The 72,089-nt window shown below is 39.2% G+C and overlaps 5 protein-coding genes across 5 annotated transcripts; 4 read left to right on the forward strand and 1 right to left on the reverse strand.

Annotated features, from left to right (window-relative positions):
- Positions 1 to 1,367: 1,367 nt before the first annotated feature.
- On the forward strand, positions 1,368 to 2,765 carry LOC135700954 (uncharacterized). The gene is made up of 2 exons (XM_065221622.1): positions 1,368 to 2,213; positions 2,580 to 2,765. Exons 1-2 carry the CDS (start codon positions 1,368 to 1,370, stop codon positions 2,763 to 2,765), a joined length of 1,032 nt encoding a protein of 343 aa, XP_065077694.1.
- Positions 2,766 to 7,121: 4,356 nt separating this feature from the next.
- Positions 7,122 to 8,630, forward strand: LOC135700955 (odorant receptor 2a-like). The gene is made up of 4 exons (XM_065221623.1): positions 7,122 to 7,213; positions 8,096 to 8,300; positions 8,358 to 8,513; positions 8,577 to 8,630. Exons 1-4 carry the CDS (start codon positions 7,122 to 7,124, stop codon positions 8,628 to 8,630), a joined length of 507 nt encoding a protein of 168 aa, XP_065077695.1.
- A 4,277-nt stretch (positions 8,631 to 12,907) lies between these two features.
- Positions 12,908 to 35,071, forward strand: nompA (no mechanoreceptor potential A). Its single transcript, XM_065221635.1, has 17 exons — positions 12,908 to 12,925; positions 27,174 to 27,785; positions 27,847 to 28,261; positions 28,321 to 28,463; positions 28,984 to 29,283; positions 29,346 to 29,420; positions 29,487 to 29,621; positions 29,793 to 30,542; positions 30,651 to 31,241; positions 31,301 to 31,479; positions 31,539 to 31,678; positions 31,929 to 32,165; positions 32,225 to 32,375; positions 32,435 to 32,707; positions 32,785 to 33,161; positions 34,069 to 34,194; positions 34,314 to 35,071. Exons 2-17 carry the CDS (start codon positions 27,356 to 27,358, stop codon positions 34,360 to 34,362), a joined length of 4,371 nt encoding a protein of 1,456 aa, XP_065077707.1. The 5' UTR covers positions 12,908 to 12,925; positions 27,174 to 27,355; the 3' UTR covers positions 34,363 to 35,071.
- Positions 35,072 to 45,844: 10,773 nt separating this feature from the next.
- Positions 45,845 to 48,633, forward strand: LOC135700957 (uncharacterized). Its single transcript, XM_065221624.1, has 5 exons — positions 45,845 to 45,871; positions 46,157 to 46,274; positions 46,329 to 46,474; positions 46,532 to 46,680; positions 46,746 to 48,633. Exons 1-5 carry the CDS (start codon positions 45,845 to 45,847, stop codon positions 48,631 to 48,633), a joined length of 2,328 nt encoding a protein of 775 aa, XP_065077696.1.
- Positions 48,634 to 51,449: 2,816 nt separating this feature from the next.
- LOC135700940 (CWF19-like protein 1 homolog) lies at positions 51,450 to 53,431 on the reverse strand. The gene is made up of 4 exons (XM_065221609.1): positions 53,323 to 53,431; positions 53,095 to 53,261; positions 52,603 to 53,032; positions 51,450 to 52,528 (listed from the first exon to the last, which is right to left on the reverse strand). The coding sequence occupies exons 1-4, from the start codon at positions 53,340 to 53,342 to the stop codon at positions 51,559 to 51,561; spliced, it is 1,587 nt and encodes a 528-aa protein (XP_065077681.1). The 5' UTR covers positions 53,343 to 53,431; the 3' UTR covers positions 51,450 to 51,558.
- Between the last annotated feature and the right edge of the window lie 18,658 nt (positions 53,432 to 72,089).

Genomic DNA, 72,089 nt, shown 5'->3' on the forward strand with positions numbered 1-72,089 from the left:
TAAAAATATCGTTGAGGAATATTTTGCGTCTGGTCGAGATAAAAACCTTTCCTTGACTTTGTGTCTAGGGCACTGTCGAAAGCACCTGCGGATGTTGCGCAAGGTGTTAAAAACTGGATTGGTCAATTTAATCGGCGATGGTCAAAAACCCACAGTAAGGATCGATTCTTTAAGAAGAATGCAGAATGGCTTGAAAGCATATTCGAGGTAAGAATCCCTGGGCGTGCTTAATTTTAGAAAGCAGCATAAATTATCGAAGAAACGTTTTTAATACAATACCGTCGAACATTAAAAAAAATAAACAGCTCGGAAAAATTGTACCTGTTGAGCAAAGTGCTAAATTAAAAAAAAAAACAACGGATTCCAAACCAATTTAAATTGAACTTGAATGAAAATTAGTTAAAGCGTGGAAATGCGATAATGTAAAGCAAGACAAACTACTGATAAAATCTGTTTTTGTTCTTGTTACTAAATAATCAATAGCATCAACCGCGATAAGAAGAAGATTTGTCTTTGATATTTGTATGAATATTTTAGAAAAATCCTAAACAAAAACTACAGACTCTAAATTTTACGAAAATCAATCACATCATCATACATCATTAATTATTTTATCAGGTTGAAGACCAACCCTCAGGATCCAGGCCTTCGAAAAAAACGCGGGTCCATTCAAGGAAACCCAAAGATCCCTCGTCACAATCATCTCCTATTTCACCTCCTTTTGCCACTCCGAATTTGGATACCAGTTCCAACAGTCAGCGAACACCGTCAACCCTAAAGCCTCGAGGTCGAAAGCGCAAGGAGTTTAGCCAGTTGACAAGATTTTCGAAATACAGACGCAGTATCGGACTTTTCAAAGAACAAGGTCTTGATAACTTGCTGTATTCAGCCAAAATTGCTGCCATAAAGGCTGCTAATCCAGCAACTGCTCAAATCTTACAGCACTTGTTGAGCGGCGGTGAGGTTTGGGCAAAAGAGACCATCGAATCCGTTGACTCTGTTCGTGGAACATCTTTGTGTTCGGAGGAATCATCTTTGGCGATAAAATCAAAACTTGGGTTAAGTAAAACCAAATATGGAGAGCTGGCTCGATTCACTAAGAAGCATCTAGGTATGACAGTTTAATTAACGTATATATAAAAGAAATACTTAGTAGAACATTTTTTTGTTTAAAATAGGTCAAGTTTCTAAATCTTTGATCAATTTTAGAGATGTGCATTGTTATTAGTCCCTTCATATTGTCCCATTTAGGTATTGTAATTTTGCAGCCCTGGAAAAAAGTAGCTGAATTTAGAAAAACCATAATTCCACCGTTCTCAACTCCAAACCGAGAAAAAGGATACTCATCAAGCGTTTTAATCCGTGATATGGTTATATGTGATTTGACACGGATTCTACAACTGGATGATGTAGCAGACAGGATTTCAAAGTTAAACCAGAAAGTGTTGACTTGTAAATTGCATGTCACGGCTGGTCCGGACTCTGCTACAGGTTTTACGCACTACAACCAGACTGGCTTTTTAAAAGAGGATGATTCTCTTCTCTCCGAGCATTTTATGAGCCTGTTGTTAGTATCCGAAAGAGGAGAGGATATTTGGCGGAACCCGAATCCCCAGTCAGATTCGTTCTGCAGAATACGCTCTATGAATTGGACTAAAGAGACCAACTCGCTTACCAAGTCCATGTTTGAGCAGTTTTTTGCAGAGGTTGATTCCTTGAATCTGGATCCGGTGGAAGTAATTTCCGGTGATGTACGTGTGTGCGTTTATATTTCGGCAATGTATACAATGATAGATGGGAAAGCGGCCAATGCAATTGTAGGGAATCAGGATACACATGTATGTCCGCTTTGTGTTCCGAATGCTGATCCCCATATTGGTCCATCGTTTTTTCATTCACGTCTCAACGCCGTTGAATGGTTGATCAAAAATGCAGCGAAAAAATCCGTTCCTGACCACCCGGCATACACGAATCCCCTAGTTAAAAAGAAAGCCCGTGAAATAGCTGATGAACTAGAACGTGAGTATGGCATGAACATCAACCGTCCTAAGATTGGTGGGTCCGGAAGCTGCAATAACGGCAATATGGCCCACCGTTTATTGGCAGAACCCGGAAAATTTGCAAAAATCATCGGCGTACACAAGGACCTGGTGGAAAATCTGCGGCTCATCAGTTGCCTGGCGCTTTCTTCTAGAGTATTGGATCCTACCAAAGTTATGGAGTTGTATAACACTCTTGAAAAGCAGATTTTCAATTAATTCCCATACCTAATGAAATTGCCGCCATCCATACATAAGTACATGCATCTAGCAAATTTCATTGAAAAATTGGTAAGTTTAGATTTAATAGTATATCGAATCACAATCATAAATGTTTTGTTTTCTTTTCCTGCAATTGAAACATCCAGCCTTATACCATGAACTTTGTTGACGAGCAGTCCGGTGAACGTTGCCATAAGGTTTATAAATTCATTCGGCCACATCTAGCTCGGAAAACGTCTCCGGAAGAAAATTTGACCGACATGATGACCGAAGCTTTGACTAGGTCTGACCCAAAGCTTGCCTGTGTTTTTTAACCAGAGCAGACAATCGAGAAGTACTGATGCCAGGTTCGAAGAGAGGCTGGACGAATACACCTTGAAACAAGATGACAGCGATGAAAACCATGGAAAAGCGGATGACTCCGGTGAACTCATCGAAGAGAGTGACGAAGAAGATGATGACCCCGGTGAACTTAACGAGGAGAGCGATGAAGAAGACATTTGAATGTTCCGTTGGATAAGTACCACAGATGTGTCCCTGTGGCTCACACACACACGCACACACACACACACACACACACACACACACACACACACACACACACACACACACACACACACACACACACACACACACACACACAAACACACACACACAATGAAGAATACATGAACATATAGTAGCACAAACATATTCATTTCAAATGGTCACTAGCGCCATCTAGCGAGAGAATTCCGGATTGTACCTTGACTTCCTTATCAACTTTGCCGTAGAAATCATCCGTATAAAAAGTCAGGAACTTGAGATACAGCAGCACAAACATATTCACTTCAAATGCTCACTAGCGTCACCTAGCGGAGGAATTCCGAATTGTTCTGTCCATCATCCAACAATCCTTGACCCCCTGATCAACTTTGCCGAAGAAATCATCCGTCTAAATAGTCAGGATCTTGAGATACAGCAGTACAAACATATTCACTTCAAATGCTCACTAGCGTCACCTAGTGGAGGAATTTCGAATTGTTCTGTCCATCATCCAACAGTCCTCGACCTCGTGATCAACTTTGCCGAATAAATCACCCGTCTAAATAGTTAGGATCTTGAGATACAGCAGCACAAATATATTCACTTTCAATAATCACTAGCGCCACCTAGTGGAGGAATTCCGAATTGTTCTGTCCATCATCCAATAATCCTTGACCTCCTGATCAACTTTGCCGAAGAAATCATCCGTCTAAATAGTCAGGATATACAGCAGCGCAAACATATTCACTTCGAATGCTCACTAGCGCCACCTATTGGAGGAATTCCGAATTGTTCTGTCCATCATCCAACAATCCTTGACCTCCTGATCTTCTTTGCCGAAGAAATCATCCGTCTAAATAGTCAGGATCTTGAGATACAGCAGCGCAAACATATTCACTTCGAATGCTCACTAGTGCCACCTGGCGGAGGAATTCCGAATTGTTCTGTCCATCATCCAACATTCCTTGACCTCCTGATCAACTTTGCCGAAGAAATTATCCGTATATATCATCGGTATCTTGAGATACAGCATTCAAATCATGCAAAATAGGAGATTTTAGGGCAAAACTGTGAAAAACCCCAACTTACCCTATCGTGCCCAAGATGAAACCTACTCCAATCGATTCCTGAGACTTTTTTCTATAAGAATGACTATTTTTTAGTCTCTTGTTCCAGCGAGCACCGAAGTTATTGAATTTTAACACATTGTTTCGATTTTGTCCCCAGTGTGCATTGGTGCTAGGGAAATACGGTGATGTAAAGCGTTTAGTTCGTGTGAAATTTCCAACTGCCTTGGGTCTCGATATGCACACAGGTGTAAAGGATCTAAGAAAAAAGGAGATTCCCAACGCGCTGCATTTCATGCTCATGGGGCTCAGTTGGTAAAAGCGCAGCTACAAAGCAAAACCATGCTGGAGGTGGCTGGGTTCGATTCCCGGTCCGGTCTAGTAATTATTCGGGTTGAAAAATTTCTCGGCTTCCCTGGGCATAGAGTATGATTGTACTTGCCACACAATTATACTAATGCACAAAGCTCTCAATTAATTACTGTAGAAGTGCATCTAGAACACTAAGTTGAGAGCACGCAATAAGTCAATATGCGATAAGCAATAAGCTTGAAATGTGAAGATGTTGTTGTCTCTTTTTAAAGTTGCATTATAATGATCAATGAATGTAAGTTTAGAGTCCAACAATTCGCTCATTCCTTTCCCATTCCTACCCATTCCTTTATCACTGGTATTACCTATTATAAAGTTTGAGATAACTAATGTGTATACATTGAGGAGGTTTATTAGTCCCAACCATCATCTGTTAGTTCTCTCTATAGTTACATCTGATCTGGCAATAACGGAGTAGCAGCCGTAGGTGGTCAATCGTGCTGGCCTAATAGCTGCCAAAAAAATCGATTGGATAATATTGAAGGCATTTGTGAGGATTAATGTCCTTTTCGATTAAATGCACGCGTTGCCATGTTACTACTCAAGTATCTCCCAGCTGCAAACAATAACGCTGGTGGATTACCTTTTCGTGGTGCGTTACTGGTATAAGATCTACCACCGAACCCTAGTCCTGGCTACTTCAAACTAGGAGAACAGGATTTTTCAGTAATCAAAGGAATACATCTTAGTCCTTGCTACTTTTATGTCTTGTTAATAGTGACAAGACTCGGGTTGCTCCACCGCGGATGATCTTGAAACAAGGAAAATTAGTTAGTAAGTTTTCATCTATGTGATTCTTTGTTCTCTAGTTTAAAGAGGTTGATGCTAAGTTCTGATGCATGGTCATAATCGATGTTATTCTTGATTTTGTTGCTAAGCAAACCGATTTTGACTGAAAAAGGGGTTCGCCTTTGGAGGCTGCTCTAACTCTTCGAAGGGTATAAATAGGGGGACCTTTCAGTTAGAATCGGTTCGTTGCGATGAAAACGCGAATGACAACTGTATCAAAACCGAATACTGTATCATTTCTCAATAGTGATGGAGTAACACGACATGGCATGTACTACTATACCTAGTTCAAATTACTGGTCGCAGAGAAAAGATAAATCTCCCAGCATGTAGTGATAGCTTGCTATATCTGTCCATAACTTTACAGGTTCAATGTTTGCATTATGAACCAACTTTGTGCCGAAAATCTGGGATGAGCTGCATGTAAATAAGGTGCTCTGAGATTGAAATATACGAAATATACGATTGTTTCATAACAGACGTGAAATTCAGCTGAATTAAACGTACTTTTCGTCGAGCAACGAACTTTTTAGTCTCGGAAAATTTAATTTTACATGACATGTTTGTTTATGTCTCATCCTTTATGCCACAGATGGATTCCAGCACGTGTAAAACTAGTTATTTCTAAGTGTGTAATTTTAATTTTCCGGGAACATCTCCTCGTGCGGTGCCCTTTTTTCTTTCAACGTTTTTTTTGCGATTTTTAAAGCGGAACATATCGAATTTTTGAGCAATCTGTCCAAACTATTTTGTTTCTTTCGTCTTTCATTAGACACATTTTTTGAAAACCTCACGAATCGTAATAAAATTTGAAAGAAGGAGCACTTTCCAAACAATCCGGTAACATTCCAGAATTGACCACTAGGAGCACTGCTATAAAATAAGCTGTACTGCCGGATTCCAAGTGAAGATCACTTTACTAGCATAAATCTATTTATTTTTAAACAATATATTGGATTTTGTCAAGTTATATTTAATTTGTTTTTCGTCCCATGTTATTTAGTTTTTTCCCTACCACCCCCTCCCACACCTGCTTGAGTGCTGTCGGCACAAAAATAAAATAATATTTGCATCGGCCTCATGTGTTGTGTAATAAACGTACACCATTAAAACAAATTAAAGCCTCAACCTTCTACCAATTATTAACCACGCCATACAATGAATTAGTAACCACACACCTAAAAATAACTAATTTTAAACGTAGCGAAATCCAGCTTTGGCATAAGGGATGAGACGTAAACAAACATGTCATGCAAAATTAAGTGCTCCGAGACAAAAAGTTCGTTACTCGACGAAACGTACGTTTTATTGAGCTGAATTTTGCGTCGGTTATGACTCAATTTGATGTCTCAATTGACGCTCGTATACCGTGCCGATTCAAATTTCGGACACTTAAACTCGAATTTCGGACACTTTTAAAAGTTGATTATCTCGGTCGAATATGATCCACATGTCTTGTAAATTTTAAATTTTTTTGACTAGTGCCCTCCACGATCATCTAACATTATTACTTTGTTTCTAACTGGATGTAATATTTAATTAAAAATGAAAGTGTCCGAAATTTGAATCGTCCGAAATTTGAATCGGAACGGTATGTCATTCTCAGAGCACCTAAACTTACATGATTTTTTTTCTAAGAGTGCCAGTTGAAATCAAATGGCGCTATATAAAAAATAACCGTCTAATGACAAAAATGAGTCGTAAGCAATTTGCTTCAAATTAAAAAGCATTTGAGCTCTTATAAAATAATCATAACGAAAATAAAAACCTTTCCGGAGTGGTTGGATCTTCCACCACTAGACATTCAAGGTCAATTTTAAACATGCATATACATTGTCTAAACGGTTCGCTACCAGGTCATTTGTATTGTCGATTTGTCATTTTAAGTGCTTCCACAAAACATGCAAAGCATATAATTTACTTACTGAAGCAATTTAGAGCACTTTCTAATTAAAATAAAATTACTACGTTATCCGCCATTGGCAACAAGTCTGCTAATAATTCAGTGCTAATTTCCAATCAAACCCGTATAAATTCTTCGACAAGCAGCTACAATTCCATTAGTTGACATCGCCCGAAGTGAAAACAATCGCTGTGTGAAAACAAAATGGATCAACATTTCCAGCACATCAAACGAATCTTCAAAGGGCAGGATTACCCGAAAACAATTTGCATTTCTTACTCGCTAAAGATGTTAACGTAGGTATAGTAGGTAGAAAAGGTTCCAATGCACTAACTTGCATATTGCTCAACAGCTATCTAGGCCAGTGGAACCAGAAGCAGGCATCACGGGTGTACAAAACTTACTTTAATTTGATAAACGTTTTGCTTGTGATTCATTTTTGTAGCATGATATGGGATCTTTGTGAAATTTATAATGATTTCATTTTATTTGGAGACAGTATGTGCGTGATAGCGGGAGTTGGCTTGGTGATGTACAAAAAGATGTATCATAACTACTACAGTGTTAACTTTGAGGAAGTATTTGAGCAACTCAGGAGCTTCAACCGACAAAATGACAAAAAAGATTCGACCATTAGGAACCTTTCGAGAAAATATTTCATAGAGGAATACATGTTAACTATCATTACAATTTTTCTGGGCATTTCATTGATCATTGCCTTTTGTGGACATGTAAGTACCACTTACTATTCTCAATATCGTCATGAATCTCGAGGCTATTATAAAAATATTCATAACTATATTTCAGTCGCTTTTCGATTTATCCCTTCCTTTGCGCGCCAAATATCCAATGGGAAATAACTCAATAGAACTATTTATAATATTTACGCTATTTCAAGTGATAATAAGCTTTTATGTTATCGAAGGGATAGTTTTCATTGATGGAATTGGAGGACAGGTCATGAGTCAGATGTCGTTACAGTTTCATATACTTTCACTCGAGTTCCAAATGATAGGACATGGTCTGGTCAGTACAAAAAATGATGTCTTGGAGAAAATCAAACACAACGCACTGATAAAACAAAATCTACACGACTTAATCCAAAGGCATCAGCAATTAATTGAGTATAGCTTGTGTTAGTAAATTTGGGTAAAACAAATTAACGGCTTTCATTCCAGATTCGGTAAGCAAGTAAGTGCCCTCTACCAACCCATGCTGTTAGCGCAATTAGCTTGCAGTCTTTCTATGCTTTGTTTGACGGCTTTTGAGGCTACCTTAACAACGCATGATATATTTTTATTTATGAAATTCGCCGTCTACGCTGTCTCGGTTATGATCCAAATTTTATATTGGTGTTATTATGGAAACAGAGTATCTCATATGGTAAGTTTACTGTCAACGTATCAGATGGAAAGGATTAATGTAATATAATATTTTCAGTCAACAACAATAAACGAGGCCATCATCAAATGTAACTGGATTGCTGCTGATAACAGTTTCAAGAAAGATCTCATGTTCACGATGATGAGAGCCCAGAAACCTTTTCAGTTCATGGTTTATGGGTATTTTCCAATATCATACGACACATTTATTTCGGTATGTTAATTTATGGTTTTGAACATTTATACTTCTTGTTTTTATTTTTATTTATTTTTTCAGGTTTTGAGTCGATCATACTCATTGTTCACGTTGTTCAAAACAGTGAGTGATTGAATTTGTGTGTTGTTTTATCTACCATTGAAGACATAAACTTGGAACCGATTCATTGTACATTTAAACATGGCACTGAGCATAGCCAATAGCCCAAGCAACATTTCGAGTTTTAACAAAGTTCTAAAGCATTCTTGAAGAGTTGATCTTGGTCTACGTGACTTTAATAAAACTATAATTGATACTTTAACTATATGATTTTGTATTATTTCTGCGTGAAGTCAACGATTTCCATAGTTGAAGAAGCTAATATCAAATAACAGACTAAAGTGGTAATTTGTATACGATAGATGAGGAGTATAGAAGTATAGAGTTGATAGTTCCGTTAGAGTATGGCAGTGTGAAAATTGTATATAGAGATTAGAAAGCGAGCAAGGACAACTTTTTAAGAAGGTACAAATCGGTTTGATCATCTCTCTTTACCAAACTCCCCCGTTGGAAAAGGATGGTGAGGGGTATCCCTGAGATTTGATTTTTGATATTTTCCCAACACTGATCAAAATAATTACTTAAACTAATTAACCCTAAACAAGACAATGACGAACTCCCCTCTCCCATTATTGTAAACAACTGTAAGAAATATTGAAACCGCTCATCTCCCTCTATTCCCTAACAAAGTTTGTTGATGAACCCCATGGATTGATTTGGTGAGTGTGTTTCAGTTGAAAAACATTCTGATAAATGTATTATCATTGTTCTTGGATCCAGTTTGTTACCCAGCGGGATAGCCTCGATGGTTGTTGCGGTTAGGTACGTGTGATGCGTTTGTCTGTTGCCCTTTTCAAAACAGAATTCGGAATTACAGAAATCGGGTTTTTTTTATCAAAATTAAGGTAAAGCTGATGTGTAAATAAGTTCAAATAATATATTTTTTAGCGGACAAGTGGAATATGGACAAGGTTACCAGGACGCAGATCACATTATTTGGTCATGTGCTGAACACCGTGGAGTCAGATCCGAGTTGTACGATTCCCTTAAAGCTCGAGGTGCGTGTGTGCGTGCTTTTTTTTTTTTTTTGAAAGCCTTCAAAAAGGCCATTGTGCTACCGCTTGACGACTGGGCGCACAGTCGCGTTGACACGGTGTGCTAATTGCCGCTTCCAGTTCACTGATCGTCTCTCCAGTTTGTGAGCCGTTTAGCTCCCAGCGTCACGTTCTACTCGGTTATCCCCGGTGGTGGATTCAGCCTACTCTGACGGAGAGTTCTCCCGGCTTCGGCTTTCAGTTCATACTTGTGTGAGCACATTACTAGTTTCTTATTGGTCTTCTCGCCATTTTCGCTGCAGCGCTGACATGACCTACCTAGGACATTTGAAGACCACATTCCCACACTCCGGACAGAAGGGTAACGTTGTGTGTCCGAACCGATGCAGGTACTTCCTGAAGCAGCCATGACCAGACAGGAACTGCGTCAAGTGGAAGTTGACTTCTCCATGCTTCCTGTTCACCCAGGTCGAAAGAGTCGGTATTAGACTGTGTGTCCATCTACCGTCCTCTGCTGCATCCCACCCCTGCTGCCACTTAGCCATCGACTCCGTTCTCACCATGTTTCGTGCTCCTCTGGTTTCTCTCGTCATATAGCACTCGTAGTCCTTCGCCAGGGTGATGCCGATTGGGTGTGTGTGTGTGTGTGTGTGTGTGTGTGTGTGTGTGTGCGTGTGTGTGTGTGTGTGTGTGTGTGTGTGTGTGTGTGCGTGTGTGTGTGTGTGTGTGTGTGTGTGTGTGTGTGTGTGTGTGTGTGTGTGTGTGTGTGTGTGTGTGTGTGTGTGTGTGTGTGTGTGTGTGTGTGTGTGTGTGTGTGTGTGTGCGTGTCTGTGTGTGTCTGTTTGTGTGTGTGCGTGAGTTTGTATATTTTTTGTGTTAATCTTAAATCATATTCCAAATCTCCATACAATTTTCATCCACTAACCTCGAGAAGACCGCGAGTAAGTGGTTCAAATCCTTTAATTTTAGATTTAAGACATTAATATTGCAATACAGTATAATGCAAATGATAACTTGGCCCTGTAAAGTTTATTCGATTGAGCCTTACAAATAAATTTATTAACCAAAACAAAGATATCAATAGTTTTCCCCGATTAACATTTAAGCGCAACTTTATAGAAATCAGTTTTGGAATTTCTGCTGAAAATTCACTTAAACTAAAGCGTCTAAATCGCCAAGACTTCAAATGTGCTGGACCTAAAATGTGTAAACCAGCTGTGGTTCATTTTCGTGACAAATGTGGCTGGTAATTAAAGGTAAAGAGAGAGAGAGAGATTTGAATTAAAGTATGCTAACTTGAAGTTTATATATGTAGTATATCTGGAATATACTGATATCAAAAAATCATGCAAGCGTTCAATCGTTGACCATTTTTAAAAGTGACAATTATTCCGAATCACCCTGTAGCTACCTACGCACAGGTTCGAACGACCTAATGGCATCTGGCCTAATACTCCAGCATCCAAAACATGTTGACCCTACCCTCCCCTATTTATAAACCTGGCTTCGCCAATGTATATACCTATTACAGCATTTCCTCCATATATGCGATGGGAGATACGGTCCACCCACCGCTATTTCGCGGTTGTCCTTCAACCAATTACGTTGATTTTTTGTATGTGATTAGTTTCAACCATAAACTAGTTATCTACCGAAAATCAGCTCAATTAGTTGAAGGACAGCCTAGACGGTACCACCCACCGCATATATGGAGAGAATGCTGTACTTATATCCGGTACTGGAAATCCATTTTCAATCTTCTCATTATTAAAAAAAAAACTTTATCCCCATAATACCTATGTATGTATGTTGCAAAATAGTCTTGAACGTTTCCTCTCAAAGGTACTGATGTCCAATCATGATGTTACGAAGCTGAAAGCCAAATTAATTGACGATCCAACCTCGTTCCAAATATTTTATACATTCTACCCAAATGCAAACCACAAATCGGAACTAAACGAGAACAATTGTGGTTATCCGGCAGCAGTCGAAAAATTACACACCAACCCAATGATGATCACCAATGGCGTCAAATTTTTACGTGTGCTTCAATACTTGACTTCAACACTCGATAATTGATTCAATGGAGACGAGGGAAAAAAATCTGTCCAATTTGCTGACCACGGGAGTGTAACCGTGAGGGCATTCGCATTGTCGATTCTAACAATTTAGAAAACTCATCGACCCATAGTTATTCAAATGATTACCTAGGGGATCGCTGTGTGTGCGTTCTTTCACCTGGAATGTGTCTGTCGCATGACGCTTTTTTCGTTCACTTAATCCACATAACTACCAGTAAGTTTTTCCACAAATCCACTACCTCTCAGTGTTGGTATGGATATGAAAAATTCTCCGGATGTGAACAACAAAAGAACATCCGTTTTTCAGAATAGCACTGACTTGGTAAAATGCAAACGATGATTAGCCAGCGTACTGATGAAAGCAAATATGTTCAAACTCGATCGTGACACTTGCCCATCCCGTACGTAGTTTATCACAATACTAAAGTCAACCCTTTTCTCAAAAGAGACAAATATACTATATTCGCTTTTCCCTCCCACTCACGCTTGTCACATGAGCTAGGGGGAAATCGCTACCAGAATGATCTCACGGGTAAATATTGACCAATACACCCAGGGAGAGACATCAGATTGTTATACATGCAACCGGGTGAAAATCACGCACATAGAAGCGCAAAAGAACATTCAAAGCTAACAAAAAAAAAACATGTTCAATTCTATGCCATGGAAAATCTGCTCTTTCACTTCGTTAAATAATTAATATGGAAAAACGCGTTATAGGCAGAATATTGTCAATATAGGAATTCAGTATTTCACGAGAACTCAGACTGGACAGACGAGCATGTTCGGTTCGAAATGCTAAGGCTCTCGACAGTTTAGGAAAAATATGGTGAAACTATTCAAACGGATTGCACAATTTCAGTGAGTGTACATAAGTTTGGCAATAACTAGGAAGCCAGACCGATCAACACAGGGCTCTTGCATCATCAACAGTTGTACAAGCGGCGGAGTTTCTAGTACCCAGTGGATTACGATTGTTGTTGTTCCTGGTTGTGCTTTTCAAGAATGATAATGCATTATGAAAGCAAGTAGTGAAGATCTGGAAACTAATCGAAGAAAACTACAGTTTTGTGATTTATGGCGCTGCTCCAGTGAAACTTACGAAGCTCGTGGAATATTCCCAATGTTTTGATAAACGAGTGATTTGAAAAGATATAGTGATTATTGGAAAATCCCTGTTGGAATACATAAAATAAAGAAAAAAAAAACTACAAACAACTGGAGCGATCACACAGTAAGTATGTTTCATGAAAAAAGAGCAGGCTATGAATAACATTGGAAAATGTATTGTTGAAGATTTAGAACAGAGATTTCTTAGGTCTGCTTCCTGATCAAATCCCCTTAACATTCTAGCTTCAAAGATCAGTCCTGACTCTAGAAGAAGGGGAAAATTATATACAAATCGTATGGACAGCAATTGTTGCATAAAGCACTTATCATTTGAGGGAAATTATTGACACACTACAATAATAAGCTATGTTTAAAAGTTAATGTTCATAAGGATGGAGGTGTTATCTCATTTTTCAATATCCTCATAGATTAATGAGAACTGTCAGTAATAGAACCTCTTCTTAAATTTACCCTTTCATTACTTTCACTTCAGCGTGATTTTCAAACTTTTTCCAGACAATTTTCGATCCATTATTTCCGAAGCTCACTTACACTTCTAGCCATGCAATTTCACGTATCATCAGTCTAAAACATCTTAGATATGGATAATTCTGTAATATTGGACATCCCTAACAGTCTCTTCGGAATGTTAATGTATTTATATTAAAAAATATCATAGACTAAAAACGCAACCACGAAAAATGGTCAACACAATCATATTTGTTTACGATCGTTCATAATCGAATAAAAAAATTCCACATTTATTTAAAGATTAATTAATATTCGACTACATAATTTAAAAATTTGCATCATTCGTGAGTTACGATTTTCAATTGTTTCTATTGATGAGAAACAATTAATGAAGAAAAATTACAAGAATAATTTTTAACAGTGAGAGATACCCAATTTTACATTTTGTCCAATATCCATATACATATTTTCCAATATCTTAGAAGATTTAGTTTAAAATCGTTAACAATTTTTAAAAATGATGGCAAATCAGCATATTAAATTTAAAAAAAATCTTAAACAATGGTCCAGTGCCGTATTAGCGATAATGGACTAAGGCCAGGGCCCCCAATTTGAAGGGGCCCCTGACTCAGGGATATCAATCATATTTATCCTTCTCAATAATATGATTCAAGAAATTAATCGTTCGTTCGTTTTGTATTTGTTTCGAACACTGAAACCTTACAATTTGATAACATGTAAATAAAAATAAAATCTCTACTGTTAGATTACATTAGAAATGCCCGGCGGGTAGCCAAAATCTCAAGAGCCATGGGCATATTTTAATACAGCTCTACGCTCTTGCTCTACGCTCAGGCTAACAAAGCACCAACTTTTTAAGGTTTCTGTTTAGTTCTTGTTCCCACCGCCTAGAATTTACTCGATTTTATCTTTTAAATAGAGCGTCCTAGGGAGAAGTTTTCTGGGGTAAAGTTGTGCATTTCATACTATTGAGAAAAGCTGACCAAACCAAGCAGGAGAAAATAACTTATAAATACCTAATTTTGGTACTAATACCAAAATTCGGTGTTGGTCAGTCAGACATTAGAAGTAAATAACCAAAGAATATTACCAAAAAAATTGCATGCAAAATGCATCGTAAATAACGAAAATTGCTTTTTGTTTACCAAAAGAATACCTGTGAGGTATTGTTTTGGTATTGCATTTGCATTTGGTTTTGGTATTTTAGCAACCTTTTTTTTCGTATTATACCACTTATGTCAGGCTGATTCATACCAATTAAAGGTATCAAGAAATTCGATCATGCTCGGGAAGACATCAATGATTTACCAAATTAGGTAGAGGAAATGGATGTAATGTCGGCCTGAATACCCCTTATTTGGGCCCATACATAAATTCAGCAATCGACTAAATTCTCAGTAGCGACCAAAATATCCATAAGTACCGTCCAATGACGCGTTCATCTAGATAAAATTGATAAATAGCAGATTTTTTGCGATGGGCCCAACCTTAGATCCATAAGTCAACATTAGAGCCATTTCCCTTATAAGATAAAAAAAAACCCCATTAAATGGGTTTTCACCATTTTTTTTACATATGTAGGTGAAAATCTAGGATTTCGATACTTTTGGCTTCGGATAAGATGAAATAACCAGGTGGAAGGAAACCTACGGAGCATTTTGCCTTAAGGCGAAAGTGGATCGGTTAAGAATGACTTTCTTCATCGATTTTTTACAAAATAACGCAACGCTCAATCGAAAAAACTCTTTCGTGCAAAATTAAAGAACTAAAATTTCTAGCTCTAGCAGTTTTTACAAGGTTAATTTATTGTATAATTGTTTTGAAAACCATTTTCTAAGTTCAATTTTAGGACCACAATCATAGGGGGTTGCTAACTTTGCTCATCAGTTACACAAGTATTTCGTATGAAAGGTCATATTTCACTCCCGTAGATCGTTTCAAATTAATGTTAGGAACATTTCCTCTGAAGACAACATACCTGTAAGATGCATTATTTCAATGCAAACCATTTTTTTGTAACGCAATTCTATTGATAGGGGAGATGGGGGTAAAATGCTCATGCAAAGGAACACCCTCGTTTAATCCATAATCATCTATTTGTTGGATTAGGCTAATGACTAGATCTTACAATTGATATGCTTAACCAAAATTGATAAATTCTTGTTTGAATTAATGAATTAATTGAATCATGCCACGGAACCATACATTTGGACTTTATCTAGGGTCTTTCTCTATTGAATATCAAAGGTTCACGCGTGATGGTTATGCTTTCCACACTACAATTCGGGGAGCACATTATATTTCACTTGGAGTAACAAATTGTAACGTAGAAAATAACTACTATTGTCCGAATAACCATGACATACGACCTATTGAGCCAAAAGATGAAGGATGCATCTAACAACTTGCATCAATTAAATCTTTGCTTTTGGCTTGATTCAGAGATGCCAATTATTTCAAGAAATTACTATTTTTGCATGGTGCAAAATTTTTGTTTTTTTCTTAATTTTATCAACTTCAAATGAATTTCTTCTTGAAGATGTTTGCTTCCATCCATTCAGTAATTGTTCATCATATTAACTAGCAGCAGAGATACAACGGAGGCACATTTTGTTTGCAATCGGCATTTTACCACCCTTCCCCGTAATCAGTTTCTTGCAGATGACGTTGGGGATCATTGTGATCTACATTGAACTGTTTTCTGTAATGTTTAAAATCGGTGAATTTTTGAACTAAGTGTGTGTTTTTTCGAAGCACTATTAGAAATTCATTTCGATTGTTTTTTAGAAAGCCATAACTGGAAACCAGAAGAAGATGAGTTGTACAAACTAGTTATTGATATATGGATTGAACGTAAGTAGTATGGCAAGTTTAATCAAGTGTTTAAAGCATTTTATAAGTTCACATCATTGACAAGACGGCTGTGATAAAATCAAAACTGCTATTTGGATAATTGGTCTTTCCAAATGTGCAAATAATCCTCAGGATATTTATTTCAATGATGACCACCAACTGCTCAAGATAGATTAAAATGAGTGAAAAATACATAGATGGATGCTATAAACCAGACTTAATTGGCTACAGATCAGGAATATTTCGTACGCAATATGTATTGATGAAAATTGATACCGACACTTCTATTAAAAAGTTCACATGTATGAGGACTCGGAAACAGATTCAGATTAAATGTGTGTTAAAATAAAATAAGGTTAGAAACATAAATGTAAACGAATATTCTCTCTGTTTATACTCTTTAGTATGACTATGATTGCCCTGAAAAGAACACTATCAACACTTTTTTCGGCGAATTTCACGTCATGGTTCTTCTCGTTGTCTGTCCAAATAAATTATACTTTTATCTATTTTCTCTTCTGCGCTAAATCAAACGAATAGAAATAAGAAAGGATGTCGGTTACGCGCTCGAATAATTGAAAATTCGATAAATATTTAATCTAATAGCTGGAAAATGTTTACGATTAATCCTTAATCGAATAATTGGAATTGTGGACATCCCTAGAAAATAGTGTAATTCTCGCGCAACACGAGAAAAGGACCTAACATTGTTGATCGATTCTCTTCATCGATTTTCTCTTTCGCGAATAACCCGACTGAAAATTAATTTCCCATTCAGAGTGATGATTCAGGCGCAAGCTAAAATCATCTTCTGTCGAACTGTGCTGTGAGCTTAGCGAGAAATTCGTAAATGTTGCCGTGGTAAACCAAAGAGAAAGTCGATGAAGAGAATCGATCAACGAGGATAGGCCCTTTTCAAATGAAACGAGAGAATTTCATGTTATTTGGAGGTCCTTCGAAAATGTCAAAACAGCAGAATTGCAACCAGTAAGTGTAACCCAGGAACCAAAAGCGGTGCGATGCCAGTTTTCATTGCTATGACGAAAAATGAATTAAGGGGCTTAGAAACAGAGGGCTGAAAGTCAATTCTCTTCACCGATTTCCTCTTTTGATGACCATGACTTCACTAACCTGTTTCGCACTATTTCTGCTATGCTCTTCTATCATCAAGAACAACAAACGTATCTTAAGACATTTATAATGTATAACGAAAATGATAACTTGGCTCTGTAAAGTTTATTCGATTGAGCCTGTGCAAATAAAGTTATTAACAAAAAACGTATCAATGAATGTGTTTGCCGTCGAGTTATTAACGAAACAGAAAGTCGATGAAGAGAATCGATCCAAATCACTTGCACCCCTGCTTCCAAGTTTGATTACAAGATTACAACTCTGGAGAGCATTTTGTGTGGTCGTGTGTGGTTCTAAATATGACGATGAGTGTTCAAAATATTACGCAATTGAATACTCTCTATTCACACACGCCTGAAGATCGGAGGCGAATGCTACTTCGACTTGTTTCGTCTACTAACGACTTTCTGATGACAGTGTTGGGGAAGCAGCATATGCATGTACGTAATTGGTGGATTTGTTAGTTATTCCGACGCTTTTGGACGATGCTTAAAATTTACCACTTTTCCTATAGTTTCAGTCTATCGATGCGTAGAAATATTTCTGATCGATTGGTGATAAAATTATTTAAATTGGTTCAGGGGCAGCTGAACGTTTAAAAATGTTCATAACTTCGTTACATTTTCCATTCTTCGTGTGCCCCCATATAGAAATCACAGACGTAGTCCTACGTCAAAAAATCTTCAAAACTTCCGATGGAAGACATGAGATAATGTCAGCGGACGGCAGATGATCTTTTGAAAGAAGCCCGACGAAATTTCCGAGGGAAGTGAACAGAAACTTCCGGGAGAAGTTGTTTACAACTTCCCGAGAAGTTGAATGCCATTATTAGTTTGAAAATCCTTTCGGAGGAAGGCTGGAGAAACTTTGAGAGGAAATCGAAAAAAAAAACATATGGGAGAACTCGAAAGAAACTTCCGTTGGAAATTAGAAAAGCTTGGTATGACAGAAACTGGAAGAAAACTCCTGCGATAGATCTGAGGAAACATCTAGAGCAGGTCTGCCCAACATTTGTGAACCACGGATTAAATGTTGAAATCCATATCAGCTGGCGGGCCAGATTTTCTCATTATATATTGGAGCCGGTTTTTTCAAATACATTATCTGAATTAGAAAAAAAGTAATAAAATCGCGCGCCTAAAAATAATAAAAATGTTTGCAGCGTCGCGTAACGTCACTTTTCACCTGTGCGCCAACTATAAAAACCCGATTTAATATCATATTTACACATGAATCTGTTGAAAAATGCCCATAAAGGCCCTTATCACGCGTTTCACTTCACGGTGAAAACGAAGTGAAGTAACCACTTGTCACTCACGGTGAAGTGATTGCCATGTAAATTAAATGGAAATCACTTCACCGTGAGTGATAAGTTGTCACTTTACCACGGTGAAATGACATCGGTAATAAGGGCCAATCTTCCAGTTTACTTGATATCTATTCATTTCAAGCAATAGTTTAGTAATTGTTTATGATTTGATAGATAGTATACACTTGTAGATTGAGGTTAAGGTAACGCTTCTGAATAGTTGGTATCGATCCAGAAACATGAAAAATGTGCTTATTATATGCTTATTATGCTTATTATACCTTAACTAAAATTATATGAGCTTTTAGAATCCAAACATTTGAAAATGTTTAAGTATGTAAATTTGGTCGATTTTCACGCGGTTTCCCACATGTTTACACAATCAGAAGATTTTGTGTTATCTAACAAGCATTTAAAAATGCTAAATTCAATAAAAAAAAAACGAAGAAAGGATCTTTCCAAGTAGCTCATTGGCATCACGACAAGTTGAAGCAACTTGTTTATGACTGAAATAATTCATATATATGTTTCTGCAACGGTTTTATGACAAACGTGCTACTAGGGTTCAACAATGTTTCAAAATGCATTTTTTTGTTTTGTTTGTCAATTGTTGACAGCTCTTCATCACTCGTTGCATATTGACCTAATCCGACAAAGGTAAACGAGAAAAGAACAACCCGCGGGCCGGATGCAAAGACTTTTCTAAAATGGTTGCGGCCCTCCGGCCACGGACTGTACACTGAAAATTAAATTTAGTTTATATAACGAAATCGTTCATTTGTTTCACGAATTCATTCGTTGTTTTCTGCAACGAAATAGATTCGTACTTTTTATGAATCTTATTTCGTAGAAATTTTAATACTGCCTAGTAATTATCGTACGTATTGATAACGAATGTTTCATAAAACAAGTTCGTGTAATTATTCGGGCAAATTAAAAAAAAAGTACGGAACATTCGTACACCGATAAAACAACTTGTATACATTGTACAACAAATAATAATAAAAAAACACAAAAATTTCGTTGAAAAATTCTTTCGCCTTTCTGGCTATCGTTGTACATACGTAAACATTTAGCAAACCATGCGAAGGGACGTAATCAAGAAAAGATGATGTCGATGCAAAAAAATTGTATTGCTTAAAATTAAAATAACCTATTCAAACAGCTGTGTATTTGAATATGTTCTCGCACTGGCAGCACACATCTCAGGAAAAAGAGGGGATCAAGATGACGCAGTCTACCACTTTATACAAGGCAGCAGAATCTTATCCGCTTGTTATCAATCTGCATATTTTTTTCCTTTAATTTAGAACTAGGCCATCATTGCATTAATTTGGCTATAATTAACCAGATTTCCGTTAATGATATCCGCAGCGAAAACGCAGAAAAACTTTCTTCGACAGGAAGCGATGGTAACCAATGTTGAAAAATAATCCTTTCTAAAATAAAACAATTAATAGTTGTAACTTGCTGCAGAGTTCAGTGTCTAGTTCATATATTTTACGAATTATGCGTATTGTTGGCATTGTATCTGACTACATGCAACACGAAAAAAGGGTTAAATCTACGAAACCCATATTTACGAAATGAGCGTAAGAGAATTAACCTGGCCTGATCTATGAATCTGAGAATATCGTAAGAATCATCCAGAGTAAGCAAGAGGGGGTTTCGGGAAGGGGCAGTCAGAATAAACTTCTAGCAGAGGCTTGGGAGAAGTTACCGGGTAACATAGGAGAGAGGTAGGAAATAAATTCCTTTGAAGTCGAAAGGCAATTCCAGGAGAAGCCAGAATTCTCCATTAATCAATCAACAGAAGTATAAAAATTAACATTCTGATAAAACTATCTGTTAACTGTTACAGTTAGTTTTTTGGTCATAGCTCAAACCCGGTAAGAACACCACTCTAAAAATTTCACCAGTGAAAGATCAGAAGTATTGAAGCGTGAATCATTAGAAGCAAAGCCATAAAAAAATGTCATTACCCTGACAATAGTTTATTCTTATTTTCGTAGTAATTTTCCTCCACCGTGAAAAGTTTCGTAGAAACAATTTTTCATATAGTATTTTTTATGGATTGCTGAAATAATTTTCTAATTATTTTACTACACAATATTTTTTTCTACGATGCTTTGTTCATGAGTTATGAATTCTCGAATAACATTTGAAATGGGCCTATGTCCAAAACGTAAACAAATCGGGTTTTGATACCATTCTTTAGCACCGATTGATAGCTACTAATCGTGTACGAAAGTTCCGTATAAGGACGTACAATTTCTTATGACAAGCACAACGGCTTTACAAAAAGTTCTTATCCATTGAAGTATTCACAAAAAGGCTTATTAATTTATGATATTGAATTGTTATCGATTTTCACTTATTTTTGAAAGCTTTTCGCATATTTTGGTTGTTGTATACTGAGATACAGTTACTATTGGTATTGTGAACATTATAAATGCCTAAAATACTTCAGTTTTCTTAAATATGTATTGAATGGTGGCGGAAAATTTAAAATTCATTTTCTGTTTTACTTACGTTTTAGACGTAGGCCCATTTCAAATGTTACTCTAGAAATTTTCAAACTACGTGATGTCGTGGAAAATCCGAAATCTTCAACTAAAATTTTCCATTAAAATTAACCACGCATTTTGAGAGACTAGATCCCCTTATGGTGAATTGCATTTGTGTAAAATAGAGTGGACTCAGGAAGTTTTTATATGATTTTCTTAAATTTCTCTCGGGCCTCTGACATGATATGTACATTCTTCGAAATATTTTTTTTCTGAAATTTGCCAGGGAAAACCATGTAAAAATTTGGGGAGACTTGATCTCCTCTTCGAACATTAATTTATATTAAAATTATTATAAATATTAATATAAATTTTAAAACACATCCTGTGCTCTCAGGGATGAATGTCACAAGCAGTTAAATCCCTTGAAAAAAAAACATCCTTTTCTCTAATGCACTTTTTCGGCTTTTTTAAGTGAAAATATTATTTTTTTTTTGACCCTATGAAACTAAAAAAAATAAATATGGAAGCGTTGATTTTTTTTTTTAATTTTTTGGGACGCTTCTCTAAACGAATTGGTGTTGCTGCATTTTGGGCTCCTCGTGTGGATAAGAAGTGGTCGTTGCAAGCTTGTTAAGGTTTTTTTTTCGGTGGAAAAGGTCTAGATTGAAAGTTATTGGTTGTCGCTTTCCGAAGCCCTGAAGTCTTGTAAGCAGGGATTGAAACGTTCGATGTTTTTAAATACACTCGCTTATAGTCTTTATATTTGTAGTCTGGCGTATACAAAATCCTGAAAACTGGCAACTTCTGTGATCTGTGTAGTATAAATAGCAATGCATACTATTTTCGACGGAAGGAGGAAATGTGTTAAAAGAATTTCAATCAACATACATTTTTCAACGCCTACCTGCAAAATTACCATTTCATCCGTAAACAATCACTCAAAAAGTATATTATTTGTCGTTTACGCATTAGTCGTGTCGATGTTCTCCACGGACAACGAAAAAATAGCATTCAGAAACGCATTGATGAGTTACAACCTGAATTGGTTTAATTTTTGTTATGTTATACTATCGTCACGATCACAATACTTCGACCATTTTGATCTAAAAAGAAACAGTCATGCTAACGCAGAAAAAAATATCGTTGAAACAAACATATTTGAGGTAAATTTAAACGTAAACTCAGTTTGTTCTGGCCACAAAAATAAACTAGGTTCATTTCAAATGTATTCCATGTTAGAAGTCATGTGATATCGATGTTTAAAATAAAATTAATGCTACGTTTATTTTAAAAATATTCTTGTTGAAAATAAACATGAATATTCTTGAATAATTTGACAACTATGGGAACAAAAACATATGTGTTTATTTGAAGCATGCTGTTCATTTTTAATACATACATACATATTTTTAAATTATTTTAGAAGGTATTTGAATGCGCTATAAAGCAAAATAATTCGAAAAAATATCTGCAGACAGCTCTAGGGAAACTAATCAATAAACATGCTTTGTATTTAATTCAAAGAAACATATTTTTGATGCAAAAATGTTTTTAATTAACTTTGAATGATTAACATGTTTGAAGAATGAATATTTATATTTTTGATTTAAAAGAACAAAATTCGTTTCCGTGCTCGATTGGCTCCCGCGAGTGACAGGTCAAATTAGCTCCCGTCATTGTCTCCGCCAGACTATGAATATATTGACTATACACTCGCCAATCGATTAGAAAAATGACCACTTTCTTAATTTTCAATAGGTCACTATTGAAAAGTACACAAATATTCAAGTGTTGCAATGGTGATCAAAGCTATCACCAATGGCCTGTAAAAAACACTTTCCCTAACACAGATTTCAAAATCGAATTCCATCCGATCTCGTCGTCGGTCGTCGGTCGTCATCATCATCAGCAGCAGCAGCAGCAGTGCTTTTGGAGCTTGTCGTTGTACATTTTTCTCCAGTGCACAACGAAATGCTCCTCGCATGCAGCTAGCTATCAAGCCTGACTTTGGTGAACCTTCGATTCACCGAAGAAGGAGGAAGAAGCAGCACCGCTACTGATCGGATTCATGCCAAGCGTGTCACCCTCGTTCCAAACAACATACAGCTCGGCAGCATCATCCGTGTTGAACATTACTCAGCCATCACGACAAAACGGTTTTTTTTTTCAGGACCACCATAAATTATTGTTGATTAAGAATTAATTTTCATTGAACGTTCCCAATGACCGAATACAAGATGACCTTGCCAATTAACCAGAAACAATTCGAATTAAGGTAAAGTTTTCTCCAGATTGGTAGAAAAAAGCAAAAAAAAATCTCTAATTTATATGATTGATCGCGATTGGAAAATTTCAGCAAGAAATTCCTCCAATCAATTTTTGCTTTGTTTTATCATCTATTGAATAAACCAAAAATTTCGTCCGTTTTGTGCACGAAAATGCGTAATTTTGTCATTAGAAAATGAGGCGTTTCCAAGATGGATAAAAAAGTGGTTTCCCTTACACAGCCGCCGATTATTGATATCGAGCTCGTAATCTCACGTCTAATCTACGGTCGTGTCTCGGATACAACCTCTTAATTTTTTTAAAGTTCTACCCATTAGTGAACTAAATGGATGAGTTCTTTCTTTTTTATTCATTTGTGCCTTGTACTTTCCATCCTCTTTTTCCTTTCTATTTCCTTCTTTACTTTCAAGCAAATGGATGAGTTCTTTCTTTTTTATTCATCTGTTTCTTGTACTTTCCTTCCTCTTTTTTCTTTATATTTCCTTCTTATTTTTCAGAAAGCGAGCAATGACTCTATAACCATAAGCCGTATAAGGTCAGGACAAGAGTTTGTACTCATGTCCCGACCGTCAGCAGAAAAAATCTAGTGGAGGCCCTTTGGCTTATAAGCCCGAATACCTATTTTCCAGACAGTGTTCGGAGCCTTTCGTTGTGTACTGAAGAACACCACCACTCACCGGATGGAATTCAACATTGAAATCTGTGTAAGGGAAATCGCTTTTCGCAAGCAATCGCTAGGGCAATCGGTGATCATTTCAAGAATAACATGTGAAAAGGGCATACAAGCTTTTTGTAAACAATTCATCTTATGTCCTTTTCTCGCCATCCATATGTCACAACGCAAATCATTAATATCACCGGTAAGGAGAAACTTTCTCCTACCCGATAATGTTGTTGGTTTGCGTGTGTGACCGTCGGTTGGCGAGAAAAGGGCCTACAAAAGTTTACAAAAAGCTTGTATGCCCTTTTCACAAGTGGATCTTGATTTTAATTATCATAGCATCATATTATCATATCATTATAATTATCATAGCAACAGTTGCATATTCGTGCAATTTGCAATGGCAACATTTTTAAAAATTAATAAAGTCTTAAAATTAACAGATGCGTAGAAATATTTCTGATCGATTGGTGATAAAATTATTGAAATTGGTCAGGGGGCAGCTGAGTTATTAACGTTCAAAATCTTTCATAATTTTGTTACATGTTCAATTTTTGGTTTTCACAAAGTGTACCCCCATATAGAAATCACAGACGTAGTCCTACGTCAAAAATCTAAGTGTGTAGGCCCACTTTTGTTTATATTATTTGTCAACGACATTTCCTTCATTCCTACACCCAGACATGAAATGTAAGATTCTATTACAGATTTACTTGAAAAGTATGCAGAATTTGCAATGTTGTGCGACCAAGGAATCAAAAATATCTCAAAATGACAAAATGACAAGCGATCAACGAGTTAGAATTCGCTGTTCGCGACATAAACAGATTCTGTAATATGGTCACCGGAAGGTTTTAAACATAATGTTTATGTAAGCTTATTTATCGAACAAAGTCTGTTTACCCAAATCCATTGCGTCTAGAAAATCATCTCGTGAAGGTTTTATACAAAAATATGCCTTCTGGAAAAAAAAATGTTTGAACGCTGCAGTACTTTGCAAGAGCTGTCATTACATTTGTTGTAAGAAACAACAGTGTAACAAAAGCCTTTGACAAATGATCGTACAAAAATGTAATTCAATAGCTTCAATAGGAAACGAAACACAGCAGACATTAGCATCATTTTAGAAAATCATGAGCAATGTTACCTCCCCTCCCCTAAGAAATAAGAAGGGTAAAATGTCTATGAAAATTCGGAAAGGCTTTCTAAACCCACTTCTTTTCTAGGCAAAATCACACCATCAACATGTAATCATGCTTGGCATACACAGTTTTGGTCACAAACTGCTCATTTGCTAATAACTTTGCACACAGTTGACAAAACGTAGTTCTGTTTGAAGCAGTAGATAGAATAAAGTTTAAGCTTGTAATAGGTACGTAAGAAAAGGTAGATTTTAATTCTAGTAATAAACTGTAATTATTTTAGCGTTGGAAAAATGAAGAAGTGGTGTTAATTCAAATGTTAAGATTTACCTACTCTTTGCATATCTATATTAAGCTATGATCCTAATCTATCAATTACTTTAAATAAAATCAATTTGCAATAACTGAGTGAAAAGTTATAAACAAATGAGCAGTTGGTGCGTACAACTGTGCATGCCAAGCATGCATGTAATTCTCTTAATACATGTAACGCTAACGACTTTATTTCTATAATTCAATTTCCCACGCAAAGTCTTCCGTTCTACGGTAGTTTTAGTTTTCCACGCGTCCATTTGGCCAACGAATAGACTGCCAATGAAGTTATTACATTGAGAAACACAATATTACACACAAGCTATTGTAATACTTTCAGAATTAATTATCGAGAAACAAATTTTGGTAACCAAGCCACCTAATGAAATTCAAATGACTCGCCGGGTGTTATAGTACAACCTAATCATGTTATGGTCTAGCACGATACCCGTACGCTTTTGACCTCAATCAACTATAAATCACAATTCGTCTCCTTCACCGCATCACGTACAGTTGTAGATGAAAGAGAAAGAAAAACCGAAAAACGTGCCACGGCTTCCAGAACCACCAAATCACGCTTCGGCCGGCAGACACAAGCACTACTGCCCAATGCCCAACCAGAAAGAGTTACCTGCATTAAAATGATACCTAATTATATTCTTTTTAGAGCCAGCACGCATTCTTCTACCGACCGCATCGTACCGGGCTGTGAACGCACAGTGGAAAACCACAAAGCGGAACAAATCAACTGTTCCAATCAGCGGAAGTTGGTTCCGGTTCTTCTCCCTGTATCTCTCTTTGTGGCTTATTCCCTTCAAAATTGGCGGCTCCGTGTTGAATGCCACATCAGACCGATCGGTGCCCGGCGCGCGCGTACTTAGAGCACGGCAGGGGCTCAATTCATATAGAAACATCGTCGTCGCGTCAGCCAAATGTTGGGAAATTTACGGCGAAAAGTTTGCGTGATTCATCCTTTTGTTATTGACACGCCGAAATTTGGCGAATCAAATTATACAAATGACAAATCTGAGTTTCTGTTGCAAGTTATATCTATTCATTCTATAACAGGTCCAAAATTTCCATCCTAACACTTTGTTATAAATTGTTTTTCGAAAAATGTGTAGCCTATAGTTATAATGTTTGAAAATTTACATTTGTCAAATTATCTCTTAAAGATGAAATAATGTCCGAACAGTTGTGGCAGTTGTGCCAATTATAGCGTTTGCATAACCTCCATAGCCTGCGATCAAAATTAATCTTCTTCCTGCAGATTCACATCTATAGACCAGCTTTATCCTAAATTTCCCCAACAAGAATCTAAACCAGCTCAAATTGACCCAATTCTTCGCCTGCGATGTTACACATGAACGATCATTACTGACCTGTGGTGTGCCACACGCTCATATTATTCACACCATGCCCTGTAATAACGATAATAATAACTTCCTGCGTTCCACGTCCGATCGATGATCAATCATGGTAATAGTTTTTCATTGTGTAACATCACCACAATCAAAACCACAGCCCAAAACCACTGCTGACTGCGAAGTGTAGTTTGCTGTATCTCAATACCATCAGAAGCCGCGTACCTACTGATCTTCAACAGTCTCAACAGCTAATCTGTGATCGCCAATTTATTAACTCATCTACCTTGTTCGTTTTCCTTTCATTTTCAGATCGCTCACGCAGTGATTTCATGAGATGGTGAAATGGTTGAAAGGCGTGAGGAATTGTTTGAACTTTGGATAACAAACGGTCGAAAGCGATAAAACTGCCTAGAGTGGATGGGAGTATGAAGTTATCATTAACTGTAAAGCAGAAAATACGTAAGAATTAAGCAGATAAAAGAAGAAATAAAATGCGTAAGAGACAAAAACTACTGCCGGGGGTGTCCGACATCGCCGTTGTCGTACTATTAGCTAGATTAGTGTTAGTGTTAGGTCAAACCACCTGTAACAACGGTCAGGGTCGGGTGCTGTATGAAAGGCTTCCAAATCAACAATTACAAGGCTTTGACGATGACGTCGTCCGAGATTCTGGTCCACCATTCCGAGTGCTGGAGAAATGTCAGGACCTATGTTTGCGGGATCGTACGGCATCCAACAATTTGGGCCGGGCCTGTACGAGTTTTGACTTCCAGCCAGGAAGCAGAATCGCCTCATTCAGCGGAAGCGTTGAATATGAAGAATCCACTTGCTATCTCACGCGAGAACAAGCCGCTCCTGAAGGGATAGGAAATCTTATGCTAGTACCGAACAGCGTTCACTTCACCGAAGTGTGCCTAACATGTAAATATGCTTATTTATCATCCTTATGATCGTTATGTATTGATTCATTTATAAATTACAGCCAGTCGACCAGACCGTGAATGTCCCAGTCGACGGTACGTGTTCGAAAGACATCCTAGAAAGAAACTCAAACTGCCCGTTTCCGACATCAAGGAAGTGACTGCCGCAAATCGTTCCGACTGCGAAGATAAGTGCCTCAATGAATTTTCGTTCGTATGCCGTTCAGCTAACTACGACTCTACCCTGCGGAGTTGTTCGATGAGCCGATTCACTCGCCGTACTCATCCGGAACTCCTGGAAGACGACCCGAACTCGGATTACCTAGAAAATACCTGTCTGAATGCTGAGCGTCGCTGTGATGGGTTGATAGTCTACGTTAAGGAGGAAAACAAGCGTCTGGGTGGTCCCTTCGAAGTGGAGATTTTCAACAACATGACTCTCGAGGAATGCCAGTCGCTCTGCTTGAGAGCTGAAAAGTAACCAATTTTTGTATTGTATGGATGAATTACCAACAACCACCTTGTTCTTACCACAGATACTTTTGCCGCTCAATCGAGTTTGACGATCAAACGAAGCAGTGTATTCTCTCCGAGGAAGACTCCGTCTCGCAGAAAGATGATCTCAGCATAAGCTCTAGTCCCACGCATCATTTCTATGATTTAGTGTGTTTGGATAACCGTAAGTACCGTTCAAGTTACGCTTTCGCTTCAAAATCAACTATTGCATTTTGTGATGATCACTCCCCATCAATGAACCCCCCGGGTCGTCAGAAGAACTTCATTCATCCTAGAATTCATTCAGAAGAATTTCCCCACACCCAGTACATACAGGCGACACTGCACGCTAACTATATGGTTAAGTGAACGCTACGAGCACGCATAACTGAATTTGCTTTGGCTATACTGTTATTCTCTAGAACCATTTCCGTTGGTATCCTGAGACGGATCCGAGAGCTTGGGAGCCGAGATACTCGCGTTTGACCTAGCGGCTCACTCCCGTCTGACTTGCACATTGTGTTAAACCCTTTTCCTAGATGGAATCTCCACCTCTTCTGACGATTCTTAACCGGTTGATTGTGTTGTTTAACTCATCCTTTGCACAAGTGTTGTGTGGAGTTCGGAACACACTGGGGGGTTCGGGGAGCGACATTGACGGGCCCAGTTTTGTAATGCACTGCCTTGTTACTGTCACAAACCAGAGCGCGGGTCCGATTACCCGGAAAATTCCGTTACATCACATTTGTTCGCTAGCGGCAGACGTCCAGATACCGCCTTTCAGAGGTATCGAAACTCTAGACTAGGTGGAGAGTTCCATTCGGAAATTACGGGCAGGTCGTTGAGTGAGTGTCTGGACGAGTGCCTCCGGCAGACCAGCTTCCAGTGCCGATCTGCGGTCTATAGTGATCGCTTTCGAACCTGCCGTCTCAGTCGATACAATCAACGAGATGGAATGCGCATCATCTACGATGCCGATTATGATTACTATGAAAATCTAATGCGTAAGTATCAAGTAGTAGGTCTAGTCTCTAAATAAGGTATATTTTTATTAAACTATTTAAAGCACATTTAGTGGGTGGTGATTCCGATACGACCAATGGCAGACCCGATCCAACTGATTGGAGACCACCTTATGGAGGTAATAGCTGTGGCTTCTAAGTGACCAGAGCATAACCATTTTTAACGTGATATTTTCCACCTACAGACCGTGATCGGGATCGTGATCGGGATCGTGATCGGGACCGTGATCGGGACCGTGATCGCGTACCTGATGATAGGATGCCGGGCCGTTTCCCACCATCTGATCGTTACCCTCCTGGAGTACGACCTGACTATGGAGGTAAGTTGTGTTTCTTCAAGTATAAATGTTCGTGTAAATGTGTATTCGTAGTAACTAAAGATATTCATGTGGCTTAATAATTTGACACAAAGACACTTCCTATGCAAAACCAAAAAGGCACCAAAAGTCGTGCAACTCATGTTCAGCACCCTGCATTTACCACACTTACAGATAAACCATTTCCAGGCGGTTATCCATCAACTGACAGATACCCTGGACCAACGGATCGTTATCCAATGGGTCATGGAACAGATCGATATCCAGCGGATGTCGATGGTAGATACCCACCGGTGTACGACAATCGGTTTCCAGGGGATCGCTACGGACCAACAGATCGGTATCCGGATCGTGAACCCGACCTTTTTCCCGTTGGTCATCCAATGCGGTATCCTCCTCCTCCTGACTCGAGATATCCTCCTGACCCACGATACCCACCTACACCTGATACTCGCTATCCAACTGATTCTCGTTATCCTCCAGATTCAAGATACCCAACCGATAACAGATATCCTCCAGACTCTCGTTATCCTCCGGATACGCGATATCCACCTGACTCCCGTTATCCACCTCTCCAACCACCCACTCAAGACCCTAGATATCAACCAATGCGACCAAGCGATTCACGCTATCCAAGTGGACCTCATGATTCACTATATCCCATGGCACCGACTGGCACTCGCTACCCATACATGCCACAAATGTATCCCAACTACCAAACTCGCTATCCATCGCCTCCCAGAACACCACCAGAGCGTGGTTACACCACAGATCGTTATCCTCCACCATTGAGACCAGTCGATAACAATCGCTACCCTGCACCAGATTCGCGATACCCCATGGAACCGATTCCAGCACAGGGCCGTTACCCAACTTCACCAAACCAGATACCATTCACAAACAAGTACGGCAACGGCAATTCTGGTAATAATTCATTCCTTTCGATATGATCAATAATCAATGTTCAATGTTTCGTGTTTATAATTGTGCCATCTATATCTATATCTATATAAATATCTCTTACTTTTGTAGGATACGATATGGGATATATGCCGGGGTATGGGCCGTCGTACGGACCCGATCGTGGATACGAACGACCATTGTACCCTCCATCGGGAGCGGGGCGCATCCCGCCGATGCCTCTGCCACCATTCCCGGATCGTGACCGCGGCTATCGACGACCGGGTATGCCCGATAGTGGTGGAGGATACCCATTTGAAATTCCATATGGACCGTCCAGCTCCGGATACGATAACACTCTAGGAGGAGGTGATGGGTTCGGTGGATTTGGACCGCAGCGCCCTTACGAAACCCGCTGCGACGGTTATGACAGTTTTAAACAGATGGCATCAAAGCGTAAGATGCGTAAACAATTCGTTCGACGGGTTATCAATGCTCCTTCACTTGGAGTTTGTCAGCAAGAATGTGCTTCAGCACGAGATTTTATGTGCCGAAGTTTCAACTATAAGGATTCGGCACCATACGAAACAGAGGGCAACTGTGAGTTGAGTGATCGAGACTCACGTGACCTAGACATACCGAGCAGCCAAATGTTCGAAACGGATAGCTCGGATTACTACGAGAGATCTATGGGCAAAGGTCAAGGGGAAGAGTGCCTTGATGGTGAGTTTAAAATATTGATAAAATAGGTTTTTTTCCCAATTGATCAAAATTTTATTTAGTTGGGCAACTTTGTAACGAGGATGGCATGGAGTTTACGTTGAAAACCCCGGAAGGCTTTTTGGGGCGAATTTACGCGTATGGATTCTATGATCGTTGTTTCTTCCGCGGAAATGGAGGTACCGTGAATGTTCTACGCATAAGTGGTCCTGGAGGCTATCCGGAATGTGGCACACAAAGGGTAATTTCTTAAGGCTTCATAATTTTGGCCTATAACTGAGCCTAAAACTTTTTACCTAGTATGGAGATACGATGACGAACATCATTGTTGTGCAGTTCTCGGATAATGTGCAGACCGGTCGTGACAAGCGATTTAATCTGACTTGTATGTTCCGTGGACCTGGAGAAGCAGTCGTTACATCGGGATACATTGGAGCAGGGTATGAACATAGTAGCATTTATGCCATTTTCAACATTGCATGTCTGTAGCCAGCCGAATGCATGATAATAAACATTTAGAATACTGACAATAGAAAAAGTAGCGTAGCTACTAACATTTCCAGTGATCATCATCCTTTGACTGTTTAATCTTGTACCGATAGAGCATCGATCATTTGCGATACAAGATCAAATCTGACAAAGGACGTACGATTTATTTTGCCTGAAACGTAGCTTCAATGATATTGACAGGTCAGGCAGTCCGATCCCGATCGAGTACCTTCCGGCAGAGAATTCGATGAGCAACAAGGTACGGCTTATGATTTTGTACCAGGGACGCCCAACAACGACCATTGCCGTTGGTGATCCGTTGACCTTCCGTTTAGAATCTCAAGATGGCTACAGTCACGCTACGGACATTTTTGCAACTAACGTTGTGGCTCGCGATCCTTACTCGGGAAGAAGTGTACAGCTGATAGATAACTACGGGTAAATATCAGGGTTAATGGATTTAAAAACATTACTGAACTTCTTTCTCCTATCTGCAGTTGTCCAGTGGATAATTTAGTATTCCCAGAGCTGGGACGGTCAAGAGAGAGTGATGCTCTGGAAGCGAGATTCAATGCCTTCAAAATTCCGGAGTCCAACTTCTTAGTGTTCGAAGCCACTGTTCGCACTTGTCGAGGGGGCTGTCAACCGGTATGGCTTTAATGTGTGATTGTGAAGCTGTGTTTTCATTGCAATTTTTTTCTTTAAAGGCGTACTGTCCTGGACCTAGTGGGCGATCGGAACCGTCGTTCGGTCGGCGAAAGAGATCCGTGTCTGAAAGCCCCACAGAGTTCGATGGTACGGCTGAACCGCTGATCGGAGACGATATGGAAGATGACGATGAAGTCTCAGTAGTTAACGGAACAGTTGTGCATGATAGCAAGATGCATAAAAATAGCACAAAGGACACCGATGAATCAAACGCCTATGATCTGGAGGCGAACTCAAGTGAGATGCCGGAACAAGTTCGCGAAATGATTGAGGTAAATCAGGATCTTCATAATTTGATAGCTGCAGATCAAAAAGTAATTAAAAGTCTCGTGCCTTTCATACATTGCAGGTCTTCCAATCACGTGAAGAAATGCAACAAGACACCGTTGCCAGGAAGATGGTTGCTCCGCAAGAAGCTGTCTGCTTGACCAATTCCGAGTACTACGGATTGCTAAGCGCGTTAATTCTTCTCATGATTCTGCTCATCGGTATTACATTTGCTTCTGGATTGGCCTACCGGCGTTACTGGAAGGTGTTTATGAAAAATCGTTCACTCGATCGCACATCTCCGGTGAATTCTTTTACTCCTTCAGCATTGCATAACGTTTCTGGAAGTCAGTTCCATGCGTCCGGTAGGGGGACTTCGTCTTCTCGAGGCGAAGGAAACATACGATCACCAGGATTGTCGCTTTTTGGAAATGGTCTGCAAAAAACATTTGCCACAGGGTAAGTTGGAATGATCCGCGATCAGCTATTCCTTTTTTCCAATCATTTATGATCAGTGTTTCGCAGTTGAACTTGTCTATTAACTATAGTATTAACTGTGGATGTGTTTCCCTCAACGCTACTACGGTACATTATTTAAGAAATCATCTCCAAGTTCCTTATTAGTTTCAATTACATTTCATAAAATTTCCTATGCTATTGATGGGTTCATGTTTGGCAGAAGTGAACAACCGTGTTTAGCCATATTACGAAATTGTTCTAATTTTGAAATGTCATAATTTGGAAATGTCGTACAAAAATGATTATATCACACTGTTTTTTTTTTTGCATTCTATAGACAACTTTTACATGGTTTTACGACAATTTTATAAATGTCCACTGAAGTTCTACCCGGCTAGCCAACTCTGGCTGAAATTTTCAACAAATTTTGAACGCACTCTTGCTTGTACACCTTCAAGTCAATCATCCCTGTTTGTGAAGAAAACCTGGGATTAACATCCACAGCTACAAATCTCTTACCAGTTCATTAGATTCCTTACAAATTTAATAACGAAAATGATCTTATTCTACCGCGGACCTCTCTTTGTTCCGAGTCCAAAATGTTTTTTATTGTTTTCAACGTCTTTGCTATTTATAGAGCTAACCACGTCGGATATTAGAACGAATTGCGAGGAAACAAACCAACTGCTGTCAACATTTTCAGAACTGATTACTAAGTAAAATAACTGTGCTCCGGATTCTGACTGGACCACTTTCTAGTTTTGATTGCCTAATTAATTCACACGAGGGTTCAAATTATTATTTGAAATAAATTATTAGATAGGAAAACACTAGTCCAATATGTCGACAAGACTTCATTGTTCACATGCCTTAATTCAATACTCTCATGTATTAACCCACCTTCCAGAAACCTGTCGCGAATGTGCCAAATTCCTGTGATGAACCCAATTTTACGAAGCAATGGCAATAAGAGCGAATTTGATGACCCAAGCGAACCGATCTATACTGACCCTTCCCTCTTTGAACGATCCAGGTAAGCCAATTGTACTCACTTTCACTAAACCAAAAGTTTGGCTTTAAATTACGTTCTAAAACTTTCCTCCCTTCGCTTCTATAATTACAGACTATAAACACCTTTGAACCCTTTTTCAGATCACTGCGCAGCATCGCTGTTGACCAAACGGATACCAATAATGCTTGAAACAAATTGTGCGATAGATAGTTTAAACATTGGATGCTAATTAATTTGATGAGCAAAGATGTCTCTGATGATGATGATGATGGCATTAGGATTAGCAACAGAATGAACAGGAAGTTAGAATTTAGATGATTAGATAATGCACCGAAATTTTAAAATGTGCTGTAAAGAAGCATATTCTTCTTAATGTCAGTTAAAAGCTCATACATTTAAGTACTGTGATGGCTATAGTTAGCAGCGGACCAGAAATGGCCGAGATGGTTCTTTACTTATAGATCAAACATGTGAATACACTTTTCCTTGCCCTTGGAGGAAAAAAGTTTACACTGAAACAGTTGTCTACCAAAGATTGACAAATTGAAATTGGCTAGCATGGTGTCTGTATAGTCGTCGAATCTCTTCTTAATTTATTCGTATAACTGTAAGTAGTTTAGTATTAGTTCACATTAAGTGAATCATTTAACACAAGGAGACCATAACGTACGAAATATACTGCAGAAACTATGACAATTTACTATCGGCAATGGAAATCACTCATCACTGCAACTGAAATGTGTTTCTCGATGATTGTTCATAATCGCATAACAACTATCGAATGTTGATCGGATTGTAGACGTTAGTTCACAATAGTCACATCTTCTTATAGAAAGTATATCTTAATTAATTTACATTTTATTTTATAATGAAATAAATATCAAACTGCATGAAACAACTCGCAAGCCCCAACTACGAAAGAATGCCACGGTATCTTCCAATGTATTAGATAAGAACGAGAGCACATCTTAAAAATGCACACGTACAAGCATCAACAGTCTCAACGTGCTTCAACAGAACTTTCTTCGTGCTGCCTTATTACATAAGATAAATCACGAAAAGCATGCATTAGCAGCATCATAAAATAATGGTATGATGCCAGATTCGAATGTCAAACCGACGATACACCAACGGTGATAGTTATCGATCTGAAGTGAAGTGAAACAGTTTACATTAGCATCTTAGTTTGTCTGAACAGTTCTCTGGTGATATAAAATGTTGTTGCGGGTTTGCATTCTTCTATCATTGATTAGATATGTGCTTGTGATGGATTGTAACAAGTACACCAATTTATTCAGGACGCAGGTAATCTCAAAATAGGCTATGATTAATCGCTTCGGCAGATTTTAAACTGTGAAAGATGAAATAGTGTGCTTATTTAAAAAAAATGCATGTGTATCAGCAGAAAGTTTTTTAAAAACGTGAAAATTATGCGCTTACATCCTCCAATTATTATTTGTATACTTGACTATGATTAAAAACACCTGAATGTGTACAGTAGACTGATGCAAATTTTGATATTTTCGCTCCACAGTGCTCAAACGGTCTCAAATTGGGTTCTGATTAGCATCCCAAAATTAGAACTCATTTGATAAGAAACATTTCATTTGAAGTTTATATGGAAATAACTGTGGGAAATCCAAACTGTTTGATCATTATCTTCCAGCCTTTTTCCATATTGCACTGTTCAAAAGTTCTATAGCTATTCTTATGAAAAAATTTCTCTGCTACAGCTTTACAGAATGAAGAACTTAAAATAGTTATTAATTGTTTAAGAGATTGATAATCTTATGGCATGATCAAGCAGCTGTTTTGTGGGCAACACTGTATGCTGCAGTGTGACATAGTAGCCATGATTTTAGTGCTTTATTCTACGCGACAGAAACACCAATGTTGCCTGCTGAACAGTTGATTGAGCATAATCATAAGACATTAGTGACTAGAATGATTAATAACTTTTGATGCTTACATTATGTCGAAAACTGGTTTTGAACAAAATTGTAGCTGAGAAAATTGGCTATAAGCTCAATTGCTTAAAGCAAAGCGATATGGTGAATTGTTAGATGGCTATGAACAAAACATTTGGTTTTCCCATAGTAATTTCCTTATAAACTTCAAATGGTTTGTGCCATATCAGTTTCTTACCAAACAAGTTCAAATTTTGGGAGGCTAATCAGGACCCGATTTGAAACAGTTTGATCACTTTGGAGTGAATATGTCATATTTTGCATCAGTCTAGTGTACACCTGCGGTGAGATCTGACCCTGCTATTGCTTAAGCCCGCATTCAGGGAAGAGAAGTAAAATGATTGCTGAATAATATGTGGGTAGGGTAGGTGTACCAGTCATGGCTATACGTTCCTCTATCCTAATCATGATGAAACAGAATAGACTGAAATCGATTGCTATAATTACATCTAGCGTTTATAATCATAAGAACCAACAATGATTGATTCTTTCCATTGAATTTTTGTTTTGCTAATAGCGTTTGCTGTTTTATCTAGTTAATACAACTTTCCCCAAAGTGTAAAAATACTTTGGCAAAATCTTGGATTTTTTTAAATCTAGATAAAATGTAATTCAAAGAGAAACCCTAGAGACAAAATCGATCATCACAGTTAAGCGCTTAGCGCTAAACGTTGCGTTGACGTAAATTTGATAGTTAAACAATAGAGTTAGCTGTCACTTTGCCGCAACGCGTCAGGTCCGGATCCAGTGTGGGTGGCGCTGTTTGGTTCAAGTTCAATTCTCATTAGAAATAAGTAACATAGTGGTATATGCATAGATGTAGCCGCATTTTTATTAAAATGTTGATCATATCAAATGGCGTCATAATTCGGCTTCACATTAATGAAACATGGTTCTATGTTTTAATATTAAAATTTCTAAAATTTGTGGGGGCCCCTAAAATGTGGGCCTGGACTCCACTATACATAACCTCAGTTTCATGGATTTCCTGTACTTTTTCACAAATATCTGTGATTTTTTCACAGATATCTGTAAAAAAATACAGGAAAACTGTAAAACTGTTTACCGAACGTTCAGCTGTTGAGATTTCGGTAAAATTTTACATAAATCTATGAAATAATCTTAGTGTGTTGATTATATTTTGTTAAAAATATAGCACTACTTCTTGATTCCAAATTCGTCCTGCGAGTTTCATTCCCGTCCAAACGCATTGAAACGCCATTAGATTTTCTTCGTCATCCGTATGGCAGGAACAATTGATTCGCTAAGAGTGCTTCTTTTGCTTTGAGATAAAGGTTGCAAATATTTGGGGCCTGCTTTGGCTCAGTCGGTAAATGCACAACTATAATGCAAGACCATTGTGGAGATGGCAGGGTTCGATTCCCGGTCTGGTCTAGAATTTTTCCGGAATGAAACATTTCTCGACTTCCCTGGGCATAGAGGATGATTTACTTGCCTGTGTATAATCAGAGGCAAAAAAATCTTAAGAATTCCACAAGACATGACTTATGAACCTGGACAATTTTAATTTCATGAGATACTTATGAATTCCATGGCTAGAGTTATGCATTTTATAAGCTTATGAATAATTATCGTAATACATGAGGTACTACCAACCGGTGAACACTCGTGTTTATTTCAGTTACCGTGGGGACGTAATTTATGATTAGCCCCGGTCCCTTTCAAATCGTATCATTATTTATGTACGGTCCTTATATTTTAAGTGACGTTTCACATTCCTCTAGTTATGGCCGATTTTCATTCGAATAATCGATTAATCGATTAACAAACCGAAAAGTAAATATTTGTTATCGGTTATATCCAAGGTTGCAAATACTCATTTCAGCTAAAATAATGTTTTTCGGAATAATAAAAACAAAAGATGGTATGATGGCATGTTTTACTTGTAACTTACAAGAAGAGGTTACAAAGTATGCGTTGGAAACATAAAACCTGTAAATTTTGCTTTCTATGAGTCACAATCAGCGATTTGCTGATCGCTGAGTGAGTGAGTGAGTGAGTGAGTGAGTTTGTGAAAAATCGCTGATTGTGACTCTCATGAAGTGAAATAAACAGGTTTAATATGTCAAACACATTCTATGCAACCTCTTCTTGTATCCTACTAATTCAAAATTTGATCATGGCATCTAATTATTTCATAATTTAGAAAAACATTGTTTTAGCTGAAATGAGTATTTGCAACCTTGGTTATATCATGCCGATATAAGCATTAACATCTCCAGAGGATCATCACCGATCGTTTCCAACATGTGCTGCACTCTCATTGGTGGAAAAATGGCAGCACAGCGAACAAAAAAATAATCGATTAGTTGTTAATCGAGTAAAAAATGATAAAAATGAGCGCAAAATTTCATCTCTACCGATGGGGCAGCAAAACCACAAAGTTACCTTGAATACGGGGGGTATGCATTGGATGAAAGGGACCGTGAAAGAGGACACTGAAATAGAAAGTTTTTCTTCGGACAGTTTCATCTTAGTATTCATCTTTGGTACTACGAGTGGTTCTTATACGCCATTAACTTTTTTTTTTTTCCTTTGGATTGATTTCCGTCGATCTTGTTTTCAATGCTGAGCACCAATGCTACCGACGCCAGGGAGGCAGCTCCCACACCTGAACCCTACCTATCGACCCATCAACTCATGAACCGGGGACCAACGGCTTTACTTCCCTTCCGAAGGGAATGCCTCAGAACATCCCGATGTTATGCCTCAGAACATCCTGGTGGCGTCGACTGGGATTGAACCCAGGCCTTCTGGGGTGAGAGGTAGCCACGCTTACACCACCGGCACCGCTCCATTAACCTATATACTTTGAGGTAAAGGAACGTAGGAATTCCATAAGAACCAGTTCAGTGCCAACATTTCAAAGGGGCGTAATTGCTTTTGTAAACAATGACTTTAGCCGTCAATTTCTCACGAATGAAATCTTACTTCTCTAAAATTACAATGCTAGCTGGTAGACGAAACATTCCTCTACCTGCTGGTGTCATTATTTTTCATGAGTGAGCTTTTATTCGCGAGAAATCGACGACTAAAGCCATTGTTTACAAATGCAATTACGCCCCTTTGAAATGTTGGCACTGAGTTATGAAATTTCAACAATAAGATTTCTTATGGAAATCATAAGTTTGACGAAAGCCGGCGCCGGTGGTGTAGCGGTAAGTTTTTAATTAAGTTTTTTTTTAAGTTTCATAAGCTAAATTATGATTTCCATAAGAAAAAAATGTCGAAATTCCATAAGTAGTTCTTATGGAATTCTAACGTTACTTTGCCTCAGTGTATCAATGCAAAAGTGGTACAGGCTTAGAAAGCTCTCAATTAACATTCTCCACAGATGTGTATCTAAAACACCAAGTTAAGAGCTGGCGTAAAGTCCCAGTAGGGACGTTATATAAGCCAAAGAATAAGAAAAAGGGTGCAAATATTCGTACTTGCGCTCTAACAGGTTTTGTAGCTTTTTTGAACTAACGTATCGGAATGAACTGAATGATATGCGTACGGTGAAATTATTGATATGATCAATGTTTAATGCCCGATTGAACGGTAATGTGCGATAATGGCAAAGAAGCGCTCTACACTATACAAACTTCCATCGAAATCGAGATTTGTTATTTTTGTGCGGACTTGTTCTAAACGTGAAAAAACATGTTATCAGCGCATTGACAACAAACTTCACTAACGGTTAACCACATATTTTATTTCTTTGCAGAGATCATGCAGCAACATCGAATATTACGATAGGTTTAAGCATAAATGTCAAGAGTTTCCAGGCGGTGGATATCTCGTCATCGTAGACCATGTAAGCAAGGTTCTTTTTAACAGTGCAACAAATTCTTCTTTTTTCTATTGTTTCAAATTAACATGTAAAATGCTTCTGGTCCAACAGCAACACGACTGATTATTCTAATATAGATAATTCAGAGAAAAATTTGCATCGCATTTGACCACCGCACTATGCTTTGAAGGCTGCGGTCAGGTGTTGTCAAATAATCTGACGTAGGAGGCTAATTTTTCTCTGATTTGGAAATATTGAAAATTCAGAGAAAAATTTGCATTCATCGTCAGACTACTTAACAATAGCAGTCTTAGTAATTGTAAGATGAAATACTAATTTTACGCAAAACTGGCCGTATGCTTTATAGTATTGAAATAGGATGTATTCCGGTTGACGATTTGCATATTCTACCACAGGGGTTGAAGAATTTTCAGCTTCTAAGAGTGGTAAATCAAAGTTGGCTCCCGTGGAGAATAGAAGAACTATGAAAGTGATGATGATTTCAAAATTTTCCACGGGCAGTATCTTAAAATGCTTTTAATTTGCAATTTTGATTTTCCAATTAACAACTGTGGAAGTAAAGGGTGTATTGGATAAAAATGGCACACACATATTTACTCACCAAAATTAAATCGATTATCGGTTTCTCTTCAAATTTTCAGGGAATGAAAAACTACTAATGAGTTTCTTCTCCCATTCCGAATGCCCACCCCTTTCTTTTCACTCCACCCATCAAATTTTGTACAACCGAGCTTCCCAGTGTTTTTGTTGTTTTTACCCTAATTTTCTTCAACTCCAGCTCTGTTTTAATACACGCAAACCAAAAATCTATTACAATGAATGTTAGTTCCGTTTCCTATCATCCTCTGTTCATGAACATCGCAACGAATGTTAGAAATGGACCATGCAGGCCATGTAAAGGTTTTTTGTCTTTTTTATTTCGTGTTCTATCTACACTTTCGACTATACCAGTAAGCTTGTAGAACGACGCACATTGTAAAACATTGTAGAACGACGCACACACTCGCCTCGAATCTCTCCAGCAGAAAAAGCATACGAAGTCGAGTATGCGAGAAAATGAGCGCTTCATGTTTGCTTTTAGGCTATCCATATTCAGAAGCATGGAGAAGTGGAGAAAGCACAGGTCTGATAATCGCAACGTTCGTGGTCGAACCTCGAAGTCCAGTCGGCAATCTGTTTCCTATTTTTTTCGACATAACTAATTTACCTCACTAATACCAACAATCAATTCGTAACTAACGATTTTAAATTGGCTCACTACTTGACTAGCCTATTGGTCCCAAGCAAATCGATTAACGTATCCCATTCTAGTCAAAATTCTAGTACTACATTATGTTTGTTTTGATTCGCTATGAAAGTTTGACAGATAAAATGAGGGGTTCGTGGATTTTCGTAAGTTTCGAGGGGTGCATCGATTAGCTTGGGACCGAAGATACCAGTACCAGAGCTGAGCCAAAAATTTGAGCTCGTTTCTTCAGGACCTTCTGGACTTAGAGTTACCTCTATGCTAATACACTCTACATTTTTCGGTCTCCAATTTTCTTGCATTGGACCGCAGCAAGGTATATCGCAGCCTCGGTTCATGCGGTCTCCACTAACATCCTCTGATGATGAATCTCACATAATTGTAAGCGAATCTTACATCCCCCGGTTGGGTGTAGTTTTGGGAAGTTTGCGAAGTTCCGTCTTTATAATTGCCCAGAATTTTTCAATTGGGCGAAGTTCCGGTGAATTTGCTAGGTTCAGATCTTTTGGCACGTAATTGATTCCGTGGCTCGGTACCACCATAGAGGTAACTCTAAGACCACTGGGTACCGAAGAAAATCATTATTATTTTTGGCTCACTCAGTACCAGAACAACGGTCCCAAGCAGTCCCAAGCTATTTCACTCACCCCTGCATGTTCTGCATGAATCCACACACCCCTGATGTTATCTGTCAAACTTTCATAGCGAATCAAAACAAACATAGTGTAGTAATAGAATTTCAACTAGAATAGGGTACGTTAATCGTTTGCTTGGGACCAATAGGCTACTAAAGTGGTGAGCCAATTTAAAATCGTTAGTTTCGTATTGATTGTTGGTACCACCATAGAGGTAACTCTAAGACCATAGAGGTAACTCTAAGACTAGTAGGTCCCGAAGAAAATCATTATTATTTTTGGCTCACTCAGTACCAGAACAACGGTCCCAAGCAGTCCCAAGCTATTTCACTCACCCCTGCATGTTCTGCATGAATCCACACACCCCTGATGTTATCTGTCAAACTTTCATAGCGAATCAAAACAAACATAGTGTAGTAATAGAATTTCAACTAGAATAGGGTACGTTAATCGTTTGCTTGGGACCAATAGGCTACCAAAGTGGTGAGCCAATTTAAAATCGTTAGTTTCGTATTGATTGTTGCTAAGACCACTGGGTCCCGAAGAAAATCATTATTATTTTTGGCTCACTCAGTACCAGAACAACGGTCCCAAGCAGTCCCAAGCTATTTCACTCACCCCTGCATGTTCTGCATGAATCCACACACCCCTGATGTTATCTGTCAAACTTTCATAGCGAATCAAAACAAACATAGTGTAGTAATAGAATTTCAACTAGAATAGGGTACGTTAATCGTTTGCTTGGGACCAATAGGCTACTAAAGTGGTGAGCCAATTTAAAATCGTTAGTTTCGTATTGATTGTTGGTACCACTCTAAAACGTTTCAAACGTAGTCGCAGTATGATAGATCAGGCCAAAACAGAGTCGATCCTTTGTGCTTCCTTATGAATGGAAAGATACGGTTGTTAATGCACTTTTCCGTGTAAATCGCACCGTTGATTGTTCCAGAAGTGATGAAGGGAGCGCTTATTTCACCACATCCGCAAATCACCTGTCCAGTCTTCACGAAAACATGTTCCATGTTGAGCTTGTGCACAAAAATCAAAGCGAATGTTCAGCTTGAACTTACACCTAATTTTGTATACTGGTACAATTCATACAATACACTCGGGTGTATCGATGTACACAATTGTATTCGCAGATGTTTGCATAGGTTTGCATGGGTTTGTGCACGGAGAAAAATTATAAAATTATAAAATAACAAAAAAAAAAAACGCTGCAGACCGGAACTCGAACCATAAACCTTGTGACCTACGTCTTGACCTCTCGTATATTTTAAAGCGTGGATAGTGTTAAGGTTAAAGGCATGTAAGAAGTACTCATAGAAGGAAAAGGAACTAATTCGTTTGCCCTTTATGCAAGCCGTCTCACATATGAGCACATGCGCATGGGTGTAAACCTGAGTACTGCGAACTAACTCAAAATGCTTGTCATCTGGGAGCCAAGTCAAACTGTCAAACGGGAGCCAAACATTCAAAAGAGCTCAGAAGTCATGTAGGTAGTAACTGTTTGAACCACAAGTAAAGGTGTTGCCACCTACTGAAAACAAATTAAGAATTATAATTATGAGACTGTCGAAACATCAACCTTAGTAGGCGGATGATGTAAATCATCAAACGCGATGCTCGAATAAGTGTTTTTATTTGATATTAATAACAATGCCTAAACTGGGTTACGAATTGCTGAAACAAGAATTAAATCAAACTTTATATAAGAGCCATTTGAGCTTTGTGGGCAGGTGCACACCAAACACCATGTATATACATTATTTGTGGAGCAGAGAAGAAGTAACCAAAAGTTCATTTGACAGCATGTATATACGATTTCGTGAGCTGTTTCAGCAAAACAATTTCAAGCTTCGAAAGATTTTCAATATGTTTATGTCAGTTGAAAAATTAAATCGACAGAGTTCGCAATACCCAGGTGTAAACTTCACACTTAGAAAAAATCATGTAAATTTAGGTGCTCTAAGACTGACATATACGAGCGTCAATTTTGACATAAAATTGAGTCATAACAGATGCGCAATTAAATTCAATCAAACGTGCTTTTCGTCGAGCAACGAACTTTTCAGTCTCGGAACACTTAATTTTACATGAAATATTTGTTTACGTCTGATTCTTTGTGTCAAAGATGAATTAAGTCACGTGTAAAGTTAGTTATTTCTAAGTGTGTTGTTCATTGTACTTGAGTTCAAACTTGTGTACAAATGGGCTTTTACATATTCGCACATAGCAAGCGGAGAACAAGTGAGTGCAAAACTTTCGTTTACTTTCGTTGTACCGTGAAGACGCTGCGCCTGCCAGATCAGGAACTTCTTTGCAACTTTCGATAATTTCTTCTTTCAAACATCCTCGGGAATATCGAACTTAGACTTGGCAACGAAATATTCTTGCCCAGGAAGTTGTCGGCCTTGACGTAAGTTTCGTCATCCATCACGATGCAACACGATTTGGTGAGCAACTTCCTGTAACATTACCCGGCGAGGGTTTTTGCAGTGATGTTTTGCTTTTCATTCCGGTTTGGGGCTTTTTTCATCTTGTAAACATGTAACCCAGCACGCTTCATGGTTGCACAAAATCGACTAACACCTTGGACTTTTTATCGAGATCTCGAATTGACATTTGAACTGTTGCACCACTTTTGGGTTTTTGAACTGTTACACCACTTTCCTGGCAATTTTACTGTCCATTGAACCACTTTTAAAACCACTCCCTTCCTTCCTTCGGGCACTCAGGCGCTCCTTGAAGGTTCTTATCCCACACAGTTGTATTTGCAATTCCAAGCGATCCATCGATGGGACGCCTCTGGATTTTGATTGTAAGTGCACAACTTTTTTTCATGGACAATTTATTATTTCGACGAAGTATGAACAACTATGTAACTTGATGTAAACAATACACAATGAATAATATTTACTCAAATTTTCTGGTTTTTTATTCATAGGTTCAAAGTTACAGAAGATTTTCGGTGTGCCATTTTTATCGAATACACCCCAAATTAAAAATAATTGCACAGTAATATTTTCGCACAGGCCAGAACATTTAAAAATCGACTTATTTGAAAGCAGTAACAGCTTAAGAACATTACTAGCAAACTACACTGTTGAATTAAAGCTCTAGAAAGCATTAAGAAGCTCGGCTGTTGGAATCTCGGCGACAAAATTTAAATGGGACATTGACGTGCCTGTTGTATTTTTTTTTTTTTTCAATTAAATTGCGTTACCTTTATGAAGCCGATATTTCATTTCTTGTAGTTTAACAAGAATAGCTGAATGCTAGGATCGGGTTTGACGCGAGGTTTTTTTTATTATTATTATTATTATTATTATTATAGTCACTTTAACGCTCTTGGGTCATTCGTGACTTGTCTGGGGGTGAGATTTGAACTCGTGATTTTGGCGTGAGAGGTATGGATGCTAACCATTACGCCGGGGTCTCCTCCTTAATAGGGTAACATTTTTGAGTGTACACATTTTTTCGGCTGCGATTCCAACAGCCGAGCAGTTTTGCAATTTATTTTGCTGAGATTCAGTAAAACAATTGCCGAGACTCAGCAAAAAAATAACATTTTGCTGAGATATCAGCTAACAAACTGATATTTTGCAGAGATATTAGCACAAGTAAATGCCGATTAAGTGTGTAGGATCAGGAGAGAAGCTTGGAGATTTAAACTGTTAAGTGTCATTTTTTACAATCTTGAAAATATGGAGGGGAGAGTGAGTTAGTGTTACGATATATTATAAGGTCTTGTCAAGGGTTACTTATTGTTACATAGGTGGGAGGGTGTTTAAATCATGAAAAAAAGTTAAATAGAACTAAATTAATCGCCTTTATTTCGCAAGTCTGATCGTCACCAATCCTATCCTTTTGTGCAATACTAGACATTAGCTGTTAAAACATTTCTGGTCAATATTTTCAGTCTGCCAAATGTGCCAACGGAGATAGTGGTCTGCATACCTTCAACAGAAATGATTTCTACTACTTGTGCAGCCCTAACGGCCTCATGATCGGAATGTGTCCGACAAATATGGTAAGGAGTTTACACACCTAGATTTTTTCGTCGAGATGGGCACCACCGAGCAGCTCGGCATTTTATTTCGCTGGATCTCAGTCAAAAACTAACCGAGATTCAGCTAAAAAACGGGAATTTTGCCGAGATCTCAGCTAACAGACATACATTTTGCTGGATATCGGTAAGTTTTTCGCTGAGATCCAGTAAAATAAAATACCGAGGTGATGCCCATCTCGGCAAAAAAAAATCTTAGTGTGTAGGTGTTGTTTTTGTTTTAATACTATACATTCAACGATTTTATAGAAATTCAACGAAACCTTAGGACAATGCATACTACCTGCTAATAAACCTCATGATACAATCCGAATTTACGACGAATCGGAAAACTGTGACGTTATGATACCTAACTGCAACAAAGATGGTAATGTTTCATCCAAGTGTTAGAATGAACTAATTATGATTAGAATTTTTCCAGGCAAGTTTCCGGTTCCTTCCAACTGTTCATTCTACTACGATTGTCAAAGGAACAACCATAACTACTTGCAATACGTGTATAAATGCCCATATGAAACTATGTATCATCCCGATCTTCACCGATGTGTAACAATGACAAAGTGCTACGTAAGGTTCAAATTATATAAATTGGTCGATGCTTAATTTAATATTCTGAATCGACAGGTGGATCACTACGATATACTGGACCGCTTTGATTACGACTACTTTCCTAAGTGCATTGTACAAGGACAATTTCGAACATCACGTCATTGCAATCTGTTTTATCGTTGTATACCGAATATGGATGGATCATTCTTTCAAATCAGATATGAGTAGGAAATTCTAATCATTAGAGGATTAAGCCATCTTTTCTACATAATTTGGTTATTATTTTTAGATGCCCCCCAATGATGTATTACGATATCGAAAAAGAACGCTGTTATATGGGATACTACACTAACTGCGAATATATGCCATGGGACAAAATTGTAAAGGATTATGTCTTTAAACACAATTTGAAAATTGATAACTGTATTCCTAAACATACCACCGCAATCAGCACTCTAAACACAACAATTACTACTAGTTCATGTAGCTCTACAACTGAGATTTCTATCAATTCCACTAATACATATCCAACTACTCAGACTACGGATAGTACCGTGAGCCCATATACCGTTTCCAGTACGTCTGGAATAGCCACGGATACGGAATCAACTACATCAGATGAAACTGAGGTTACAGATTCAACCGAAAATAGCTCAGTAACTGAACCAGAATCCAGTACAACTCCATACACCGAAGCAACTGATTCTCAAGAAACTGAAACAGATACAGATACCACAATTTCGCAAACTGATGAAAGAACAATTACAAATGAGTTTTCAACTACTCCAGATACTCGAACAGAAACAACTGATGACCATACTTCAGTAACAGACACAAGCAGTACAGGGGAGTCAGAAACAGTAACTATGGAAAGTAGTGACACTACAACAGGACACAGTTCTAATGAAACTAGCACTTCAATCAGCACGATCACCGAAGAAATTAGTACAGCCATAACTACAGAGACAGCTACAAGTGATACGACAAAAATGAAATCTTATTCAATAACTTCAACAAGTGAAACAAAACTACCAACCGAAACTACACAAGCTACTTCTGGAAATACCAAAACTGATACATCAACATCGCTTACGTCAAAACAGACAAGTGGTAGTACCACAAAAGTTCCATACACTTCTAAGCAACCCACTACTGTAAATACCTATGAAACATCTAGTAAAACTTACACATCTGCACCGATTACGTCAAAACAGACTACTGGAAGTACCACAAACGTTTCGTACACATCTCAGCAACCCACTACTGGAAATACCAATGGAACATCTACTAAAACTTACACAACCACACCGATTACGTCAAAACAGGCAACTGGAAGTACCACAAACGTTTCCTACACTTCTCAGCAACCCACTACTGGAAATACCAATGAAATAACTACTAAAACTTACACAACCACACCGATTACGTCAAAACAGGTAACTGGAAGTACCACAACTATTTTCTACACTTCTCAGCAACCCACTACTGGAAATACTAATGAAACATCTACTAAAACTTACACAACCACAAGGATTACGTCAAAACAGACAACTGAAAGTTCCACCGCAGTTTCGTCTACATCTCAGCAACCCACTACTAGCACTAAATATTCCACACGAACCTCCAAGGATAGTTCTTCTGAAGAGTACGACAGCTATGAAGAATTCACCTGGGATGACGTTGCATGGAATCGACACCATCGCACTTCAAAAATACCTTATGGTCACCCCACACCAAGCACGAAAAAACCTCGAGCGCATTTCCATCCTAATCCCCCACCGTTTGATTACCCTGATTCCAACTACTGGGATGATAGTCACTCACACGAATCGGCCAAATCTTCAACATCTGTAAAGTATTCTAGTACTACGTATCCGCTGTCATCGCATGCCGGAGATCCGGATACCTCCGAATCAAACGAATCCAACTCTCGACCTGTTCGGTGTTACAATAATCGCCAAGGCGGTCTAACGTGCGATGGAGTAAAAGGCAAACCTGGTGGATGGTTCGAACTTCCTGGCTACTTATTACGCTACCGAAAGCGATCGGGTGAAGATGAAGCACCCAACAAGAAGATGAATGGGGAACTCAATCTGCGGCTGCGATATCCTAATACCTACAAACTAGAAGCATATCCGAAGCAAAAACGAAGAGTGGAAAAACCAGATGGCCACTAGGTTCAATGATAAATATCATTCATAACAAAAAGTAATCAATAAATGACTATTTTATAGGAAATTGAAAATTTTCACTTATCTTGTGTCATTTTTATTATTATTTTTTTGATTCCCGGATTAAAATTTGATTTGTTATGCTATGTGGGTGGTTTAAAATATACATCCTGTACACAGAAGTTGTCTCCATTTAACCAGTGCTGAGAATTATCACCATCACTGCATAAGGTTTAGCTACAATGACGACCATTGCAACATCATCATCAAACGACGTGCGACAAAACAAACATTGTATAACAAGTAGTTACTGCTGATAAACTGTCTGTCATTTTGTATTGATGATCAATGCTAGTCATCGTACTATGATCATAGAGGTAACTCTTAATACCTTGTACAAACATACAAAGTACACTGTTGTACCAACAATCAATACGAAACTAACGATTTTAAATTGGCTCACCACTTTAGTAGCCTATTGGTCCCAAGCAAACGATTAACGTACCCTATTCTAGTTGAAATTCTATTACTACACTATGTTTGTTTTGATTCGCTATGAAAGTTTGACAGATAACATCAGGGGTGTGTGGATTCATGCAGAACATGCAGGGGTGAGTGAAATAGCTTGGGACTGCTTGGGACCGTTGTTCTGGTACTGAGTGAGCCAAAAATAATAATGATTTTCTTCGGGACCCAGTGGTCTTAGAGTTACCTCTATGGTTGTACCAACAATCAATACGAAACTAACGATTTTAAATTGGCTCACCACTTTAGTAGCCTATTGGTCCCAAGCAAACGATTAACGTACCCTATTCTAGTTGAAATTCTATTACTACACTATGTTTGTTTTGATTCGCTATGAAAGTTTGACAGATAACATCAGGGGTGTGTGGAATCATGCAGAACATGCAGGGGTGAGTGAAATAGCTTGGGACTGCTTGGGACCGTTGTTCTGGTACTGAGTGAGCCAAAAATAATAATGATTTTCTTCGGAACCCAGTGGTCTTAGAGTTACCTCTATGGTTGTACTACCGTTGTACCAACAATCAATACGAAACTAACGATTTTAAATTGGCTCACCACTTTAGTAGCCTATTGGTCCCAAGCAAACGATTAACGTACCCTATTCTAGTTGAAATTCTATTACTACACTATGTTTGTTTTGATTCGCTATGAAAGTTTGACAGATAACATCAGGGGTGTGTGGATTCATGCAGAACATGCAGGGGTGAGTGAAATAGCTTGGGACTGCTTGGGACCGTTGTTCTGGTACTGAGTGAGCCAAAAATAATAATGATTTTCTTCGGGACCCAGTGGTCTTAGAGTTACCTCTATGGTTGTACCAACAAAACCTAATAGATAATTTCACATTGACAAAAGCAACATAATAAACTGCCATTACACTGACCTTGCAAAATTCTTGGCGATGCAGTGAACAAACACGCTTCTCGAAAACGATAGGGGTTTTGATCTAATTTCCGTCCTACTAAGCACAACCCGCACTTTACCTCTTCTTTATGAACGGGTTTGAACAAAAAACGGAATATTTCTGTCAAAAATGGCTTCTAAATTTATTCACCTTTCTATTGTTGGATTTCATTAAGAGTCACAAATTATTGAGATACTGATTCTTGATTCTAAATTCGTTCTACAAGTTTCAATTCCGTCCTAACGCATTGAAATGCCCTCGACTTTACCCGCACACATAGTGAAATTTGATTATAACCCATTTTATAAGGATTTTTATCGCTAATTTCAAAACGGCTTATCTCCATTGTCCATTCCGATAGGCCCTGTGATATAAAGGGGCCTTAGTATTCAACTGAATTAGTGTATGATTGGCTATTTTGCTTATAGCTTACTGAACTTGATCGTATCGTTGAATGGTTGCAATTCAAACACATTTTCCATCCCAGCAGGTGTTCCGCAAGGAAGTCTGTTGGGCCCTTTGCTATACAGCATCTACACTTCCGACATTCCTCCCTTGGGCAACGGTTGCGTGTTCTTCCTGTTCGCAGATGATACCGCCATAACCGTCAAGGAAAGGATGCCTCGTGAAATAACAAACAAGCTTCAACGATGCCTTGATGCCTTTGATGATTATGCCAACACCGGGAAAATCAAAATCAATGCTTCCAAAACCCAATCAATAATGTTCCTCCATCGGCAATCTCCCAAACTAAAACCGGCTCCCTTTTGTACTTTAATAATGGATGGCACAAGGGTTGAGTGGTCCACCGAAGTAACATATCTTCAAATATATTATATTAATATGATATATGATAGGTATATATGATATATTTGATATCTTGGTACGTTATGTATGGTATGTTATTTGTCGAGAAGCTCCTTTTCCGCTCGCACATAGATAGGGCAGTAGTTAAGTGTTCCAATTTAGTTAGGTGTTTGTATCCGCTAATTTGCCGCAGATCTCGTCTCTCTAAGGTGAACAAACTGACTGTCTACAAACAAATCATTGCGCCTGCGATCTTCTACGCAGCTCTGGTGTGGGAATCATGGGCACAAACTCACAGGAACAGGGTATTGAGGATGATCCTAGATCGTCCTTTCGATACCTGCATTTCCGACCTCCATCAAGAGGCTAACATTCCGAAAGTAGATTTTCAAATTAACGAAACTAGAAACAAATTTGTGCAGAAATGCAATACATTAGAACATGCTTTGATAACCAATTTGTATATAGTATAAAACCTCTCGAAAGCGTTCAAGGTAGCTTACAAACGGCCTATAACTATCAGAAAACTTTTCTATAAATACTACCCAGTCATGCAGTCAAAGAAATAGTTTTATTAAATTCAATTTTACAGTTAATATCCCTTTCGAAAAGAGAATAAGTCCTTTAAGGATGAAATTGTCAAATACAAAAATTCAAGAAAACAAATAAAATTAAGCTAATTCTTCGTCCTTGACTTAAACCGTGAAATCGTACGGTTTGAAACTTTCGCGGAACTTCATCGTTATTGCTTCCTCTTCTTCCTTTGCCAGGTTGCATTGGCGCCAGTCGACCTTTTCTTCGCAATTGAGCAGGTTATCCGCGCAGATAATCTCACGGCCAAAGTGCAGGGGGAAGTTTTTCATCTGCTTCGTAAACATGACATTACCATCGGGAAGTTCCGCCACAAAATAGGGGCACTTTTGAGGTAGATCCGATGGTGCCAAAGGTTTCGGCACCGTTTCCAATGTTATGTTATGCTCCTCGGATTTGTCTTCCAGAACATGCTGAATTTTCCATGCCACATTGTTATCCACCCCGATAGCATTGATCTGCAGGTGACCCGTTTTGTAGTTCCTCTCATAGAGAAAAATCGTTTCCTCGCGATCTTTGAAGAACTGTGTCAGGGCGTCTTTGAATTTGTTCAGTTCGGCCCATTGCTCAACAGAGAGCAGCGACGCATTTTGAATGTGTGTTATGGAAAGGATCAAGATATGAGTTTCGTTAACCGGTCCCTTTGCCAATGCCAGATAGAAATGTTCGCCAACCGAAATGATCAGATGCTTTTCAATTGAGCCGGAGGACAAACAGAACCAGCATTTCTCCTGATCAAAGGACGGTTTAGTTCGCTTTTGATCCTGGTTTCCGCTGATGCGATTGCCTTGACTTCTTCGCTTACGGCTACTATCGTCGTATGCATTCATATCATAAAAATACTGATTTCCACGATCTTCTTTTGCACCTTTGTCACCTTCAACGAAACACATGTCAGCATACGGAGAAACCACTTCGTCGGTGGTTTTCTGAATTAGTTCAATGATTCGCATTTTCTCAACTGGGGTTACGTTCAGCGCGTAGATATTCTTCTTTTTCTCTGGGTTTGCAAACTCAGCCAGAGCGATAAAACGGGTCGCCAGTTCCATCTGAGTATTCTTGTCCGGTTTGTTGCTGGAACCATGTTAATACAATCGTTAAACAGTTCAAGCATATGACATCAAGTAAAAAAAACATTATAAACTTACCGATACGGTGGGGGTTCATAATAGTCTCCATTAAGTCCGCAAACATGATATCGTGGCTTTATCGCATCCGCTAGCCAGGCAATGCGTTTTGAACTAGTTTTTGCTTCATCTTTTATTCCTGCCGGCCACTGAGACGTTACCAACAAGTCCACGCCTCGGAAATCTCCCATGTTGGATTTGCTAGCAAAGCAAGAATCCCGCACGGCCATAACGTCTTCTTTGGTAAATTTCCACTGAGGTACGGACTTGGGAGTATCACCGTCGGCTTCCGTCCCACTGACATAGGCAATTTTGAGACCGCTAGAAGTCGCATAAATACCCCGTTTGCCAAGATAGCTTAAATTAGGGCATAAATCACCGTCTTGCGCATCTTTGTAGAACTTGGCGGAGCTTTCATCGTTGGGGCCAAGAATGTAGGTCGGGATAGCAACTAGAAACCCAAAAAATACTATTGTATCGAACACCATTTATTTAAAAAAAAAAAATACATACTTGTCTTCCGGTTGGTTTTGTACTCGTTCAATTCGGTTATTTCCGGTGACGATCCAAAGAAGTTGCCCACACATATTACCAAATCGAAGGGACCGGTCTTTTTGTTTACGTTTTCAATGCGCGCGAAAAAGGATTTCAACTTTCCATTCACATCACCAACAATTAGTCTGTAGGGAAAGAAAATGTTATTTACATATTGCATTTTTGATATTCTTTTTTGTTACTTACACCTTCTGTTTGCTGTCCATGGTGTATTTTCTTATTAAAAACTACAAAAATCACAGCAGAACGTGATAAGGCTAGCAAAAACGGCAAAAACAAGAAAATCTGATTTTAGTTGTCTGCTACTTCTTCTTCTTTATCATTCGATGTGTCAGCTGTCACATTTTCTTACACGCTAATTTTAAACACCCTAAATTTGAGTATGATCTACTCATATCCGTTAAAAGCGGACAGCGACAGCGGAAGCAGAACGGCAGCGGCAGCGGAAAAGCCCGATCTGAATAAGCCTACTTGTCGGATTGAAAACTAGTTAGAATCAAATCGACTTCGGTTAGGCATCTTGATGTCATTTGTGACAACTGTCAAACTTTCCGTTTCCGTTCCGCTTCCGTCTATTTTGCGTTTGGGCCTTTAAGATTTTCTAAAGCCCTCTATAGTTAAAGTACGGATTAGAGTCGGTGTATAATGAGTCACGCCAAGAGTGAAGCCAAGTCTACCTATTGAACTGTCAAACCGGCTACCTATCGTGCAAAGTAAATAAACATTACGATGCTATGAAAGGTCCACGAAAGGTATTGCAATAAAATATAAAATATAATCAAAGAAATGAGCATAAACACGCAGTGAGCGTTAAATTGTCATGGGATACGCTCGGTATTGATTAGTAATGTGAATTTCTACAATTTTTTGTTAAGATAATTTGACAAAATCACTGATATAATGATTTACTACAGCCGCAATATTTTTTCTCTCGCTAGAAGTCATTTGAAGTTGTTGTAGAAGTCCTCTGTTGCCAAGTGAAAAGAATGAGAATCTTTCGAAAACCGTGATGCGAGTTCAACTGTTTTTCTCTTGGCGTGACTCATTATACACCGACTCTAGTACGGATTAGAGTCGGTGTATAATGAGTCGAGGGGCACGCAATAACCTTTAACTCCTACGCAAGCCTTTTTTAAGTACAATAATTACAGTTAACTACATGATTAATTACTTTAATTACGAGCGTCGGAAATGTTTTCATTTAATTACTTTTAAGTACAAATTTCAGTTTTAATTACAAGTCGCATAAATTAAGTACATCCCGCATAAACGTGAACCATAAATTGACCTTACCTAAAATGGTTAAAAATTGTTTATAATCCCTGCTAAACTTTAACTGAAATGGTTTTGGAACTTTACATGAACGTTTAATGATAAAGTTTCAACCTTATGTATTATGGTTTTTTGGAACTGGACCTTACAAATAATGGGTTGTTAAGAACCATTACCATTCCAAATTCTTGTTTTCTCCATACATTTTCAGAAAGAGAACTATATAAGAACGTTTTTACTTATGATTTGAGAACATTAATGGTAATGGTTATGGTAGTCAGTAAGGTTCATTAATGGTTTTGTATTATCGCTCAACTTTACGTGGAATATATCGTGAATTGGTGATCAGTAAATTACAGGCAACCAATTCGCGATATATTCCACATAAAGTTGATCGATGTTACAAAACCATTCGTGGACCTTACTGACTACCATAACCATTGCCATTAAAGTTCTCAAACCATAAGTTAAAAGGTTCTAATATAGTTCTCTTTCCGAAAATGTATGGAGAAAACAAGAATTTGAAACGGTAATGGTTCTTAACAACCCATTATTTGTAAGGTCCAGTTCCAAAAAACCATAATACATAAGGTTGAAACTTTATCACTAAACGTTCATGTAAAGTTCCATAACCATTTCAGTTAAAGTTTAGCAGGGATTATAAACAATTTTTAACCATTTTAGGTAAGGTCAATTTATGGTTCGCGTTTATGCGGGATTAACTCCATTAATGTACAACGAGAAATGTACTTAAATTTCCCCCAGCGTACCGTTAGACCCTTTCGTTATTGGCCCGTGAAACAAAAATTTCACAGGCCCTTTTGCTACGTTAAGGATAATGTCAGCTCTGATAAATTGTATCGGTACCGCTGTTATGACTTCAGAATAGACCCTACACTGATAAATTGAACTATTCCCATTTTGCTTGAAATTTAATCAATTTGACATTAAACTCCGTTTAATCATATCGAATGATTAAAAACTAATCCTCTCTTTCTAAAATATAAGCATCTGATATTAATCCTAGTTTAATCATGGTTGATTAGATTGTAGATTATCTTTTCTTGAATAAATGTCAATCATTTTTGATTTCATTTTAATAATTTTTGATTGAATTTTGATCTTTTTTGATTATATATCAGTATTGAAAAAGACTAAAATTTAATACTGGGAAGATTATTTCGATTTTAATCATGCATGACTACTGCCGAAGTAATCATGGCTCGGACTCAATAAGGTGAAGCGGGAATCTGCATACTTTTTAAGCTTTTTTGATTTAATTTATCTTTGAGTGTATAAACATACATCTCCTGGGACCTACGAGGAAATCTACGTTGGTGATTTGTGCCAATTCACATGCAACGATCGGTTCGTGATTGGAAATGTAGTCGGATTTCAATACTGCCGAGGCGTTGGCAGGGCAATGAACTATATCCTGGATCATGCCCCTGTCAAAGCACCGGAGAATGCGACAATGAAAGGAATGTTTGTTTGTGCTATCTGGTTCAACCTAAGAAATAACGAATTTAATTTGGTGGATGCGAACGAAACCAGAATTACAAAAATTATGTTAACCTTTGCGTGCCTAACGTCTAAATTTGCATAGATTTCAAAAATCAATTAGCTCTAAAAACATAATTTCTCAATATTTTTCTTTACAACAAATTGAATTTTGTCTTGAATCTATTGAAGTTTATGAATACATCTTAAAATATTTTGATCAATTCATGGTTCCTGAGTTATATCGGTTCCCGTTGAGGTCACTTTTGGTCGGCATTCGACTTTATTGTTCTGTAATAAGTATACACACGGTGAACATCATGTTTTTTTCTCTCAAACGATGTAATTGGACCAGTGGCAGCTATTTCGATGGTTCACAATCACATTGAGCATCCCGGAAATGTTCCGGTGCCCCGGGAAGTGGCCAATTCTCAACAAGAACGAAACCCATCGTGCGACATATCAAACTTCATGATTTTACAAATCTTGGCCAGTAATGGACTTATTGAAAGTCCCTGGTCACACTAGCCCTTCCGGGAATGTTCCGGTGCCCCCGGGGAAGTGGCCAATTCTCAACAAGAACGAAACCCATCGTGCGACTCAAACTTCATGATTTTACAAATCTACGCCAGTAATGGTCTTATTGAGAGTCCATGGTCACACTAGCCCTCCCAGACATGTTCCGGTGCCCCCGGAGAAGTGGTCAATTCTCAACAAGAACCAAAAACCCATCGTGCGACATATCAAAATTCATGATTTTCCAAACTTTGGCTGGTAATAGCCTTAATGAGACTCGACGGTCACACTAGCCCTCTCGGGCATGTTCCTGTGTCCCCAGGCAAACTTCAAACTCCATGATTCTGCACGGCTAATAATGGTCTTAGACAGTCCACAGCCCCATTTAATTGTCCCCCCCCCCCCGGGTAGATATCCAACTCCCAATAAGAACCAGAACCCCTCGTGTGACATATCAAACTTCATTATTTTACGAAAATCCGTCGGTAATGACCATATTAAGAGTTCAAATTTGCTATCCCAGACAGCTGAACGGACACTGGAGCTGGTGAATACTTTGGACATTCACACGCTGCGCTACTTCCGGGAAAAAATCGCAGCTGGTATGCAATTGTCTTCCCAGCAAGGATAACTTGAGTGTGTCAAGTTGATCGGTAACGATCAGTTCGTGTCCTGTGCATATGGGACTCATCGTTTCCTATCGGTTTGGAGTTCTGCCCATAGTATTGTTTAGTTGACCCATGGAAAGATGAACAATGGGGAGGCGAATTTCATAAGTGCTATCGCGTCAATTCTGAATACGGATGTGATCATATGTTGACGATAATACAAATAAAAGCACACAATTGGTTTGAATCATCTTAGTGTCTGCAACCAAAACCTGATTATATTTTTTTTGTCAATGAACTCTGCCTTAAATCTGTTAATTATTATTAGTATAATAATATTAAGTTTGAAAGAAATATGGAAATAATCGAAGAATTCACGCGTTACATCAGAAAATTAATGCAAATGCAAATACATCTTCCATTGAATCTGTTAATTCAGGCACAAGCTAATATCATCATCTGTCGAATTGTGCTGCGAGCATGGCTTAAAATTCGAACATTTTTTGATCGGGAGGAAATTTGCTCGAGGAATTGCTTGAATTTAAGGAAATGTAAAATTTGAAGACTTGTCGTCACAACTAAGTGATTCCCATTTCATTTGTATGGCAATCACGGCCCTCATTATGAGTATCACTTCCTTTTCACTGTATATTGTCGCTAGAGTTGTAAACCGATATAACCCACTCGTGACAATCGATTTTATTCTAGTTCTGCATTAAAGCGCATTATTCAACGAATAAAGTGCACTAGATACGACATTATGTTGAACGTACAAAACGAAAGTGAAATCGATTGTGGATTATTTCAGTTTCCAACACTAGCATGGTGCTCCAAGAAATTTAGTATAAGTATTCGCAGAATTGGTCATGTTTGTAGTCTAGAAAAACATTAATATGCGTATTTCAGGGTGTAAGAAGAGTTTTTGAATAAATTAATTCATTCGAGTATGTGTTAAGGGTTTTCTTCAACCTTTTTAAATAGTTCAAGAATAAGGATTTGGGTACGTTTTTAATTACATTTGTGTAGCTTTAATTACATTTATTACAGAAAATTAATTTTTAATTACATTAATTACGTAATCAAATTGAACTACATGTTTTAATTACAGTAATTACACTGGCACTGCTTTGATTACGCGAAATTAATTTTAATTACATGACATACTTAATTTTCATTTTTAATTACTTAATTACATAGTTAAATACCTTGTACTTTAAATCCAACGCAGTCAAAAAGGCTATTGCGTGCCCCTCGTAATGAGTCACGCCAAGAGTGAAGCCAAGTCTACCTATTGAACTGTCAAACCGGCTACCTATCGTGCAAAGTAAATAAACATTACGATGCTATGAAAGGTCCACGAAAGGTATTGCAATAAAATATAAAATATAATCAAAGAAATGAGCATAAACACGCAGTGAGCGTTAAATTGTCATGGGATACGCTCGGTATTGATTAGTAATGTGAATTTCTACAATTTTTTGTTAAGATAATTTGACAAAATCACTGATATAATGATTTACTACAGCCGCAATATTTTTTCTCTCGCTAGAAGTCATTTGAAGTTGTTGTAGAAGTCCTCTGTTGCCAAGTGAAAAGAATGAGAATCTTTCGAAAACCGTGATGCGAGTTCAACTGTTTTTCTCTTGACGTGACTCATTATACACCGACTCTAGTACGGATGACTGTCACCACAAAATTGAAAGCTGTTCCAATCGAGCAAAGCAACACAGCGAATGAGAACGACCCAAATTTGAGTTTAGTTCGCTCATAATCGCCAAAAGTGAAGGAACTCAGCGATGAGTAAAATTTGTCTCACGGTTTCCCGTGGAAAACCTAAAAAATGTGCTGGAAAATGAGGAAATTGACGAAAATTTTATTCAATTTCGGAGTGACTGAGTGAATCCAATCTTTACCTTCCTCAAATTGGGGTATTTTTCCCTGGAAAATCCTGGAAAAACATGAGGCAACTTTACCCATCGCTGAGTTCCTGCATGTTGCAGATGCAACGTAAAATATCGCAATTCATTATGCATTTTCAAGTTCCCACGATAGGTCACCGCCCTCGTACGGGAAATAAGCGAAAGCAAGAAATTTGTCTAAGAGAGGTGCAAGAAGCACAAAGTCAAGACCAAACCTACCCTAACTCACGCCTCGTAAACGAGAAGTAAACATGCCACACCGCCAGATCTGGCTGACGCATATAGAATCAGTACGCATTTACTTTCCACTTTCTTCGCTCCACGGTGAACCATATGCAGCCCTGCAATGCGTGCAGCGCTGCGGTGTATTAGACGCTCGATGCCAAGGCAGTCCGCGTGCTATGTGAATGGAATGGTAATGAATCGGTCGCATGGAGCTCGGTGCGCCCGGCAATGCGAGCCTGGCGCAAAGGTAATAAAATCTGGTTCCCTAAAAAGATGCGTAACAACGCCAAGATAAACGAATTATCGTAATAGAACCAGTCTTGGGAAGGATAGTTGAAGCATTAATAGAAAGCAATGAAATCGTCCCAAGGGACAATCTTGCGTTCGGCATCCTTCCAAAAACACAAAGGGCAATAAAACCGAGCTAGCGACGGTTCCACCGCAGAGAGCAAAATCAATGGAAAAATGCACTTAGGCCTAGATAGGCAGCGATGCATGCGTACGCATCCAAGCTATAGGCTAGATCTGGGGAGCGGGCCAATGTAAACAGGAAGCCTGGTGCGGATTGATTTAAAGTAATTTACATGCACCAGCGAGGCGCGAGAACTTGGGTCATAAAAGTTAAAAATGAAAACGTTCCCCTACTAGGATGCGTGACCAAGGGAAATCTAGAATTAGGAAGAAAGTGCGTCTAGAACCCCTGTGCGGGAAGATAGACGCACATGCGTACGTGGGCACCGACGCCCAAAACTTAGGTCTAAGGGACGCTATAAAAGCGTTTTGATACAACCAAAATATATTCAGTTTTCACTATCCTATCCAAGTGTACGGACTTGTCGCCAGGTCCACCCTTACTCCTACATATCACCTCAATAACACTCTTCGCCTCCAGCCTATCAAACTCTCTCGCGGTAATCCGTTTCCAATAAGAGTTTCCTCGGAATCGACGCTACTGCCCCCATCTGAGCTGGGCAAGTACCGGCCGAGCACCTTTATTGGTCGGAACCCGTTTCAGAGTTTGGGCACTCCCCGACTAGGCTGATCAGGTTTACCGCTGGTGTATCTGTTGGAATCGCGCTACTGCCCCCATCTGAGCTGGGCAGCTACCGTCCAACCATATCCCAACCGTAGAGCACTCAGCCAAGTCCTAAGGAATCCTGTTCGAAAGTAGGCGAATCTCGCTTCAAGTGGTATCGGTTCCTGCTGTTGGAACGACGAGCTCGAAGCCAGTCGAAACCTACCAATTCGATTAGGATCCACCGTGAGGCATTCGAACCCCTTCCTCCGGTCTGGTCTGTGAATAACCGCACGCCGAAAGTTCGCCGCGTGATCCTTCGCGGATTGCGAGTTCCTCTCGAAAAATAATAATAAAGGACGAAGCCCCTTCGGCTTCGTCTGATGAACGTGACACGCGCGTCGCGAACATATGGTGGCTCCAGAGAGGAGCAATAGTGCTATAAGAACTCACAGTGTAGGTGTTCCGACACCGGAAGAAAGTCTAATAGTAAAGTGAAAGCCTACGGGCTTAAGTGAAATAAGGAGACTCTAGCACCGGCAGGGTCATCAGGTAAGTAATTATTCTTTTCCTAATTAATAAGTAACAAATCAATAACACCCTGCCAATTAGGACCCAACTAATCAAGTGCTAAAGTGAAGTGTTTAAGATAAAGTGTGAATTGAATCAGTCTCCGGACTATAAGGGGCCTAAAAACCCAAACATAACAGCAGTCTCCGGACTATAAGGGGCCTAAAAACCCAAAAACACAATTCGTTTAGGAACGTCCACGGTGTTAATCCGGGATAGGTTCCAGTAAGACGGGGTTCCGCACGGAAGGTACGCGAACGCCCAAGGAAGAAACGTCTGCAACGGCGTAAGCCGGGAGTTTCGAAACAGTGCCTACATAAGTAGGCCGGGCCCGACAGTAGGTAGGGCAACCTTCGTAAGGAAGGCTGGTGGGGATATTTATCAGTCCCAAGAAGTTCGGGAGGTATTTGTCAGAACCCACAGGAATACGGGAGATAATTATCGGAATTTATATAGGAAAAATTCGAGAATAATTATCAGGGACCCACCGTGAAAGTCGGGAGTCCACATAGGAGGGACTCACAGGAAGGATTCCGAACAAAAGGTTCGTGAATGCCATAGTAAAACATCTACGGTGTAATCCGAGATAGTTTTAGCGGATTTCCAGCTCCTGAGTTGGAAATCCTGCACAGGTCTGCGGTTTAATCCGGGGCAAGAGGAAGTCAATAGTGACTATTCGGGACAAGTTCCCAAGGGTTCCAGCTCCTGAGCAGGAAATAAACAAAATACACCTCGTTAGAGAACACGATCACGAGGAAAATTAAACAGGCAATTAGCCTACGAAGTTCTAAGGGGAAGGAGAATAAAAACGGGTCAACGAACCCATCGATTCCCTGTAAGAAATCCGCCAGGCGGGTCATAAACCCGAAACGTTTATTGCATAACGAGTCAACGTACTCGTTAAAAGAGAAACGGAAAATAAGAAAAACAGGCTCACTTGAGCAACAGAAGGGTGCACGTAAAACCGATATAAAATCTCTAGTGAGATAGAAAGAAAGGGTGTAAGAAAGAAAAGTCATTAAAAAGAAAGAAACACAAACAAAATAGCAATGAATTTTGTAGACAATGTGCTCGGCCATTGTCGCCTATGCACTCGTAAGGACGAGGTGCAAGATATGGTCGCTTGTGACCAATGTGATAGGTGGTTCCACTATGGATGCGTGGAACTCACCTGTCTACCTGATAAAAAAGAACCTTGGTCGTGTGCGAAATGCCGCATAGATGAAAGTATTAAGAAGGCGCAAGCCGACGAACTTATTCAGATGAAGAATAAATTAGCAAATATAGCTTTAGAGCTGGAGGCACGTGCAAAGGCACAGAAATCCTCCGAGATTCACGCGACGTCTATGGAGACGGAGCTAGCGCACTACAAACGTGAGCTTGAATCTAAACATAAGGAAGAAAAGGACAAGCGAGACGTATTGCTGGACATCGCTCAGGCGATCCAGCTGAATAAAGTCAAGCTTGAAAACGAACTCGTAAGAAAAGAGACAGCTGCGGACGACGATTCCGTAGCTATGTATTTAAAACGGCAAGAAATGGGTCTGCCCCAGTTCTCTGGGAACGCTCGAGAGTGGCCAGCATTTAAGAAAATGTTCGAGGCCACGACCGAGCAGGGGAAATATACCAGTTTGGAAAATTTGATACGGCTGCAAAAGGCACTAGGGGGCCCAGCGGCTAAGGCGGTACAGTCCATGATGCTTGATCAAGCAAACGTACCGCAAATAATGGAACGACTCGAAAAACAATTTGGACAGTCAAAACGGGTCTATAAAGAGCTGCGAGACGATCTCGAGCGTATTAGAACAGGAGGCCACTTAGCGATAGTCGAGATATCGAATGGTCTAGAAAATTTGATAGCGCATTTAACCGCCTCCAATCAGATGGCGTACTCAAATGATCCTCGCTTAGTTGAGGAACTGGTAAGCAAGATGTCTTGCGACACCCAGATAAAATGGTTGGAGGTAGTAGAATCTAATGCCAAACAAGGCAATTCAGTACCCTCCCTTAAAGATTTGGCTAAATGGTTAAAGCCTAAGGCCGACATTCATCGTGAGCTCTATAATTCTAATAGAGCTCCGATCGAAAAAAGGAATAGAGTCAATGTGCACTCAGAAAACAACGTACGTTGTTATATGTGTAACGGAACACATAGACTAAGAGAGTGCCAAAAATTTGGAAAAATGTCTGTACAAAACAGACGACAGGAAATACTTAAATTGCGAGTATGTCCATTGTGTCTGTTCAGACACAAAGGAAACTGTAATTTTCAAAGAAACTGTGGCATAAATGGATGCAACGAGCACCATCATAGGCTACTACATATCCCAAGGGATATTCATAATCAAGGTAGCAGACCGGAAAGAAGACAGATAACAGCCTCCAGCGAGCCAACCGAACCACGACCCGAAACTTCAAACTTACACGAGGAGCAAAGGGCACAAGTGTTTTACCAGATCATTCCGGTAACACTTAAAAATAAGAATTGCGAGGTGGAAACCTACGCCTTCCTAGACCCAGGATCCTCCTTAACTTTAATAGATGAAGGGGTTGCTGAGGAACTTGAGTTAGAAGGAGTACGTGATCCACTCAAAATAAAATGGACCCAGAATGTGTCTAGGGAAGAGAAAACTAGCAGGAGGGTCAAATTAAAAATTAAAGGCAATTCCGATAATGAATTCACGTTGACAAACGTCAGAACCGCAAGTAATCTTCACTTACCGGTTCAAACCGTGAACTACGATAATTTGGCAGACAAATATCCGTTCTTGGCCAATTTACCAATAAAGAATTATAAGAATGCACAGCCAAAATTACTTATTGGGCTAAATCATAGCCATTTATTATATCCGTTAGAAAGACGAGCGATGGGAGTGAATGAACCCATCGCAATCAAAACTAAGCTTGGCTGGTTGATATTTGGTAATATCAAACATACCGCACAAGCAGAACATTTAATGGTCATTCAGGAAGATGACAAAATGAATGATCTAATGCAACGATATTTTTCAGTGGAGGACTTTGGAGTCAAAATTCCAGAAAAACTTCCTGAGACCAAGAATGAAATTAGAGCCAAGGAGATAATAAATAAGACCCTAAAATATACAGGGGAAAAATACGAAGTCGGGTTACTCTGGAAAGAGGATGATACGCATCTACCAGAGAGTTACATACAAGCTTATAAGAGGCTCCAAAATTTGGAAGCGAAATTGAAAAAAGATCCAGAACTGAAGAACTGGACAAACAACACGATTGCGGATTATGTAACCAAGGGCTACGCGCGCAAATTAACACCAAAGGAAAAGGAGGAATGGGCTGGAGAGATATTTTATCTCCCAACCTTTATCGTGGTAAATAAAAATAAAACACCTCCTAAGCCACGCTTGGTGTTCGATGCGGCCGCAAAGTCTTGGGGCATTTCTCTAAATGACGCGTTGTTAGCGGGTCCCGACGCTACAACCTCTTTGTTTGGCGTCACCACTAATTTCCGGGAAGGGGCTATCGCATCCGCTGGAGATGTGCAGGAAATGTTTAGTCAGGTGGGAATTAGTCTAGAGGACCAGAAGAAGCAATGCTTCTTATATCGTGATTGTGACGACAGCCGAGAGCCTGACGTGTACGTCATGCAGGTTATGATCTTCGGATCTACCAGCTCTCCAGCCTGCGCGCAAGCTGTTAAGAACTACAACGCCAGTCTATACGCCGAAACAAAACCCAAGGCGGTAAAGGCAATAATAAAACAGCATTACGTTGATGATTATATTGATAGTTTCGACACGCCTCAAGAGGCAACGCAAACGATCAAAGACGTTATGGAAATTCACGACAAGGCGAAATTCTTTATCAGAAATTTCGTTTCTAATAGTAAAGAAGTGCTAGCTTCACTTCCGAAGAATAGGGTCCAAGTGGACAAGATTAAAACCTTCGAGGATAAGGAGTCCGAAGGTGAAAAGGTTCTTGGGATGTACTGGGATACAAGTAAAGATTGTATTCAGTACCAACTTAAATTTAATCGGCTACCAGTAGATGTACGCCATGAAATTAGAAAGCCGACTAAACGAGAGGTATTATCCTTCGTTATGAGCGTTTATGACCCAATGGGATTAATCGCTAATCTTACCATACATGGTAGGATACTTATCCAAGAGCTGCATAAGGAAACGTCGGATTGGGACGCAGAAATTTCAGAGCGCTCTTACAATCAATGGAAACAATTTTTAGAAATAATAAAACAAGCAGCAAATGTGAAGATACCTAGATGGATGTTAGCTCCAAAGGTACAAAAATTTGAACTACATACTTTCGTCGACGCGTCAGAATACGCGTACGCAGCGGCCACCTATGTCAGAGGATTAGGTAGCCACGGTCAGACTGTTAGTATTCGTCTGTTAGCTGCTAAATCAAGAGTAGCACCAATTAAGAAACTATCAATTCCGAGGTTGGAATTGCTAGCAGCAGTTTTAGGCACAAGGCTCACCAAAACGTTGAAGAAGGAGCTGCGCAAGAAGCCTTCCAAAATTACGTATTGGTCAGACTCGCAAACGGTGCTGTCTTGGATTCATTCTGACCACCGAAAGTATAAAGAATTTGTAGCACACCGCATAGGAGAAATCTTAGAAGAAACAAAAATTGAGCAGTGGCGTTATGTACCCACGGACGAAAATCCAGCAGACGAAGGAACCAAGCTAGCCAAGGGAAAACCTAAATGGTTAGCAGGTCCAACATTCATTTGGAAAGAAGAATGTATGTGGCCAAAATCAAGGTTTATGCGAGAAACGACCGAAGAAATAAAGGAGTCGGTAATGTTTCACCAAGAAGTCGAATCAGACTTTAAATTTATCCGCGAGTATCGTTACTCTAATTGGGAGAAGTTACTCAAGGAAGTCTGCATTTTGAAGAAGTTTGTCGATTGGATAAAAGACAAAAGAAACTTCGATAAAAATATAAGCGAAGACGACATGCAAATAGCCGAATATGCTATTGTCCGCAAGGCACAGTGGGAAGGTTTCACCGACGAAATGCATGACATTACAAAGCACGGTGAAATCACTAAATCAGGAAGGTTAAGATGTCTAACCCCACGAATCAACGATCATGAGGTTATGGTAGTCCAATCACGTTTGGCAAACACAGACATTGTACCGCTATCAACACGGGAACCAATGATCTTACCCACCAAACACCCAATTACCAGACTGATCATGAAATTTTATCATGAAGAAAATCTGCACCACGGTGATCAAACTATTTTAGCCGCGGCAAAAGAAAAATATTGGATAATAGATCCAAGAAGAGTTCATAACACAGTCAAGGCAAATTGTCAGCACTGTAAGAATGAGAAGGTCTCACCTAGCGAACCGCTCATGTCATGCCTACCCGATTGTAGGCTGGATATATACAACCCCGCGTTTACACACACGGGAGTAGATTATTTTGGGCCAATAGAAGTACAAGTAAAACGGTCAATAGAAAAGAGGTGGGGCGTTATATTTACGTGCCTAACCTCAAGAGCCGTTTACTTAGACTTGGCTGAAAAATTAGACACAGACGCATTTATAGTCTGCTTGAGGAACTTTCAAGTCAGACGAGGCCCGGTCAAGCATCTGTACAGCGATAATGGTACGAACTTTATCGGAGCCGAAAAGGAAATGCAGACAGCCGTTCAGGAAATTGAAAGGGAAATGGGAGAAGGAAAGGCCGCAGAAATGCGCATTAAATGGCACTTTAACCCTCCAGCCGCACCACATTTCGGCGGAGCTTGGGAGCGGTTAATTAGAAACATAAAGATATGCCTGTACGAAATGGCTAAAGCACGCCAACACCATATGCCAACAGAAAACGAATTAAGGTCGGCTTTAATACAAGCCGAAGGCATATTGAATAGACGACCACTAACCCATGTATCGCTAGACAAAGCAGATGACGAACCTCTTACTCCTTCTCATTTCTTAGGAGCACACCCAAAGAACCCTCCTGCACCAACCGCACTAACAACAGACAGTTTAAGTAGAGCACACTACAAGCGTATTATTCATTACGCAAAATATTTCTGGGATAGGTGGCGAAAAGAATATCTCCCCACCATAATCAAAAGAAATAAGTGGACCAAGAAAGTCGAGCCAATCAAGGTCGACGACATTGTGGTCATAACGGACAAAGGAACTCTACCCGGCAATTGGCTCAAAGGGAGAGTTGTGAAAGTTCACACAAGTTCCGACGGACAAGTTAGGTCGGCAGAAGTTAAAACGATACAAGGAAATTACGTAAGACCTGCCACGAAAATAGCAGTGCTTGACGTAAAGAGCGCAGCGACGACTAAGGACGAAACAACTACGGCACACATAAACCTTCACCAAGAAGCACCAAAGGTATGTACAAAGAATCGAAGGGAAACTAAACCAGCCCTTCAAGATAAGGGCAAAGGGCAGAAGGCACCACCAATTAAACGTAAAAGAAAGGTGGTAAATCAACCAGTGGAAATCCATCGTATAAACCACCATCGGGAGTACGAGGACGGCGATATAGGTCCAGTCTCCGCAAATAGAAAAAGAAAGGTGGAGGGCGAGTTACCAAGCGCTAATTTGACAATGGATCAACGCGCAGGAAAGAACTTTAATTCTTGGGGAAAACGATGTAAAGTAGACATCGATAAGGTTAAAGAACTAAGAGACAGAATGAACTCGAAACAAAAACCTAGAAATGTAACGAACAAAACTAAAATCCATGTTCCATGGTATATGACCATAATAATGGTATTATTTTTTATAACGGCAGCGTTAGGGCAATACCCAACCGGGCTTATCGCGTATGACTGCGCGAGCCCAGAAGTGAATATGACAAGTTATTCACTATTGGACGTAACGTCTTGTATCCCTTCTACAAAGAATCTTTCAATATCTGAAGTACCTATTCAAGTACTTCAAAGAAGCTCTAAGGGAAGCACAATGGTATATCAGTGCAAAATGATCATTAAGAGATCAATAAGGCACTGCGGAATGCACTCGCACACCTCGGACTATGAGCGCGGATACTCTTACATAGTAAAGGAGTTTACACCCGACGAGTGTAGACGCACTCAACTCACGGGAGCTATTCCCTTAACATTGAGCGCGGGACTCCTCGAACTTAAGAGAAACCACACGACTAGAGGAGAAACCTTAGTCGTAGGTAGCGTATGGGCTAGTTCTTGCAGCGGTGGCGTGTATAAAACACCGGAGTATACTTGGATCAATGCGTTAGTATACTTTGAATATGAAATCGCATTGTATAACTACATGGCAACAATCGATAACGAGAATGATCAAATTATGCTCCGACACGGACTAGTATGTCCATATTCACATGGAAAGTGCCTAGACTCAGAAGATGGATACTCCACTTGGGACGTGAGCCTAAACCAACGGTGTGAAGACACCGATTTCGAAGTTATATATGAAGGAAAGGTTAACAAGACAATAAATATAGAAGGAAATAAACCAAATCCACATGCCGTTTATACCTCCATTTCCGATTCGCATTTGTTTTCAATTCGCACCAAAGATACAGCGAAGATATGCAGATACAAGGGTTATAGCACAGACCACCCGAGAATATTCATATTGGAAGAAGCGGAGTTCAAGTCTCCATTTGCTAGAAGACCATCAAGTGCAAAAAATCATGACATTTTCACATACTTCAATTCTAAAATAACTCTAGTTGAGAATTACGTCGGTCAGAAGCTCGACGACGTATACAATACAGTAATGACTGAAATGTGTAAATTAGACAAGGCACTTTTGGAAACAAAACTTACACTTGCCCGCATAAACCCAACAGAATTCGTTAATAGCATAATGAAAAGAACGGGTTTTTCCGCGGTAGTAGCCGGAGAAGTGCTACACGTATTGGAATGCAAGCCGGTCTACGTGCAACCGTTTGCATCAGAAAGGTGCTATCAAGAACTTCCAGTGAAGTTCGGAAATGTCACAATGTTTCTAACCCCAGTCACACGTACACTACAAATGCGAGGAACGGAAATTGAATGTACACCGTTGTTACCAGCCAAATTCCAATTTGGAGGCAGATGGTACACATTTGATGGGAAGATAAGAGAAACTACATTCCCACAAAAACTGGCCACGGACATAGTGACCAAATGGACTTACACACCTCTTCCAAATTTAATGGAAAGCGGAATTTACGACGCTGATAGTTTGAAAAAGATGCGAACCATGATATACGATCAGGGTGACCGTCGCATAGCCACAAACGTGGTACATAAGATATTAACTGGACAAAATCCCAGCAAGCAGGGATTTCATTTCGAAGCCCTAATGTCAGAAAAGTTAATTGACAACATGATAAACAAGTATTGGGAAAAACTTGTGTCATTGTCATCTTGGTTGGGTAATATAACATCTACAGCCATCGGGCTGTATATCATTGGCAGAATAATCAAGTTTCTTGTAGATACCTTGATGCACGGACGCATATTGTATGACATCTATGGATTCGGATGGCAGCTAATCGCATCGCTGTGGGACTCCATGACAACCTTCCTCACGCATAGGAACACTCTGAAGAACATCAAGAAGTCAACGACCAGAACATATGATGTAACGACGCCTGAAGATGGGACCAATCCTTCAGAAAACACACCACTATCCGATGAAGAACCACAGACGGTGGCTCGCGCCCACCCTCCTGCGCACCCCTATGTAGCGCTCACGATGCCCCGATAGAAGATACCCGCCTAAGAAGTCAGCCAATACGCATATGATAACAAGACGACTGGGTATCAGCCAGTCCGCCAGAAACCAACATTCACATCCAGTAGTGAATGCCGACAACAACGAGATGACGAATCAACTAGACAACATTGCACCAGAATCGGCATTTCAAAACCGAGCCGATTCAACATGAAAGAAAATCAAGCCAAGCCAAGGGTGAGATCACCCTCGAATTCACAAGTAGTAGCAGACAGCAACATTGACGAAAAGTGCATGCGCGACGCTCGGCTGCACCACCCGAAGATGGACACCTGAAATAACATTAAATTAATAAGTACATAATTAGCATAAAATGAAAAGAGGTATATTGATGGGATTTATATCTATTAAAGACAAGAAAATAAATTATAGTTTTTCCTTAACAACTAGAAATATCAAACAAACTAACATCCCACCACCTCAAGAAGAGAAGACATTATTTGACAAATATGTAATCATCATTTATACAACGAATCATTATATATAAACTAAGAAGAAATTATAGAAGAATTATCAAGACATGATATAAACATAAAAACAAAACAGATATATATCAAGCATACAAATACGTAGAAGTACAAAGGCATATAAATCAACTCAATTAGAGTTACGAAAATTATATATCATGATCAGTAAAAGCAGTACGAAAGTACGGAAAATTATAAACATATTAGAAAAATTAATGACTACATACAAGATCAAACACTGAAATGTAAAACATGGAATTTAAACACTCGGAGCAATGTAACATCCCAATAATGAAAAATTGCAATATTAACATATGATTTAGATTAGTAAATCTAGTAAGAATTACGAGGCCCGGGATGTTGCAGATGCAACGTAAAATATCGCAATTCATTATGCATTTTCAAGTTCCCACGATAGGTCACCGCCCTCGTACGGGAAATAAGCGAAAGCAAGAAATTTGTCTAAGAGAGGTGCAAGAAGCACAAAGTCAAGACCAAACCTACCCTAACTCACGCCTCGTAAACGAGAAGTAAACATGCCACACCGCCAGATCTGGCTGACGCATATAGAATCAGTACGCATTTACTTTCCACTTTCTTCGCTCCACGGTGAACCATATGCAGCCCTGCAATGCGTGCAGCGCTGCGGTGTATTAGACGCTCGATGCCAAGGCAGTCCGCGTGCTATGTGAATGGAATGGTAATGAATCGGTCGCATGGAGCTCGGTGCGTCCGGCAATGCGAGCCTGGCGCAAAGGTAATAAAATCTGGTTCCCTAAAAAGATGCGTAACAACGCCAAGATAAACGAATTATCGTAATAGAACCAGTCTTGGGAAGGATAGTTGAAGCATTAATAGAAAGCAATGAAATCGTCCCAAGGGACAATCTTGCGTTCGGCATCCTTCCAAAAACACAAAGGGCAATAAAACCGAGCTAGCGACGGTTCCACCGCAGAGAGCAAAATCAATGGAAAAATGCACTTAGGCCTAGATAGGCAGCGATGCATGCGTACGCATCCAAGCTATAGGCTAGATCTGGGGAGCGGGCCAATGTAAACAGGAAGCCTGGTGCGGATTGATTTAAAGTAATTTACATGCACCAGCGAGGCGCGAGAACTTGGGTCATAAAAGTTAAAAATGAAAACGTTCCCCTACTAGGATGCGTGACCAAGGGAAATCTAGAATTAGGAAGAAAGTGCGTCTAGAACCCCTGTGCGGGAAGATAGACGCACATGCGTACGTGGGCACCGACGCCCAAAACTTAGGTCTAAGGGACGCTATAAAAGCGTTTTGATACAACCAAAATATATTCAGTTTTCACTATCCTATCCAAGTGTACGGACTTGTCGCCAGGTCCACCCTTACTCCTACATATCACCTCAATAACACTCTTCGCCTCCAGCCTATCAAACTCTCTCGCGGTAATCCGTTTCCAATAAGAGTTTCCTCGGAATCGACGCTACTGCCCCCATCTGAGCTGGGCAAGTACCGGCCGAGCACCTTTATTGGTCGGAACCCGTTTCAGAGTTTGGGCACTCCCCGACTAGGCTGATCAGGTTTACCGCTGGTGTATCTGTTGGAATCGCGCTACTGCCCCCATCTGAGCTGGGCAGCTACCGTCCAACCATATCCCAACCGTAGAGCACTCAGCCAAGTCCTAAGGAATCCTGTTCGAAAGTAGGCGAATCTCGCTTCAAGTGGTATCGGTTCCTGCTGTTGGAACGACGAGCTCGAAGCCAGTCGAAACCTACCAATTCGATTAGGATCCACCGTGAGGCATTCGAACCCCTTCCTCCGGTCTGGTCTGTGAATAACCGCACGCCGAAAGTTCGCCGCGTGATCCTTCGCGGATTGCGAGTTCCTCTCGAAAAATAATAATAAAGGACGAAGCCCCTTCGGCTTCGTCTGATGAACGTGACACGCGCGTCGCGAACACTGCACTTTTGGCGATTATGAGTGAACTAAACTCAAATTTGGGTCGTTCTCATTCGCCGCGAATGCATTCCCTAATAGAAATAACCATAAAAGAGTGCTTAACGACGTGTTCGGGGTATCATCCAAACCATTTGTGGGATAGTTTACCCATCCGGGATACAGTTCGTTTATAGTTTTTG

The sequence above is a fragment of the Ochlerotatus camptorhynchus genome, unplaced genomic scaffold (genome assembly GCF_037179485.1).
Source record: "Ochlerotatus camptorhynchus isolate MF236.1 unplaced genomic scaffold, CSIRO-AGI_Acam_v1.1 ptg000146l, whole genome shotgun sequence".
Classification (NCBI taxonomy): domain Eukaryota; kingdom Metazoa; phylum Arthropoda; class Insecta; order Diptera; family Culicidae; genus Ochlerotatus; species Ochlerotatus camptorhynchus.

Bases quoted from the DNA above. Each gene is read 5' to 3' on its own strand.
- LOC135700954 (XM_065221622.1), top strand. From the start codon at position 1,368: ATGGTTATATGTGATTTGACACGGATTCTACAACTGGATGATGTAGCA. The intron at 2,214-2,579 runs GTTATGGAGTTG...TTTTTTAACCAG, and splicing joins GAGTATTGGATCCTACCAAA to AGCAGACAATCGAGAAGTAC.
- LOC135700955 (XM_065221623.1), top strand. From the start codon at position 7,122: ATGGATCAACATTTCCAGCACATCAAACGAATCTTCAAAGGGCAGGAT. The intron at 7,214-8,095 runs GTAGGTATAGTA...CTTTCATTCCAG, and splicing joins TACTCGCTAAAGATGTTAAC to ATTCGGTAAGCAAGTAAGTG. The intron at 8,301-8,357 runs GTAAGTTTACTG...TAATATTTTCAG, and splicing joins GAAACAGAGTATCTCATATG to TCAACAACAATAAACGAGGC.
- nompA (XM_065221635.1), top strand. From the start codon at position 27,356: ATGCGTAAGAGACAAAAACTACTGCCGGGGGTGTCCGACATCGCCGTT. The intron at 30,543-30,650 runs GTAATAATTCAT...TTACTTTTGTAG, and splicing joins GTACGGCAACGGCAATTCTG to GATACGATATGGGATATATG. The intron at 31,242-31,300 runs GTGAGTTTAAAA...AATTTTATTTAG, and splicing joins AGGGGAAGAGTGCCTTGATG to TTGGGCAACTTTGTAACGAG.
- LOC135700957 (XM_065221624.1), top strand. From the start codon at position 45,845: ATGATCGGAATGTGTCCGACAAATATG. The intron at 45,872-46,156 runs GTAAGGAGTTTA...ACGATTTTATAG, and splicing joins GAATGTGTCCGACAAATATG to AAATTCAACGAAACCTTAGG. The intron at 46,475-46,531 runs GTAAGGTTCAAA...CTGAATCGACAG, and splicing joins TAACAATGACAAAGTGCTAC to GTGGATCACTACGATATACT.
- LOC135700940 (XM_065221609.1), bottom strand. From the start codon at position 53,342: ATGGACAGCAAACAGAAGGT. The intron at 53,033-53,094 runs GTATGTATTTTT...TTGGGTTTCTAG, and splicing joins CAAAACCAACCGGAAGACAA to TTGCTATCCCGACCTACATT. The intron at 52,529-52,602 runs GTAAGTTTATAA...ACATGGTTCCAG, and splicing joins TATGAACCCCCACCGTATCG to CAACAAACCGGACAAGAATA.